Source organism: Salvia splendens, chromosome 1, assembly GCF_004379255.2.
Source record: "Salvia splendens isolate huo1 chromosome 1, SspV2, whole genome shotgun sequence".
Taxonomy (NCBI): Eukaryota; Viridiplantae; Streptophyta; class Magnoliopsida; order Lamiales; family Lamiaceae; genus Salvia; species Salvia splendens.
This window is the reverse complement of record NC_056032.1, coordinates 37,636,500-37,700,815: the sequence shown is the minus strand read 5'-3', so window position 1 is coordinate 37,700,815 and position 64,316 is coordinate 37,636,500. Positions and strand designations below refer to the sequence as shown.

General features: G+C 37.1%; 6 protein-coding genes and 2 pseudogenes across 7 annotated transcripts; 4 read left to right on the top strand and 4 right to left on the bottom strand.

Annotated features, from left to right (window-relative positions):
* Positions 1-7,846: 7,846 nt before the first annotated feature.
* Positions 7,847-11,105, top strand: LOC121799789 (zinc finger transcription factor YY1-like). The gene is made up of 6 exons (XM_042199264.1): positions 7,847-8,100; positions 8,257-8,315; positions 8,515-8,714; positions 9,682-9,771; positions 10,016-10,162; positions 10,412-11,105. Exons 1-6 carry the CDS (start codon positions 8,015-8,017, stop codon positions 10,985-10,987), a joined length of 1,158 nt encoding a protein of 385 aa, XP_042055198.1. The 5' UTR covers positions 7,847-8,014; the 3' UTR covers positions 10,988-11,105.
* A 1,824-nt stretch (positions 11,106-12,929) lies between these two features.
* Positions 12,930-15,016, bottom strand: LOC121799773 (40S ribosomal protein S12-like). Of its 2 annotated transcripts, none has more exons than XM_042199251.1 (5): positions 14,909-15,016; positions 14,593-14,634; positions 13,805-14,093; positions 13,368-13,433; positions 12,930-13,245 (listed from the first exon to the last, which is right to left on the bottom strand). In XM_042199251.1, the coding sequence occupies exons 2-5, from the start codon at positions 14,598-14,600 to the stop codon at positions 13,186-13,188; spliced, it is 423 nt and encodes a 140-aa protein (XP_042055185.1). In that variant the 5' UTR covers positions 14,601-14,634; positions 14,909-15,016; the 3' UTR covers positions 12,930-13,185. The 2 variants fall into 2 exon arrangements, with proteins under 2 accessions (XP_042055185.1, XP_042055177.1); XM_042199243.1 differs by having other exon boundaries at positions 14,912-15,001.
* Positions 15,017-17,734: 2,718 nt separating this feature from the next.
* Positions 17,735-22,883, bottom strand: LOC121749339 (annotated as a pseudogene).
* A 1,437-nt stretch (positions 22,884-24,320) lies between these two features.
* LOC121749334 (ATP phosphoribosyltransferase 2, chloroplastic-like) lies at positions 24,321-30,253 on the top strand. Its single transcript, XM_042143913.1, has 11 exons — positions 24,321-24,706; positions 24,817-24,876; positions 26,830-26,943; positions 27,183-27,248; positions 27,340-27,447; positions 27,563-27,646; positions 28,965-29,066; positions 29,140-29,253; positions 29,327-29,407; positions 29,501-29,620; positions 29,934-30,253. Exons 1-11 carry the CDS (start codon positions 24,473-24,475, stop codon positions 30,027-30,029), a joined length of 1,179 nt encoding a protein of 392 aa, XP_041999847.1. The 5' UTR covers positions 24,321-24,472; the 3' UTR covers positions 30,030-30,253.
* A 380-nt stretch (positions 30,254-30,633) lies between these two features.
* Positions 30,634-34,542, bottom strand: LOC121749346 (nifU-like protein 2, chloroplastic). Its single transcript, XM_042143923.1, has 4 exons — positions 34,307-34,542; positions 34,090-34,198; positions 33,208-33,518; positions 30,634-31,015 (listed from the first exon to the last, which is right to left on the bottom strand). The coding sequence occupies exons 1-4, from the start codon at positions 34,445-34,447 to the stop codon at positions 30,824-30,826; spliced, it is 753 nt and encodes a 250-aa protein (XP_041999857.1). The 5' UTR covers positions 34,448-34,542; the 3' UTR covers positions 30,634-30,823.
* Positions 34,543-44,777: 10,235 nt separating this feature from the next.
* On the top strand, positions 44,778-46,280 carry LOC121784828. The gene is made up of 2 exons (XM_042183101.1): positions 44,778-45,659; positions 45,741-46,280. The coding sequence occupies exons 1-2, from the start codon at positions 44,778-44,780 to the stop codon at positions 46,278-46,280; spliced, it is 1,422 nt and encodes a 473-aa protein (XP_042039035.1).
* A 1,870-nt stretch (positions 46,281-48,150) lies between these two features.
* LOC121749327 lies at positions 48,151-57,726 on the top strand (annotated as a pseudogene).
* A 3,455-nt stretch (positions 57,727-61,181) lies between these two features.
* Positions 61,182-62,876, bottom strand: LOC121799766 (metallothiol transferase FosB-like). The gene is made up of 3 exons (XM_042199232.1): positions 62,518-62,876; positions 61,597-61,931; positions 61,182-61,510 (listed from the first exon to the last, which is right to left on the bottom strand). The coding sequence occupies exons 1-3, from the start codon at positions 62,742-62,744 to the stop codon at positions 61,428-61,430; spliced, it is 645 nt and encodes a 214-aa protein (XP_042055166.1). The 5' UTR covers positions 62,745-62,876; the 3' UTR covers positions 61,182-61,427.
* Positions 62,877-64,316: the final 1,440 nt, after the last annotated feature.

The following is a 64,316-nucleotide window of genomic DNA, read 5'->3' as shown; positions in this document are numbered from 1 at the left end:
TATCAACCTCTGGAAAAGATTGCTCTGGCATTAGTAAATGCAGCAAGGAGACTGCGGCCATACTTCTATGCTCACAAGGTATGCGTCTTAACTGATCTGCCACTTCGGCAAGTGTTGACCAAACCAGAAGCATCAGACAGAATCGCCAAGTGGGCTATAGAGTTGGGAGAGCACACAATTGAATATCTACCTCGGAAAGCCATCAAGGGACAAGCCTTGGCAGATTTTCTTGCAGAAGCAAAGAACGATCAAGCAATTCCTGTTATTGCCGAACAGAAGAATTCTGCCAATGCCGAACTAGCACAGCCCTTGGAATCCGAAGTAGAGCCGCCGGACTGCTGGAGCGGATTCGTAGATGGAGCTTCAAACAAGATGGGGAGTGGAGCTGGTATTTTACTTGTCGCTCCCGACGGACACGAGGTAACCTACTCACTTCGGTTCCTATTCCCCACTACTAATAATGAAGCCGAGTACGAAGCCCTCCTGGCCGGACTCCAGTTAGCGCAAAGTCTGCTCGTCAAATCTCTCAAAGTCCATTGTGATTCACAAGTCATAGTAAATCACATGTTGGGTACAAGTGAAGCTCGTGACGAGAGAATGAAGAAGTATTTGGACAAAGCGCAAAGCATCAGCCGAAGTTTCTCCTATTTTCGGATAATCCGCATTCCCAGAGCGGAAAATAGCCGAGCAGATACCTTAAGTAAGTTGGCCTCAGATCCGAGCTCAAAGGCGGAAGAATTAATGCATCGAAGCATTGATGAAGCCGAGGTACATTCAGTATCCAGCTCGCCGAACTGGATGACGCCGATCTTGCAGTATCTGGATCAAGGACAATTGCCCGAGGATAAGAGAGAAGCTCGGAAGATCACGTGCCGAGCACTTCGGTACGAACTTCATGAAGGAGTCCTCTTTAGAAAGTCTTACCTCCAGCCGTTATTGCGGTGCGTAGGACCAGAAGAGACGGACTACATCCTCAGAGAAGTTCATGAAGGATCGTGCGGTAGCCACATCGGAGCCAGAGCTTTAGCTAAAAAAGTTCTGAGATGGGGATATTATTGGCCAACCATGGTACAAGAGGCAGTGCAGCTCGTCAAGAAGTGTACGAAGTGCCAAATTCATGCAAATGTCCCAAGGATGCCGCAGACCGATCTATACACTATGCAAAGCCCTTGGCCTTTCATGCAATGGGGCATAGACATAGTGGGACCACTTCCTCAAGCTCCTCGGCAAATGAAATTCCTTATCGTTGCCGTGGACTACTTCACGAAGTGGGTGGAGGCTGAACCATTAGCTGCGATAACGAGCTCAAAGGCATTGGACTTCGTCTGGAAGAACATAGTGTGCCGATTTGGCATACCCCACATCCTCATCTCGGATAACGGGACTCAGTTCACCGACAAGACGTTCAAGAATTGGTGCCAAGAGCTGAATATTCAACAGCGGTTCACTTCGGTCTCTCATCCACAAGCAAACGGACAAACGGAGGTAACAAATCGTATCCTGGTGAAAGGGTTAAAAGCTCGGTTAGAACAAGCCAAAGGACAATGGGTAGAAAATCTCCCTCAAGTCCTATGGTCCTACCGAACTACACCCACAACCTCCAACGGTGAAACTCCGTACAGTCTTGTGTACGGCACTGAAGCCGTGATTCCGGTGGAGATCGGCATACCCAGTCCCCGAACTCTAAATTTCTCAGCAGAAATGAATGACGACGGACTGAGAGCCGAGCTAGATCTTGCCGAAGAAAGAAGAGAATTGGCATGCATAAAAGCAGCCAAGTACAAGGAGCAAGTAGCCCGGTATTATAACCAAAGGGTGAAGAAGCTGCAATTTCAAGTGGGAGATCTCGTCTTGAGAAACAACGAAGTAAGCCGAGCAGAAAAGCTGGGCAAGCTCGAACCCACATGGGAAGGTCCGTATCGGGTGTCAGAAGTCCTCGGCAAAGGGTCTTACAAATTGGCTCACATGTCAGGAGAACAGGTACCCCGAACATGGCACATTTCCAACCTCAAGAAGTTCCATTTGTAAGAGACAGTCCGGTCAGTCGGTCTTGAGTCCTGTTCGGTCAATGTGCTTTCTTTGGTTTGCTTGGTCTTTGTTTGTCTCTGTGCGTTTTGTCTGTGTGTTTTGTCTGTCTCTGTGCGTGTCGTCTCTTACAAATGTTACTGAGGTATCTTGTTCTTCGAAGGCTGATCCCCTTCTTAGAACATATACAAGCCAACGATTGTGAGTCAAAGCTTCTAAAGAGGATACAAGACCACAATTCAGCTTAAACAAGCAGTTCGTCTAAAACGAGCTGCAATAAGCCAACGATTGTGAGTCAAAGCTTCTAAAGAGGATACAAGACCACAATTCCGCTTAAGAAACAAGCACTTCGTCTGAAACGAACTGCAATAAGCCAACGATTGTGAAGTCCAAGCTTCTAAAGAGGATACAAGACCACAATTCGGCTTAAAAATCAAGCACTTCGTCTGAAACGAACTGCAACAAAAGTCCGATTCACGCGATAAAACTTGCCTGAATTAGGACAAGGGAAAGTCCGATCCACGCGATAAAACTCGCCGAATTAGGACAAGGGAAAGTCCGATCCCCAAATTAGGACAACGGAAAGTCCGATCCGAGCGATAAAACTCGCCAAATTAGGACACAAACCAAGTCCGGTCAAAGAAGAGTTCACTTCATCAGACCGAGGACAAACATCAACTTACCCCGTACCTTTATCCAGAATGCCAAAGTGATTCACTTCGCCTTTCGGGGGGGGTAGTGATGGAGTACGTACTAAACAAGCCCAACAGCAGTAAAGCCCATCAGCCTAAAGCCCAAGAAAGAGTATCAGTTCGGCATGACTAAAGAGTATCAGTCCGGCATGACTAAAGAGTTCAGTTCGGCACAACCAAAGAGTTCGGCCCCAGCCTACAGCTCGGTAAAAGCCAACCAATCAAACTCTGCTCTCAGGTCGGCATCAAGCTGCTCGGCAATAATTCAGCAGTTCGGTCTCAGTATTCAACCGAACTAGGAGATAGTGGACTCATGCAGGATTTCCACCTCCACTACACCCACGATCTATTTAGTGGTGTCAAGCAGTCATTAACTCATGCAGGATAGTGGACCCATGCAAGATCGCCACGATCTCCACGACATCCACTGCCTAGTAAATGGTGCTGCATGCCACGATCTTGGTTCAATGTATAAATAGAACTTAGATCAGATAGAAAAGGGTTAAGTTCTGTTAAGCTCTCTAGAGATAAAATATCAAATAGCAAGTCTGTATTGTAAGCTGTAGAAAACAGATCAAGCAATACAACTCTGCCCTCTTTTCTTCCCGTGGACGTAGATTTACCTCAGTAAATCGAACCACGTAAATCTCTGTGTCGTGATCTGCATTTTCCTGCATTCATCACCATCAAAAATTCGCAGAACCATCAGCGCTCATGATTTTTATCAAAATTTACATTAAAAGTTTGTTACTATATTAGTATAATTTTTTTATGGTCCGGCAAGTGTATGTTGTCTTTTTATATCAACAGAAATTAAGTAGTTTCACTTTTTTTTTAAAAATATATTATGAGTTTGTATTTTTTATTAGTGGGATTTATTATCTATATCAAAATATAATTTAAAACTTATCAATGGGGAGTGTTATATTGCTAACTCAATACTTAATTGCTAACTATAATTAAATAATAGCAATTAGATATTCAAATCAAGGGCATAAATCATCAGTCCCGGAATGTCAATACGATCAACAAAAAAAGTCAATAAGGGTATTAAGGTCAATTTACAACAAATTAGTTGTAACTAACTTTTGAAAAATATCTCATAACTTTAAAACGCATATAACTTTTTCGATTTAAATTATTTTTTCGCACAACATATATCAAATTAAAGATAATTTCATAAGGATTTTAACGAGATCTCACTTGCATATGTTCTGATGTCAAAATTTGAAAAATATTTCAAAGATTTTCAATTTTTTCGTATAGCAACAAATGTAAACATAGTATATAAAATATGTCAATATAATACATGTAGAATGTCAATATAAGCAATGTGTTAACATTCTCAAAGCATTGTGTTGATATTTTTGAAACACTATATTGACATTTTCATCCAAAATCCTAATTTTGTAGTTTTTTTTATCTTTTTCGATTTAATTAATAAAAAATTAAAAGTACACATAACAAATTTTAGACCGCAAGATTTCTAAAATCATATGATCTTAAATTAGTTATAGTTAGCAATTAAATGATGAGTTAGCAATTGATCACTCCCCTAATTTAGTATAATCAAAGGGGCGTAATCTAACTCTCTCAAAAAATCATAGGTTGTTCAATGATTTTGAAGAAATAAAATATTTGTAATTTATAAAGGCCAATTATTTATTGTAGAAAATTTTACTCCCTCCATCTTCAATTAAATGCTCCATTTTTCTTTTTCTGTCCGTCCGTCAACGTTTTACTTATAATATACTTGACCACATATTCTACTTACTCACTCCACTAATATGTCAATAATAAAATTAATATAGTATTCTCTCAGTCTCACTCAATATGTTCACATTCTTGAGTGACACGGGATTTTAGGAAAAAATGTTAAGTGGAATAAGTAGAGAGAAATAAGTAATTGAATATTTTAAAAAGAAAAGAGGAGAGAGATATTTATTTCTAAATACTATAAAAAGTGGACATAGTACAAATTAAAAAAGAAAAATGATCAGACCATCTGCAACGCTGTCTCTTATCCGTTCCTTAACCGTCTCTTAAATTACTATTCTTGGGCCCCACTTTACTTTTTACTTCATCTCTTAACTAAGGGACAGAACTTGCAACCCTCCATCTCTTATCCGTCTCTCCTAAATTACTATTCATTCATTTTCATTTTTTATTTTTATTTCCAACAAATTCAATTAATAAAAAACACACTTCATTAAATAAAATAAAATTACAACATAAAATGAAAATACAACTTAAAATTAAAAAAAACACATAATTAAAATCCTAAAAAAATAAAAATTACATAATTTAAAATATAATTTTATAGAAAATAAAAAAAACTACTCCGCCGGCGAATCATCCCCTGAAGGCGGTGGAGGTGCATTGAAGCCACCTGGAGGCGGAATACAAAGTTGTCTTGCCATAAACTCAATTCCGGCAAAATAGGGTTGGTATTGGGGAGGCGTCATGCGGGAAGTGTCCGCCATTGTGGCGGTCATATACATGGACATTAGGGAGTTCGAGGGTTCCCCCGAGCCCGAGCCCGCCTGGCTTGATTCGGCTCTGCCCCTCCTCCCTCTAGCCGCCCTCGCTGCATTTCTCCCTTGTGGCCGACGGCGCCCACGGGAGGACCCCCGGCATCGTCTGCCGTGCCCTCAACCTCATGCGAGGCAAACTCTTGTGCGGCGCTGCCAGAACCGCCCTCACTAGACAAGTATTGGCCACCCGTCGTGTGCTTCGTGCGCTTCGAGGTCGAGCCCGAGCTGGACCGGACACCGCCGACCCAGCTTTCCTCGTCTTTGACGACCTCCCAAACATCAACATGTTTGAATTGTTTGGCGGTGTCGTCGAAGTAGACTCGCAAAGCCGACCTTAGAAAGTCGGCTCACGTGGCTCCGCTTTGGTAATGAGCTGCTTCACTCTTGTAGATGGCGCATAATTTTTTGACCTTTCTGTCGACTCGGTCAAAGTGAGCGCGGAGCATCTTAAATGTGCGACGGTGGGACCCCTTCGGCTTAATCTCGTGGTAGGCCTCGGTGACCTTTTCCCATAAGCACTTCCGGGATTGTTGATTCCCGACGATGGGATCGTACGAGACACTGATCCAGGCGTTGTACACAGCCAGCGTTTCCTTAGGGCTGTACGGATGCCGGCCTAGATCCTCCTCCTCCTCATCGTCCGCCTCCGCCTCTGCCGTGGAGCTTCCACCGCATCGGCCTCCTCCACCGCCTCTGCCTTTGGCGAGGATTAGGCGAACGACAAGGGCGAATTCGGATCAAGTTATATGGAAAGATAACTGAACTAGTTGGATCAGTTAGCAAATGTCGTTGCCACTTGATCAAGTCGATCTCACTTTCGCTCGTTTACCCACCAAAGTAATTTATAACTCCCAATTTTGCACTACTTTAAACAGTAAAGCTGCAAGTTCGGGGTCGATCCCACAAAGAAGTTGGTGTATCAAGTGTGTGAATAGTGAACAGGGGGTTGGCTGCTGCCACGCTTTAACTTGGGAGTTTTTAACTACTGATTTTAATCTAGATATAATTAAACTGACTAATTTGAACAAGGTAAATTTAACTACTGCATCATAACGAAACTGAAACTAAAGCAGTAAATGCGATGATGAAAACGAAAACAACTTCGATTAAACTAAGCTAACACTCTGGAAATTACGAAAGCAAGTAAAACCGAGAAGAGCCTCAGTGGGAAACTTAAGACTTCACCGACACATAACAAGTATTATGCAGCGCTTCTTCAGTCGCCCTTTTCTAACTAAATATTACTTTATCTAAGCTAAGCTAAGCTAAGCTATTCTAGAGAACTGAACTAAGCTAAACTAGGCGGAAAGTAAAGGATCGAATCTCCTTCATGTGGTGGCACATTCTCTATTTATAGGCTCGGCACGACCTCCAGCTGGATAACGATCTTGGCAGGGAATATTCGCTCATGCTGAGAGTGAGCGACTCATTGATTGCTACGTGCTCTTCTTCTAGAACGAAGACGCTTTTCAGTAACAAATTCGTGACTCAGCTCCGTCCTTGCGTCTCATATATCAGCATGTGTCCCCTTCTAGAATGTTGTCCTTGATAACAGAATGATGCACACCATCCAGCTCATAGCCTCGCGTGTCCTTCTTCTGACATCCAGTGGTCCCCTCCTTAACTGCTTGATTACTCCGCTTGATCAACTTCCCCCGATCTAGCCTTTCTCGCCTATTGTACTCGCCTGATCAGTTTGGTCTTGTTGTTTTGGTCAAGCGACATTCCTGCACATTTAACACTTGCTTTGCATGATAAACCGATCAAGTAGAGTACATTTTACCCTTAAACCGATGCATGAAATGAGCCTTATCAGCCTCCTTCCGGAGTGGGTTCAACCGAATAATCCTCCTGAATCTGGGATAATCCTTGCGAATACCTCCGGGCGGAGGGACGAGCGTATGCATCCACATCAAAATGGGGTGGTTGGTACCCCCGGCGTCGCCGAACCTTGGCTGCCCGGCGTCGATGAACCGGAACCACCACCCAGGACATTGTACATGCCCCCAGTCGCCGAACGCGTTGATGTCAAATCCGCCGGAGCCGCCACCGCCAGAGTTTCCGTAGCCGGACACTTTTTGATGAGAGGTTAGATGAAAATTGGAGAGGAAATGGAGATGACTTGGGAAGAATAGATGTGTATTAGTGTGTGAAATGAGGATGAATTAGAAGTATTTATAGAGTAAAAAAATAAAAAATTGTTGAAAAAACGGTAATATTACCGTTCTTCGATTTTTTATTTTTATTTTTAAATTCGGATTTAAAAAAAATATTTTTTTGCGTAAGCGTGACAATGCTCACTCGCGGGCCGACGAGTAGGCGTCAAGCATGGCGCCGGAGTGCGCCACGTCGCGCGGGCGCGTGGCGAGACGGCTCACCATTAGTCTCGGCGGGACGGGATGCTCGGCGGGCTGAGGACGAGACGGGACGCTGCAACGCGTCTCGCCGTCGTCTCGTCCCGGCGTGACGGGTTACGAGCCACCCGCGTAACGCGTTGCGGGTGGCGTCATACTAGTGGAACGGGGAGTCACATCGGTCCGGTTGTGGATACCGAACCGGGGTTGAAAGTATAACAATGGCGGATTAAAACTTGACGGTACTTTCGCTATCTAAAAACTTCCAAGATAATCACAGGCCTCGATCTTAATATTCTGCTAAACGTTTATTTCCCTAACCCTAATTTTAGCTGCTGAAGTTCTACTTCTCCAATTCATTCAAGAAATTGACCTTCTGGCGAAGAGGGCGAGAGAGAGAAGCGAGTCAATGGAGACTCACATCAGCCACAGTCCCTTTGACAGACGCCCCATGTCCCGCTCTAGAGGCCCTGCCGTTAAATGGTTCAAGGAATGGTAAAAGAAGACAACTTTAATTCTTTCTGCTCAAATTTCCACTCTTTTTTTCTGCGCATATTTAATTTGCTGTTAGATGATGAGTTCGGTGGAGCAGGGTTTTGTTTAATTTTATGTAAATTGCAAAATTTACTAATTTTTTCGAATCGTTTTCAGGGTACCGCAAGATATTGTTTCAAATGGTGGGAAATGCCTTGTGTTGAAATGGGTTAATGGTGAGTTTCAAAGGTTTTTAAGTTTTCTGTCATATTCAATTTTTTTTAATAGGATTCTTGTGCATGTGATTGATGCAGAAAATTGGCAGAAAATAGCATAGAATGAATAATACTCCATCTTGTTGTGTTGTCTGATTATTTTATTGGCGGACAATGCCATATATATTTGATCCGCAAAGCTGCTTGTATACGATTTCAGAGGCAACAATGAGGGCCATGAAGGAGAAGTCGAAAGAGTCAGAAGTGGGTGAGCCCGAGCCTGAACCCACAACAGAAGTTCTCTTCTTATGCAGCTATGAAGGCTGTGGGAAGACATTTATAGATGCTGGAACATTGAGGAAGCACTCTCATATTCATGGGGAGAGACAATATGTTTGCCACTATGAAAATTGTGGGAAGGTAATGAATGACATGATTATAAAGCAACTTAACCCGCCCCTTTACAATAATATGATAGTGTCTTTTAAGTATTGAAAGCACCTAGAACTTATATTATTCAGTTCAAGTTGAACATGCTCCATCACTAACAAAAAAATAGGAGCACTATTTAAACCAAAAGTTGATTGCTAGATGTTTTCCTAATTGTTTGCTCTGTGTGGAGAGAATCAGATCTATATTATTATCTAAGTGAATGCCATAAATTAGCCAAAGAATCTCCACATTAACAACATTATATTATTGAAATATAGAGGAGGGAAGGGATTGCATAATAAAAAATATGAGTTGTTTACTTAAGGAAACTAAGGAGCTTGTAATCTGTTGTACTACCTTGAAATTTGGTTAACTGTTATCAATATCTCAATGAAATTTGAAAGTAAGAAAAGTAGACTGAGCAAGTGGAAAGAAATTCCTGCTAGTTCATTCACATGTAAACTGGAGTATCTTATTGTTCATTTTCTTTTTATTTATATTCGTTATCAAATTTGGGATTCAACTATATGGGTCTGGTGGTTCCTTTTTTTGTTATTTTTTATTTATGATTCTGAATGTTTGTGGAACAACTATACTTGTGAATTAGTAATTGTATCATATGTTATTGTTGGTTTGTTGAGATGCCACTGAATTAAGCAAATCTGGGCACATGAATCTGAATCTATGTAATTCAACATATTTCATAGATATCATGAGAACTTTATCTTGCATATGTTTCTAATTAACAAGTAGTTATCAGCTTAACTAATGTGCGACTGAAAGGGCCTTTTGAAATTTTGAAATGGAAAGGCAATTTGTCCCTACTCCTTAAGCAAGTTACACTGTTGTTAATGGATATTCAATGAGAGTTCCGTGCCTGCTCTATCATACGATGTTGTTCATTTTTTCATAATGTTTCATTGTCATCTGAATTCTGTTGCCATGTGCTTTGCAGAAATTTTTGGACAGTTCCAAACTAAAGAGGCACTTTTTAATTCATACTGGGGAGAGAGACTTTGTGTGTCCACATGAAGGCTGTGGTAAGGTGAGTAAACTAGCTTATCAAACTAGTGTGTCACTGCCATCCCATAAAGATGGCTAATCTAATCATCTACTCTATGAGCCATTATCAGTCATTCTGTTTGGTCTTACTCATAACAAGTGGAGTGGGTGCTCATTCTTGGTGTCCATGGTGAAAAAATGCCAGATTTATAAATACTCTCCAGAATCTGCACGAGTTGCTTACTTCCAGTGCTACCCATATCATCTTATAGTTTTCTATTGTGCAGGCGTTCTCTTTGGACTTCAATCTCAGGTCGCATATGAAGACACATGCGCAGGAGAACTATCATATTTGCCCATATTCTGACTGTGGAAAACGATACGCCCACGAATACAAGCTAAAGAATCACATAGCATCTCATCATGAGAAGGCGGTCAGTTACAGATTCCATGTCTTTGCTCGCTTTGTCGGCTTTACCCCTTTTTGCACAATATTTTTCACAGCACATGTTCTGGCTATTTCATTTGTGATGTTCTTGCAAAGGCTAGTGCTCCTTTGTCTTTGCACTGATCAGACCTTTAGTTTTTAGGCCCTTTTGGTTGGGGTGGGAATGTCAAGAACGCTAAGTGTGTGATTATTGCTTAATCTTTAACTAATCCTAAATGTTTGGCAATTCGTGCAGAATGTGATGGAAACGCCCAAATATGTTATGCCTCCTGAAAAGCCCGTGAAAACTCCGAGATCTACAGCAGGAGCAACTCCGAGGTCTACAACAGGAGCAACTCCGAGGTCTACAACGGGCCCTGCATCATCAGACCGGCCACATGCCTGTCCATATGAAGGGTGTGAGAAGGCGTACATTCATGAATACAAGCTGAATCTTCATCTGAGGCGAGAACATCCCGGCCATTTTCCAGATGAGAATGCTAAGGCCAACCAACAAAACACTGAACATGAGATGGATGAAGGCAGTGATCAAGATGCATACGCTGGTAAACGTGGAAACAGTAAAGTCCGTAAACAAAGCAGGCCAAAGCCGAACCTGAAGCTGCCACCTTCAAAGGTTTCTCGACGTAAGACTTCTACTGTTTCACCTGTCAATTTGAATTTGGTGAAGAAACATCGACCTCTCAAGGAGGAAATATACGAAGAAGAAGATAGCGAAGAAACGGAAGAGGAACGAGAGAATATTGCAGAAGGGTGGAGATACAGCAACAACAATGAGGATGATGATGAAGAGACCGAATATGAGGATTGAGTTAAAACTATTTTCTGTTTAGATGAACATAAGAGTGCATTTTTTATCTTTCAAATCTTCAAATAACATGTTATATAGACTAAGATTATTCTTTATAGTCAGTTTAGAGTTTAGATTAGTACTTTTTTTAATTCAATACCTATATTAGGTAATAAAAGAGCATAAAGAATAATTAACTAATCCTTCTCAAGGAAATCTCCTGTTCCACAAACATTGAGAGTCTGAGACCATTGAAATTCACGTATTAATATTATACTCGTCCCGCAAGAATATGCATTCTTTTTTTTAGTCCGTCCAATATTAATATGCACTTTTTAATTTTGAAAAATCTTTTCTCTCGAATGAGGCGGGACTCATTCTCTACTAATAATACTTTAATTACTTTTTCTCTCTATCTTTCTCTTACTTTATCAATTTTACATTAGAACCGTGTCGAATCCAAAGTGCATATTCTTTGGGAACGGAGGGAGTATAATCCATGTTGCTATGGTTTATATATGATTTTAGTCGGTTAATACATTTGAACCATAAACATTGTGAAATTATCCTTTTTGTCCTAAAAGTAATGTGCCGCTTAAATTTAACGGCCAAAGTGATTTTGATCTAATTAACAATTTACACACTATTGATTAGACAATTAACACGACTAAAGTCTTTTTTGGTCATAGAACAATTTATGATTTTGGTCTAAAATATTATGTTTCCTAGTTTTGAATCCTAAAGATTATGAATTGATTCATTTTTTTGGCTAAAAATTGACAAAACTATTAAATTATAATGGTGCTGGGATTTTTTTGTTCAATGTAAATTACAATGATTAAAACCAAGATTCAACCGATATCAATGGCGGAGACGAAATCTTAGAGGTTCTAGAGCTCATGATCTTCAAAATTTGTCACATGTCCGACTATGAAACCGCACGTTGGCATCGAATTTTGGTAGCTAAGCAAGTGCCAAAAGTTGTGCATGTGAAGATGCCGTCTCAAATAAGAGTTCACAATATTGCTACCCATGTCCCTTAAAAATGGAAATTATTTCCTTTTTAGTTCGTCTCTTAAAAATAGAAACTTTCAAAACACTTTACTTTCACCTTTTTTTCTCTTCCTCTCTTATTTTACGCATTTTTCTCTTAATCTCTCGTACTTTACCAATTCATCTCTAAAAACTAATTGTGTATTAAAACTCATACCACTTCAAAAGTTTATATTTTCAAAGACAAAGAGATTATTCAAATTAATTATAAATATTTATTTATTGCTATTTAACCACTTAAATTTTTTTTTTTAATTTCATAGTTTTGCAATAAAATCAAAACAAATTTGAAATTTCCAAATTTTTAAAATTGGGGTTTCAACCTCGATTGCCAGACATTCATAATCGATGTAGCCTAATTTGAGGAGAAATGTTATCGCATGCGCGAATTTTAGGTACTAGAGCTTAGCATTCAAAATTTTCCACTGACTTGCAATTTTATAGACGACCATCATTGAGATTTTGAAGTATGGATAATGGGCTTTAAAATTTTAAGCTTTTGCCGCCGCCCATCACCATCTATTTCAATAAAATTTTGGGTTTAGAGCATTGTAAATTTGTAATTCAAATCGTGCATGACTCCTACCACCGTCAAATTTTGAAGGTTGGATAAAAGCTTTTTTGAGAAAAATAAACTATATAATGTTTACTACTCTAATTAAGAAACAGTAAGAAACAAAATTATAAATTTTTATATATTTACAACGAAAAATAAACTATATGCCAAAATCACTTTGATGATCAAGTTCAACATCAAAAGGACCTAAAAAGAGACAAATTCATAACCTTTAAGACCCAAAACTATGAATCTTAATATTGTCAGCCAAAATTATAAAATACTAATATACAAATTGAGTTTAGACTAACTAATAGTAGTAATCAACACAGAAACTCAAACCAACAAAATCAGTAGAAAAAGGGGGAAATCCAAGAGAACTTTAATAGAACATAAACAGTACATGTAAAGTGGTTCAATCTCTCTATACTATAAAGCATCAGATGATAAAACTTGAACCAACATTAAAGATGTCCAAAAACGAATCCCCACAATGGCTTGGAAAGAGTTCTAAAGTGATCAAAATTGAAACTAGCACGCTAGCATCCTAGTATCAGAATCACAATCAGAAATGCTCTTCATGTCCAAGGGTTCAACATCCTGAAACCATTTAATGTGATTTCACATATTCCTGGACGATATGTAAACCCTCACTTTCTTCTCCGTAATCCTGCAAAAACATATTAACATGATCATGAGTTGAAGCTTAATTTGTTGATGTATGTAAGTGGCAAAAGCACTGAGTGTCACTCCAAAAGGTCCAGATTTGTCATATAATGTCAAAGCTCAAACCTTAACAACAACGCATGCACAACCCACCACCTTCCTTGCTTTTCCTTCAGAGTCAATCTTGCATAGCTGAAAAATTAAGACAAAGGTCAGAAAATAAACCATAAATGACAGCTCCTAAAAGATGTAACAACAGAGACATGAAAAGGTTGTCAGACCAAAGATCCAATTCTAGAGACTTTAGGTTAGAACGCTATTAACTGATGTTGAGCCCTCAGATGTTCAAGTAGATATAGAGGATATCTATCTGAATTCAACTGAAGGTATAAGTTGATATTGGGTGCTGCATTCATCCCCAAGGCAGTGGAAGTGCCAAAGAGTCAAACTTCAGCCGCATGCACCCGATCCAAGACTACATTCCAATACCCAACTTGAACCAAAAATGTCTTACTCCATTTAAGAACGATGAACATATAAAGATGAAGTGTGGTGTCACTTACTCCAGCCCACTCGCCAAGGGTTTTAGCACTAGGCACAGTGATCAAGCTAACGTTATGATCAGCACAAAGAGCTTTCACCAATTTGACATAATCAGCCTGGTCACAGTCCTCTGCCAAGACACAAAGCTGAGCAGCATGCTTCTCAATGACCTTGGCAGCTTCATGGAGCCCACGAGAAAGGCCACTGTGGGCTTTGGACTTTCTCAGAACCAACTGCAAAGCAGTCATGATATCCATGGGCTCCCCAAGCGCTGGAACTGGAGCTGGTGCCTCAGCAACAACATCCTCACTGTTAAGTGACAAAATAGACATGTTAGGGAAAAAAAGAGTTCCAGCAACATAAGCTACGGGAGGGTGTTCATAAACAAACTAATAAAGTCATCACAACATACATAATCAATATAAAATCCTCAGATCTCCCATCAAGTATCAAGTAGTGATTGCTAATAAGCAACATAAGCTACGGGAGGGTGTTCATAGCACAGTAAATTCACAACAATGTGCCGAAAGAAAAGTGAAGGGAGAGAAAAACTGGACAGAGTCAAAATAACTTAAACATCCACAGAATATCAAAAGGCAAATTAAAACAAAGCGAAGACAAATTTTATGAGAACATATTTGCTATCGACTCAATTATTGAACTTGACTTGATGATAAACTTTGATTTGAAAAAATAAAATAAAATCTGATTATTCGAAGTAATCATTACAATTACGATGATAAACTATCCACTTGATGTGAAGTCAATAAATATTAGCTCAAATTGATGAGATAAACTATCCACTTACCCTGACATTTTTCTTCAAGATCAGACTCCTGAAGCTGCTAATCTGTTGTCAAAGTAAACAACCAACAAAATTAGCTCAAATTGATGTGAAGTCAATAAATATTTCTTATATATTAACCATTTTTTACTGAAACAATCAACCGAATTCAGCTACTTAGACACAAATTGGTAAAATCGAAAATCCACTAGTCTATATTAGTATCAGATGATCCAAAACCAACGATGTAATAAAATCAAGTGAGTAAACATGAAATTAAGATGATTAGCACATCAAAATCTGCAAACAGAGCGCCAACTACTGCATCTGAATTTACGACTACCTGGTGGCGGACTGACGGCTGCGCTGCGGATGAAATCGGCTTTAAGTGGTGAGGTTTTGAAGTGGGTCAACTAATTTATACGGAAAACTGGAATAGCCTAAACCCTAACCTCGGGAAGTTTTACGGAATTTACTATAGTACCCCTGGAGTTTCTGTAAGTACCTAGTAGGAGTACTACTCCCTCCGTTTCGCCATAGTTGAGGCGGAACTTTTCGACACAGAGTTAAATGTTGGGTGTGTTAAATAAATAATAAAAAATAAGAGAGAGGAAAAGGTAGAGAGAATAAAGTAAAAATTGAATAAAGTAGAGAGAATAAAGTAAGAGAGAGTAAAGGAAGAGAGAGAGAAAAGTTACCATATATGGAAATGACTCAACTATGAAGAAACTTCCCGAAATGGTAAAATGACTCAACTATGGCGAAACAGAGGGAGTACTAGATAAGATAACATATCGTTTTTAACTTCTTTTAAAAATATTTATTTATTGAGTAAAGGCTAAAACTGGTTTTCAATATATGCCTATTTTACGGTTTTTATCATATACTTTATCTTTTGAATTTTTGCATCCTGAACATTTCAACTCAGAACACAATTGATCCTACACTAACAATTTCGTCAATTTTTAAACGGGTTTAACTCGATTTTGATGGTTTTAACAGTCCCATTTGGGTTAAAACCGTTTAAAAATTGGTCAAAATCGGGTTAAAATCGTTTAAAAATTGACGGAATTGTTAGTGTAAGACTAATTGTGATCCGAGTTGAAGTGTTCAGGATGCAAAAATTCAAAAGATAAAGTATATGACCAAAATCATAAAATGAGCATCTGTTCAGGACCAGTTTTAGCCTTTACTCTTATTTATTTCTAATTGTATAATGACCTACAATTATGGATGTCAATCGGGCAAGTCCAGCAGGTTTCGGGTCAATCGGGTTGTATTTTTCGGGTTATAAAAGTTCAACCCTATCCCTAAAAGCTCGGGTTTCGGGCTAGCCCAACGGGTTAATCGAGTTGCTGCCGATATAATTACCATGCGATTAATCCAATAAATAATGATGAAAACTAGTTATATTTATAAAATGTAAAACATTTAATTATGATAAATTTGATAATTTGAGATATATGCTTAAATTCACACATAAACATAAACATATATTAATATATGAGATTTGTGCAAAGGGAAGTATAAACATATTTCGAGAAAATTTAATGCATGTTTTAGAAATTTATATATTTTTTTAGTGAATTTGAAGTTTCTCATTTATTTATCTATTATTATATTAATAAAATTAATATGTAATTTGTATATTTAATATAAAATTGAAAGTTATTTTTGTAGTTATATATATTATAAAAATAATCAATGAAGTGACGATTTATGAGTCAAATAAATAGAACAATAGAAATTTTATTGGATTTTCAGGCCAGCCCATAGGGTTTTGGGGTCTGGCCCTAATGGGTTGCGAGTTAATCGGGTTATAATTTTATCGAACTATAAATTTTCAACCCTAACCCTATAAATTTGGCGGGCTATTCGGGTCAGCCCACAAGTTGCAGGCTGCACTGACATCCCTACCTACAATATCACAATGTATTTTTTACACATATTCATATGTGTATACACATTTATTAAATTAGTAATATTTTTCAAAATAATATAATTAAAAATATGTAAGTTACAATATTAATAATACAAACTGAAATTACCACACCACCCAATATTTATTTTGTTATTATTAAATTTAAATAAAAATGAGCAAACAATTCAATGAAGAGAAAATGAAGAAAAATTAACAAAAATAAGGAAAACAAAATAAAAATTGACGTATTAGTGTAGATTGTCGCTTAGTTGCATTACTAACGCGTTCACTATAAGCGCCCAAGTTGTGCGACCTATAGGCAGTGTGTGAATGTGCGCGTGTAATGGCTCAACAATGGACCCCACCTTAGCGGTTCTTACTGGGAAGCAAAATGGCTTCCCCATCCGAGAAGCTTTTCTCCCACCCTTTCTATTATCTTGAAGCTTTCCAAGAACGCATGTAGTGAGTGCCTTTTAGTTAAGATTGAGTAAAGGGTTAATATCGATTAGGGTTGATATCAATTAAGCAATAGCTGAAATTTTTTAGTTAATGTAGGGTTCAATTCTTAATTTCAAATTTGATCGATTATCAACCCAAAAAGGCGTAAATGCAACTTCATTTTGCCCTGTTTTACAATTGCATATCTCTCTTTCATATTCTATAAACAAACAATATTGGATGGGTTGTGTGGATTGTAACAGTTGTGATACATATCCATGTCTTTCACAGAGAACAATTTTCACCTTAAATTTTTCATTCATCATTAAGCTGCCATAACTATAAGCCCATAACCACTCATGTATTGAATCTAAACTACGTAAATAGACTCAACATTCTGTGTCATGCACTGAGTTCAGTTGAAGGTCTCGATGAGAAGTTGGTACAAATGTGTGAACATTGATGTAATACCAGTTGTTCTATGTCTATACACATCCCCATACTATATTCAAGTGCAGAAATGGAGATTTATCAAAGATGATTGGAAGGTTCGTCTCAAAACAACTCTCAGACTGGCAAAATATTTGGATTTTAGTACAAACTATCAAATTTGTACTCCCAATTATCTTTGTTTATCCTGTGCAAGACTTCATTCCATGCTCTTCGTTTTGACAAGGACTTCGCTCGAATTTTAAAACTAATTCCCAAGTATGTTTGATTGTTATTCACACAAAACTGATATCGCCAGTCGCCACAATCGAACTCAAAGATGAGATAAGGAGGTTAAAAGTGGAATCTGGGATGGGCTGGAAGAACAATGCATGCATATTCATATTGAATGTACTCCATCTATTTAAATACAATATCGATGATGCATCCTGTGATTATCTTCTCCAAGATCCATGATGCATCCTGTGATATCTTCTCCGCAGAGTGTAATTTTTCTGACCTTGCTTTTCGCAGGCAGTTACAATCGAATCAAAAATATTAAAGAGGAAAACAAAAAAGAGAGAGCATACATCATGTTGCTCTCATTGCATCCTGCCGCTTTAGAGGGATACCTTCTTCAACAAAACTATCCTCGTTCTCATGCTTTGCAAGTCTTGATGCCGTACAACCTATATACAAAACAGTGCTCGTTATGTACGCAGGTAATAAAAGAGCAAGCTTAAATTACAGAAAATTATCCGATATCCACCGATATAAAGCCAGTAAAGTAAACCTCACATACCCTCTGCCGTGTCTTTTGTCTTGAGGAGAAGAAATGTACCAGAGAGAATAGTCACGAACCCGCACATTTCCGTGACAATCTGAGTCAGATTCTGCCTAATCCCAATCCTGCTCGATATATAAACCATTTGTTACACCCACATCCCCTTTGTTTCCCTTCATCGGGCTAGGAGGCAGGGAGTTAAATATGAAAATGGCAAAACTAAAGAAATTTTGCAGGATCAACATAACAGTACGTTGGTTTCATCCGTGTACGGTAGTGGAGTAAAAGATCAAGTGGAACAAGGAATGAATCACAAGTGGCCAGCCTGTGGATAAAACTTTGCTCCAAATAAATATATGAGGCAATCATAATTACTTGTATTCAGTAACAAGAGCACCGTAAATCTTTAAAATCACGAAATAGCCTATATTCTGAATCTTAATTCCTTTTGTTCACTAGCTTGTCTTAACACAGCTACACTCCATCTATTAACTTTATCCGTTCATAAAAAATTATCAGGGCAGCGCATTATGTTTAAAATAACATGTTAGTTCTGATCGAGCACCAGGATTATTACCTTGAACATGATCACACTGGCCAATATAGTTAAAGATGTGAACATGACATAGTAAATTGGCGAAACCACAGCAGCATTGAATGTATCCAGTGCCTGCATTCAAGATTATCCGCATAAATGGAAACAGATAAACATGATAGAGAAGGCCAAAGAAAATTATATCATCCCATACCCATCCAATATAAATTACATCACCAGAACTAGAAGAAAATACCTTATTTAGGTAATTCATTTGAGTGAGAACACAAGAAAGAACGATCATCACAAAGACCCATGTCTGTGGATATATTAGCTGATTCGTTCCTGATAAGGTCAACTTCAAAGCGATCCCCAGTGCTTTGACACTCATGACCTGCCAAGGCAATTTTACATAGTTTCAACTTTCATTTAGAACAGAACAGCAATCTCCTTTCTGCTGTCTCATGTAAGCAGGGTCTAAGAGGAGTTGGTGGAAGAGAAATAAATTGGAAAAGCAACACCTACCGACAATGAACCAACTAATGAACAAACACCAATATAGAACCATATGTGTGTCTGGCCATATTGAGGTACATAATAGAATATCAGAACAACGACAACTACTATCACCAGAGTTGCATACAAGACGAAAGCTGCAGGAAAGATGCATTGTCCTTAGCTCCGCAGAGAACATATGCAACAATTCTGCATAAAATAAACCAAGAAGAAAGGAAGCTGCACTTAAGGTTACCTGGCTCAGTAGCAAGGTCCCAAACTTCTTTAACAGATTCAATCTCTCGTTCTTGTGGAGCATGTAGGACAATTGTGGTGGAGCCCACAACACATAAAGCACAGCCTAGAATACCAAAAATGTGTAGTCTCTCCCTTAAAATAACATGTGCAAGTACAGCGCTGCAGTAAACAGGCAATAATCAGCAGTCAAAATAAGGCGACAATTCTTGATTTAAGTAGCTGATAATGCCATGCCTGATAATAATGCTGAGTGCACCAAGGGGGGTAACCAGAATGGCGGGCGCAAATGCATAAGCTGCAAAATTTGCAATTTCTCCAACAATCACTGTGGAAACAGCAAACGAAACCAATACAATACTCAGTTTGGGATGCATCATCTCAGACTAACAACAGAAATGTAACCTCTAAGATATATTTCCAAATTTTGATCAGACTCAAGTACTGACTAACGAAACCAGCACTTTTTGGTTATGTGTCTTATGCCTGCTGCTTAAAAAATTCTATGAACACATAAAAGCTGGATGAAAATAGAACTTTCTAATGGAGGTGCATGAGGAGGACAACAAGAAACAGACAGCAAAATGATGGGAAATGTCAAATCATACTACATTAATTAATGATGCAGGCTGTCAACATTCCAGCCAGAATAGGCATAAGCTTTGACGGAATAGATAATATTTGATTTGTGTAATTTAATTAGGTCTTAGCAGTTTGCACCTGCAACATAATTTTTGAAGACACGATGTAAAACACAATACATATGAAGCACCCAGCATAATTCTCCAGCATCAGCCGCTCTAAAGCCAGGACACAGAAATAATATCCAGTAATCCAGTAGCTGCTATACATGGGGAATGCTCATGTAATCTTTTTTGCCCTATTAGATGGTCTGAAGTTAGGTAATGTCCATGCCAAACTCAATTAAAGAAAACTTCTTGGACGATCTGCTTAATAAAACCACCTGGAACAAGGACGGGCTAAACCACCAAAAATATACTATCACCCAAACCAGCGAACCTAGCTCAACCAAAACTAGCTGCAACAGTAAGTTGTGCGATGGGGGCGGTGGCGGAGGGGTGGGGCAGTGTTGCAGACTATCCTGGCCACCCAGAGAAAAAAAGTTTTGGTTAACAGAATTAAAGTGCCCGTGAGTGAGAGGCGGCAATTTGTCCTATTTTTGGGAACGTTAGGGGGGCACGATGATGAGTTATTTGGTTTTCGCTGTAAACATTTGGGGTTTGTTTTCTACTTAGCCCTATGTTATATATTAGTGATGTGATTTAGGTTTGACTTCTCATCTTTGAGAGTTAAACTTGTTGACAACTTCCTAAAGACAATAAATTAGGTCAGCAAAATGACAATGATCCATTATACTGTACAGGATATCTTAACCAACTTCAAATGTTGATATGCAAGTTAGCAGTCATTTTAAGGCGTCTAAAATATTTCAGCAAGGTATATGTGCATGAAAATTCATAGCCCCGTGAGCTGGTGCATAGATCAACAAACTATACATATCAAAATTTTCATTACAAATAATAACCACCATGCACTCAAGGAACTATTTCATAAGCCACTTGAGAATTAATACATTAGGAAACAAGTTTACATTCCTATTCGCCTAAATGTGGATAAGATGTGTACTTTATAATTAAATACATAAGTTCTTCATAAATACACAAATATGCGCAAAGCTTACTCGTTATCAAGCCAATTCACCATAATGGTTCATATAGATATGAATAGCCACCAACCCCTGCAGACAAAAATTAAGAAAGAGAAAACCAAGGTTAAATGGCAAATTATGACATGTTGTGGACTAAATAGGCAATTAAAATAAGTAGAGAGATATAAACCAATTCAAGAAAAACACATGTACAATAACAAAATGCATCTTATCAATCAAACAATGAGGCCAACTACAAACTTATAATTGCAACGTATTTAGTGGCCCGTCATTAAAAGCATATCTTCAATTTTAGTTATACTTCAATGAGCAACGAGATCTTATTGTACCCCTCTATCAACCAAAGCAGCAACCATTGTTGAAGATCCCGTTAACAAAATCAGCTAAAAACATTTCAAGCATTAAACAAACAGCAGCTATATCCCATTTATAGAAAACGTGACTTATCATCATCTCTACAAGTGAATAAAAATTTTGTAACCAATTTTACAACTAAAAGATTTTCATGACAGAAGTTCTCACGGCCCATGAGTACAACTTTTAGAATACCAGCTCGCCATCCAACACATAATAGAAAGCAGTTAAAATACATTCTCACTAGATTGTTGTCGTACGCCAATGTGGTAAATATCCAAAGAACTTTGAAATTGAAAAAAAGCAAACGTAATAGTTTTGACAACGACGTCTAAAATTCTAATTAGCTCCAACAATAAAGGACTCAAATAGTAATTCGTACTTTGAATTAGGCTGACTGCACAAAAGTTACTGAGAGCAGGATTATCATGTACAAGTGATGGGATAGTGTGTTTCAGCATACAAGCATTATATTTTTTGATCCGGACTACCAGATCATTTCTCCAGACCCACAATACTTATTTTGGCATCAATCGCAGACTCATCTCTTGTATGCATATTCCTCACTTAGGCTAGATGTACATTTTACAAGCAGGCTCAGCTTGAGACAAATTGGAGATCTTACTTCTTAGTAACAAAAGTAGCAATCTGAGATTCGAGCCACCAGGTCATTCATTAGAAGGCCACGAACACACTTAAAATCGTATTAGAAAAAAGCAAACAGCGTCCTCAGATATAGAACACATTAAGCACTTACACTCCCCAGTTATTCATCATTAGAAAAAACCAAGTTAAACTGGAATACTGAATTACCAGCTCTGACGCCAGACGCCCCGGCTTTCTCCAACCCCTTTTTCTTAACAATAAAGCTGGCGCCGATGAATAAACTGGAAGAAAGCGCCAAAACCAACCCCTTTAAGTTTTCGGACGACATCCCCCGGTACGAATCCGACATGTTATCCGTAGCCGCCTGCTCGGACGCCATCCTCGCAATCACTACGACAGTTATTGCAAAGCCCAGAAATCCGAACTACTTACTACCTTATAACAACACCGACAAAAGCTTGCCCAAGTGGAGAGGGTTTCCTAATTAGATCAATTTCTCCCTAAAATAGTGCAATCATCTTCAGCTTCCAGCTGCCCGGAATGTTTTCTCACTACCTGGGACGGAAATTAAAGTGAATCAAATGGGATTTTTTTGGGGTTCCAATTGCTCTGCGGAAGATCAGTAATTTCCGGCGGCGGCAGCTGATGATTGAAGAATCTTCGACAGGCAGCGACGAGAGTGATGAGAAATGGGGGAAATTTTGTGGGATATTTCAGGTCGGTGTTCGAAGATTAGAAGGTTGGTTGCAGTATGAGTGAAACAGTTTTTAGAATTCGGCTGAGGTTTTGATGTGCTAATTATGAATAAACCATATCCAACAACAATAATAATCTTTGGAAATACATGAAATCTGAATATCTTAATCTAAATTGCATTTTGAATTTTAGATTGGATTTTTTTGAATTTTAGACCGGATCATAGTTTAAGCAAATTTAGTATTTTCAGATTTATTTAGATCGAACATATTAAAAATTGAAAAAATTCCAAAATCCATTGATACTACTAAAACTTAAATTGAATCGGAAGACATTCCTTCCATCCAATTTATTTATTTAGAATTTAAATTTTTATGTACTTAATTAAATGGTGTATGTTTTTTTTTCTAAACTAAATTATTAGAAAGTTTATAAAGTTTTAGATTTTTAGAGTGATTATAATTGTCTGATTATGTAAGACTGGTTAAATTTTTATTTAGACTAAGAAGAAATTAAATTAAAATTTACTGATGTTTCATGTAATTTTGGATTTTTTTATTTGGATATGAACTTGTAGAAAATTCAGTTGGATCGAACTCATTTTTCACAAAAGTTCGAATTTTCGAATCAGATTGGGTTGACCGAAAATCGAACGTAAAAGTATGGGATTGTAATAAGCACATATCGATTTATGCATGTTGAGATTATTTTGCTCGTCGGGCCTTAGATAGCCCCTTTTCTCATCCCGATGTCCTCCCACCCGGCGCAGTCAGGTCCTCGGCTGTGGATGCACCACTGCGGGCGCGGTGCTATTTTGTGGTTACCCTTACATCCATATCATGGATATTAATGCACATTTTATTCACCTTACATAAACTCGGTTGTAGCTGTTGATGAAAATCAAATTGTTTCTATATTTTCCATTCAATTTAGACACTTTGCAAGTGTTTTACATATTTATTCTAGTGGTAATTGAATCCTTTATGCTGGAAAATAATTAAACAACGAAATCAGAAATGGTAAAGACAAAAAAAAGGACTTCATGATGTCGTGGATATAATTTTTACATTTTCTAAAATTCTAAGCGGTAGTTGCTAAACATCAATTTGATGGAAACATTGTCGTTTTTAATTGCCACATCAGTTATATTTTGCAAATCATCTTCAGTTATAGGGATCAGAATACAAGTTTTTATCCTTCCCAATTTATTGATACATGTTGAACACTGCCTACTGATAAATAATAGTACCTCAATTAAATTGACTATAACCCAAAACCGGGAGAATTAGCTTTAGATCCTTAAACGTTAGAATTTAAATTCGTAGTGACCAAAATACTTCTCCAACATGTGATATACTATGTAAAGAAGGTTACAAGGATTATGTCATTTAGAAAGTACATTCATGATTTGACTAAAATAATCATTATTGGATGAAAGTGAATGAATGCATTTAATGACAGTCATTTTTAATTTCCAAATGCAGTAAAGTAGAATTTCCTGGTAAAATGAAAATTAATTTATCGAGATTCTAATCGTACGCCTCCCCGCACCCAATAATCATCTCTGCTGCGGCGGCCATTGATCTCTCCTCTCTCTCACTAACTCACTCACTAACACGCACACACTGAGACACAACTCTTACCCTCAAACAAAATCTGCTGTAAAACGCTGTGAGGATTTAGAGAGAGGATAACCGGAAAATGTCTGTGGGGCGGATGATTTTCCTGCAGTGCCCATCGATTCCGCATTTCCCTAATTCATCCTCTTCGCCCAACCCCGTCGCAGTGAAATTCACCGTCTCATGCTGCTCGCTCGCGTCGCCGGCGGCCGTGGTTAATGGGAACCTGGAGAAGAGGTCTCACGACAGAAATGAAGTCCGCCTCGGCCTGCCGAGTAAAGGCCGAATGGCTACCGACACTCTCGACCTTCTCAAGGTAATGACAACAATCACACACATAAATTCAATTACTACTGTAGTGCTGTGTATTTCATGTGATGATTTTGATTGCGTTTTATCCTTTTGTTTGTGTTGTTGGGCGTGAAGGATTGTCAATTGTCGGTGAGGCAGGTTAATCCGCGGCAGTATGTGGCAGAAATTCCTCAGGTGCGATTACTTTCTTTGTCGGATATTTTGATTAACCTGTTTGGGAATTTATGCAAGCATTTTACTCTGCTAGTCACTCTTAACCTCATGTCTCTCTGTTTGTTTTGTTTCTGTGGTAGACTTATAGCAATGTTTCGTTCAGTTTGTATGGAGTAGTTGCTAACTAAAATTCATGTTTGAATCAATACCTGTGGGACCTTATGTTTACCTTTTGTAAGCTACATATTTGTAGAGCACGTTCCTTTCATATGAATATCACATCTGACAATGTTTTTCTGGAGGGGGGTGGTGGACATTGAGGCAATATGATCCTCATTATCCTTGGTTTGAGGTTCAAGTAGGTTACCGGTAGAAGGTCTGATTGTTGGTAAAGACAGGTCTCAAAGTAACTATTTGCAATTGGGAATGGATAATAGTGTGATTGGGCATTAATGTGGAGGAAAACAACCTCAGAAATTCGATAAACATGATGGTTGTGCAGCGGGTGATAATTAGGGGTTTTGTTGGAAGGTAATCATTGGATGATTTACCTAACTTTGAGTATGTTTTACATAAAGCTAGCTGGGCCGAGAAGGCCTACTTGTCAGAGATGGTGCAATCTGTCCAGATGACGCTAATGCAAACTGTCTTAAGCTTTTAACCAATTGTTTATCTCTTTCATTAGTTTGGCTGTCAAAAGGAGTAGCAAGGTTGATGGAAAGTAAGAATAAGATTTTGATGGAAAAATCATTCTCAACATGTCTTTTAATAAGTGGTTGCATGACCTAAAGAATTGGGTAACAGTGTATTGCAAATATATTTCAAAAGATGACGCTGTATTGGGAAATAGTGGTGGTAATTCCAAAAGAATAAAATACTTCTATGTGGTGTAGGGTTATTGAAAGCAAATATGTGGCAAAAAATGGGATGAATACATTGTTGGTAGCACTAATCCTCAAAATCCATGGAAGATCAATCGCAATTTATATAATGATTTCATCATTCAATAAGGGGCCGTTCTAGAGGTGCTAGGCGACTAACGAATTGTTATCTGCACTATATCCCCATTATATCACATCTCTTTCTCACCAGTCACCACAAAATCCTATTGAATTCTTTGTCTCCCTTTGTGCTCTTTTTTAAGTCAATTGAAGGAGTTGAAGTCATAAATTCAGGATGATATTGGGTGAAGGGCCTTGGATCAATATTGAAAGTTCTATTGCACAATGTTTCATATAAATATCTTATCCCCTTTCCCTACTTTTTTTTGGGGATTACCAATCCCTTTGTAATGACTCAACTCCTTTTTTTATTGCTATATTTTTTTTCTTATCAGGATTACAACTATACTCTTATCTTTCTCAAATTTTATAAGTAAAACCTGAACATGACACAACCCATAATTTTGGTCCTCGTACTAGTATTCTCAAAATGTTGCTTAGCAAATTTCTCTTTCTCATCGCTAGCTTACTGGGGTGGTCAAGCCTACATTGACCTTAACTTCTATAGGTTTTAAGAGCCTGTAATGTCTTAGATCTATTGTTTTGAAATATGAAACCTTTGCATGACATATTAATCATAATATGCATATGTATGTCGAATATATGTGCTTGCAAAACTATGGAGAGCTTGTGCATTAGGACTGTACACTCATATTAAGTCCTACTATCTCAACATGTAGTGTAGAAATGATACTCCATATATTAGTATTTCTCACAATTGAACCAATGTAGTCTCTCATCTGATGGGTGGACTTTCTCTTGTTGGAGAAAGGTAGTCAATCATGCCATATATTTCTTGTCAAGTGTACTAACTCAAGACCTGATGTGTCAATGTATTGTTGACTTAAAACAATAACCTCTAAAGAGTCTATATTTGTTTATACATCCTAGCATTTGTTTATATGAAAATTCTCACTCTTCACACATATGTATCGTTTATAGTGTAACTAAGTTTGGCTACTTTATATTACAGATTTCAAATTTGGAAGTTTGGTTTCAACGCCCTAAAGATGTTGTGAGGAAATTGGTATCTGGAGATTTGGACCTTGGAATTGTAGGCTTGGACACTGTCTTGGAATTTGGACAGGTAAGTTATGGTGTCGTCCTCTGGTTTTCTTAATAATGTGCTCATTAAGTATAAGGCCCTACAGTCTTCCTTGCTCAAGCTTGCTTGATTTATCCTTTATCTGATACTAGTATATGCATGAAGTAAAACTTAGCCTCATTGATGGGCATTTCTCTAATTATCTTAATGCGCGTTTCTTGATTTGGATTGGCAACTTGTTGTACCTTGGATTTGATAATCAACATTTGCATACTTTTCAGGGAAATGAAGATCTCATTCTTGTCCATGACTCTCTAGACTACGGAGATTGCCGTTTATCTCTAGCAGTAAGTAAATGGCTTATTGTTGTGCTACCAATGTGCAAACTCCTGTTATTTAAGCTCTCATACCATGGAAAATATCCCTTTTCTGTGTTAGATTCCCAAGTACGGCATATTTGAGAATATAAATTCGTTGAAAGAGTTAGCTGAGATGCCACAGTGGACACCTGAAAGACCTCTAAGAATTGCCACTGGCTTCACATATGTATGGTTTATATGAAAATTCTCATTCTTTATCTTTCTTTTTTCCCTTTCCTTTTTCTATTTATGATTTTCTTTCAGTACAGAAGATTATGCTTAACCAAGAATTTTGCATGCAGTTGGGTCCTAAGTTCATGAAAGATAATGGTCTCAGTCATGTAACATTCTCAACTGCTGATGGTGCTTTGGAAGCAGCTCCTGCTGTAAGTAATAAACTTTGTTTGTGATAGTGTATGATGATGCTACTTCATATTTGTTGGTTTCTTTCCACATTCCTTTTCCACGTTTCTAATTTGCTTATGGTTTTGCTATTCTTTCCCTTTTCTATTTTAAATATGCATATATGCATGCATATATTCTCTCTGCTTCCTATATGGACCAGAGGTTACAGAGTGCTTAGTGAAATGTATATGAAAACAAGTAGTAATACTTGATTTTCCAGAAGTCCAATCCATATTAGTGATTCTGCAATCTGCAGCAACACACATTGTTTGTCACGTGAACCTAAAACCTCTAAGATCATGTAGTCTCATGAGGCTCATTTGTTTTTCTTTTGCTCAAAGTTGAACTCTAGAGGGGCGTGGGGTTAGTGATTGAAGCCTGCCTCATGGATATACTTTAGTTATAATTAAATGGGTTGGATCTACTCAATTTTGTTTTATTGCTAGAAGTTTGAAATAGTATTTTCATGGAATACAGTTTCTTGTCAAATTTAATTGTAAGATTTAAGCAAAAGGAAAGCAGATATAACCCAATAGCTACTGTACTCATCAGAAAAAGCCTTGTAGTTTTTCTCTGTCCTTAAAAGTTGTCTTTATAAGTGAAAAACAGCCCTTTTAGTTTCCATCAGCACAACTGCACAACTAATGCAGCAACTGACTTTTGTTGTTTATTTACAGCACGGGCTGTTTACTTAGCACCAGTACGTTATGTTTGAGTTGGCATTGTTATCTTTCTCATGATTCAAGCTGCAGCAGGATACCATAATATGGTGTTTTTTGAATTTATAATTAGCACAATGATCATCTTAAAGTGTATGTTGATTTCCGAGAATGCTGCATTCCCTACATTTAAATCAACCGTCAGAGAATTGGGGTAGAGACAAACCCTAATTAAGTTTCATTATGTTCTAAAGTGATATGGTAAGCACATGAAGAATCTCAGAATTCACAGTTTTCTTACTAGGTGGACCTTAGGAATATATTTGAGCAACCTCGAACATTACTTGCCCATTTCTTAAAATCATAATCATAAGTTTATATGCACCAATCGCACATAGTTTGTTAGTGAAAGCATTCACTTAATCATTGCGATGTCTGCTGAATAGTTGATCTTTGTTAGCGGTTTGTATTATTATGAGTTGATTATTCCTTGTTGTGCCTCTGTGAGCTGTATTAAACTACTTATGTTTAAATTGCTTCTATATATGTCCTGTATTGTGTCTATGGATTTTTAGTGCAGCATCACAATGCTTTCAACCAATAAATACTGATTGCTTTTCTCCCTTTCACCCCCTACAAGATGGGGATAGCTGATGCCATTGTGGACCTTGTGAGTAGTGGAACCACATTGAGAGAAAATAATCTGAAAGAAATTCAAGGTGGAGTCATCGTGGAAAGTCAGGTAAGGTGGACTCATCCTGGATGCCAGTGTTGCTGTTCACACTATCTCCTTTGACCTTGGTTTATCATTTCAGGCTGTACTTGTCGCCAGCAGAAAGTCATTGATTCAGCGAAAAGGTGTGCTAGATATAACTCACGAAATGCTGGAAAGACTGGAAGCACATTTAAAAGCTGTTGGTCAGTTCACGGTACGAGTTGTTTCTTTCTTGATGTTGACTTATTTGTTGCATTGTAGTCTTTTATTTACGGTTCCCATGACAGGTAACCGCCAACATGCGTGGAAGCAGTGCAGAGGAAGTGGCTGAGCGAGTTTTAAGCCAACCATCATTATCTGGGCTGGAGGTCCGGCTTGCTTGTCCTATGCACACATAATGCAATAACACATTTTATCTGTATGAAAGCATCTTACTTGGTTTCATGCCATTTTGTATACAGGGACCTACTATTAGCCCAGTTTTCTGCAAGCGTGATGGGAAGGTAGCTGCTGATTATTATGCTATAGTTATTTGTGTGCCAAAGAAAGCTCTGTACAAATCTGTTCAGCAGCTGAGGATGGTGAGCAACAATCTTTAATCCTATTTCTATCAACCTATACTCGTGCATGTATTAGTTGTCGGCAAGGTTTGCTCTTGGTTTCTGTCGAACATCGTACCGTCTTTCTTCTGGATGAGATAATATCTTGCCACCAACACCACACCCTATTCTTATGACTTCTAAAACCTGCATCAAATGATGTCTTGTTTGCATGATGATCTGTACTACCAGCTCAGCGATATGTGTTGTTTACCTGCTCGATGCCATATGTTGATACTGGATAGTCTCCAATCCGTTTGATGAATTTCCAACTTGAACACATTCTCTTGTGCAGATTGGAGGTAGTGGAGTTCTTATTTCACCTTTGACCTACATCTTCGATGAGGAAACCCCAAGATGGCGTCACCTTCTTTCAGTCTTGGGGCTCTAGTTATATGACCTATCAACATTGCTTGGTGAAGTTGATTCGAAATAATTGTTTCCAACGGATTCTGTTATTTAATTTTATTTATAGAATTAGTTAAATCATCTCTTGTTGTATCAAAACTGTTGCCTGATCACTGTATTATCCGTGCTTTTAAAGAGACTTCAGGTGCATTGTTGCTCCATGTAATTTTACCTCGGTAGAAAACCGTCTGAAAAACATTTTCATCATCACTTTCTTTTTTCTGTTTCTTGTGAAAGGATGAATATGTCCTTTTTTGTTACCATCTGATTTGGAAACAACGTTATTTCTGTGGATGTGTGTGTCGAGAATATATGGTAATTCAGATTGTATCTGTAATTTGCATATGCTGTATTGTATGCTCAATGAAATATGAGATGAAAGACAAGGATACACTATATATATGTAAATGAGAGAGAATCGAATGCGAATGACAATTATTTCCTCATTTGGGGAATAATACACTGTTGGGTCGTTTCAATATACAGTATACACTATCAACCTCCATAGCGATGCTGAGAAGCATATTATTTTTTTTAACAGATTTCACGTTGAAGAGAAAGGGAAGAGATTGCTGCAGCCTTATGCATAATACAAACCAGCACAAATTTCTTAATGGCACAATGTAAACAACAGTCAGTGACATATGTAGATACACCATGCAGTTTTTAAATTGTTTTGCATATTTAAATATCACTCATTGCACGGTATCATGGTACCTAGTTGCCTTCTTCTCTATATTTTGGGCATCAGAGACATGATTGCCATTTGAGATGTATCTACGACAGAAGCTGAACCGCTGCAATGGATGGAATCTTTTCTCGAAGTTTCTGGGTTACAGCAACCCGAACAGTCATTACACCAGCTGCAGGACCTGATATTCGCACTTTGACTATTGGTTCCTCAATTTCTACTAGTTCCAAATCCCCACCAGCAGCTCCAATGAGGTAAGGTCTTATTTCTTCAAGCACCTAAAGGAGAAGTTACCAACATTAGTCCTTTATCCAATTGGAATAAAATGGTGACAATAATGTTTAAAATACATATATGAGCATTGATGACATTCTAGATGGCAAAATCCAAAACTCTTGGTGCGAAAAAAATGATATTCTTAATGGCATAATCCAAAACTCTTGGTGCGAAAAAATGATATTCTTCGTATTTTGGTGCTACTAGAAGTAAACCAAGAAATGAATCTTGTAGTCAAGGAATAAGACCTCATTAACCTCTTCCTCAACTTCTTGGAACAAGTTTGCCCACTTCTAGAGGTATAACTATAACACATCCTAGAGAAAGATCATCCATGTTTCAAAATTTTGGATATATTGGCATTCCGTCGCCCAGGATTTACAGGACGATATCCACCTTCTAAAATTCTAGCACATAACAATTAACAATCAAGCAATATATATCGAAACCCAATACCGATCCCAATCATGTGATCTCCATGCCACTTAGCTCAGTGGCAGCAGAAAATTATCTTAAATCATCAGTTAAACCCCACAAAGAAGTAATAGAACTTTTTCGGACTGCAATATATAGAATGACTTCTTATTTCCTCAGCCACAAATATAATTATTTGAAATATTCGCCTCTGTGCTGGAGACTAGTTGATCCGGATGGTACAGGCCAAAACCAATTCATACAATATAAAAATAGTTTTTAGCTCAAACCTCACATCTTATTTTTGTAGCTGGGGATTATGTTGGAGCTGTCAGGCAGAACTAAACTTCTAGAAGTTTAAATTGTGATGGCAAGTTGGAAACGGGACACTGTTATGAAGTGATATATTGATTGTTAGGATTTTCTTATAACTAAGACCACTCATAGTACAGTGTCTCTAACACCTCCTGCTGGTTGGAATGCTTGAAGTAATCCACAACACAAGCAGTTTCCATTCTGGAATTTGTCCAATCACACCATGGGCTACATCCTGCACTGTCCTCATTTCTTTTCATTGTTTAACAGGATACTTGGTGTCAAACTTCAAAGTGTTTTTTTCTTCTCTGATAGAAGGCTTAAGCTCTCCAGCATTCTATTTTCTAGTGGTTTCATGTCCGACTGAAACAAGTCTTTTCAGTAGGGATAGTGTTGTGTAGGTGGTATAGGGCTCTTTCATACAGAAATATTGTAAGAAGAGTGATTGACCGAGGCCAATTTGGCAACTTGATATGGTCAATCTAAATCATTTGGTGCTCAAAATACCATGTTGGTGCAGGAGCTAATTCCATGAGTCAAAGCTATTGGTTGAGAATGAAGAAGATGCATTCTTAGAAGTATAGAGGTAGTAACAAGGGTGGAACAGCAAGTAGGAACCAAAAATGTAATTTTATGAAATTAGCGCATTTATTTTCAGCAGTTTGTTGTTTGACGAAAACTCTCACTTTAACTGGTATTTCATAAAAATAAAATAAGAAAAATATAGATGAAGAATTTTAGGGCTCAAGTCTATGCGGCAGATAAAGCAGGCTGATTTATATGCTTCAAGAGCAAGGGACCGAGCAGAAAGCTATGGTGTTTGCTAATGATGAGTAACAGTCAGATATGAAGTAAAAAAGTTAAGGCTGGAGACGATAAACTCATTCTGATATAATAATAGCCATTTGAGGTAGGAGCTTTATAAAGAAAAATGTATGTTGTAAATACATTGCTTAGTTCCTTTTAAAAGGAAGATATGGTTAATAAGGTTTTTAAAGATGTGTATATTTAGTTAAAAGGACCGGGGATATGGAAATATGAAGAGTGTAAAATAAACGATAGAGAATGGCAAAGGACAGATGACAAGTCGAGGAGCCACTCTGCAAACAATTAGGGCATTGAAATGAATTCCTCTGAAGTTTCACCTTCTAACCGTTCAAGGGAAAACTTAAATGGTACTCCATAATTTTAACAGAGATCACTGCATGTCAATTTAAGAATTTATAGTCTACAAGAGCCACTGAAACCAATATGAAGCTCAAAACATAAGGCTAGCAGTTATCCAAAATAAGACTCAGCTCATGACTCAAAACATATTTCAAAATATAAATATCACTCAGTCAACCTTGATAAGCCACATATACTATTATCACTTTCAATGAGCTAAAACTTAGTTTACAGAGAGTACTACTACTTTTAGCAAAATAAAAGGACAGAGAATAATAAATGTTAAAAAAGTATTTACCTTCTCTATGTTCTCTTCATTCAGCTCTAGCCCTGTTTCTTCATCTGGTATTGATTCCACTGCAATAACTTCAGGAATCTTTTCCATTAAACGCCGCTCAATGCCCATTTTCATTGTCACTACGGAACTAGGACACGATCCACATGCTCCTTGTAATTTTAGTTTGACTACATTTCCATCAATTTCATGCAATGCAACATTGCCCCCATCCGAAATAAGATAGGGTCGGATCTCATCCAATACACTCTCAACATTTTCTGCTGTCAAAGGCAATTTCACAGCCGAATCAGGAGTGGCAACAGCCTTTATTCCTGCACAGACATTGCAAAGATATATACATTAGTACCGCTACAGTATATTTAGGAAATGAAGACAGAATTATTCAAACATGGCCACAACCAAAAAAATTATAGTTCATGCCAGAACATATTAAAGGAATTATCATATCACACCAGTAAATAGCCAACTATCTAAATAAACAATATCTTTCTTACATTATGATGACATAACAGATAACAAAACACACACAAACAGACAGCACAAACACCACAATTATTCTCAGTTGAATGGTTGTGATTTTGACAAAACATTGCAAGTTCTCCCTTCTCATTATATTTTCATACTAATAAATTACAAACTGAAGGTCAACAAAACCTTCATTTGTTTGGAGTTTAAAGACGTCATTAGTAATTTTATCATCTCGATAATTACATAAAACAATTTGGTACTAGATTTCATGTAAACTCATCCTGCAATAAACTAGAGGACATAGCTCAATCAGTTCATCATATGCGGCCAATTATCAAAATTCACAAAAAAAAGTCATTTTACCAAACGCGGCTTTCACACAAATCAAACAACATATACGAACCCTAGGCTTACCTGGACAACAAGTTGAGCGTGAGCTACGCCGAAGCTGATATGATGAGGACGGAAACACCCAATTGATTGTACCGAAAACCGAAATCCGAGTGCCGAATAAGCTCGAGACCTGCAGAAAAGCCACGATATGATCATAATCCCCAATAGCAACAATAAAAGCGCAGCTTCATAACCAAAATATATATATAATCGAAGAGAGTGGAAAGAATAATTGAACCTTAGGAGAAAGAGGAGAGCGTGAGAGGGCAGGGGCAGAGGCGGAGGAGGAAGAAGAACAGGAGGAATCTAGGGTTTTGTGGAGCCTGCAGTTGTAAGCAAAGGGGGCGGAGGGAGACGTAACTGCCATGGCCGCATGCATCGGAATCGATGGGTTCGGAGAGTTGCAAAAGCCAAACGGGGAATAATTTCTGGTTACGCTCTCTGCACCTTATTTGATTCTATTTAGGCATCTTTTTTTTACAAGTAATGACATTAAAAATTTAATACTCCTCATTTTCTAATTTGCCTAATACCAAGTTTGCAATAAACCTTGCTTAAGATAATAGTCAGTTGATTTTTACAAAATAATAGCTAGTCATGTCCACGAAAAATAATTTTATACTAGTAAATAATACTATAAAATAATTAAATTCAGAATCACATTTACCTTGGGCATTTCCACATGTTTTAATTTTCATTTTTCCAATTCACAACCTTCCTTATTTTTACTATCAAATAATATTAATAATTAAATAAAAAAAGTACTATTAATTGATTTGATTTCTAGGATAATATCCAACTTTTGGTTGCTAATGTATGCATCTAGTACTTACTGTATAATTTTATTTTAGAACACTCTTAATCAAAAAATTCTACAATGTCATAGATAGATCTTTAGTGGTGGAGTGTTCTTCATTTGAACATTTCCATCCAAGAACATCGCAGATGATCAGAAGTACGTGGAATATATATATATATATATATAGAGAGAGAGGTGTGATCAAATACAAAGCCCCTATCTATAATACAAACTACAAACTTTAATTCTACACACTCCTTGTAAGTAATCAACGGTTAGCAATGAGATTCATATGTCAATGTCAATGTCAATGTCAACGCCTAATACAAATTCTGTCACTGGGGGGAATGTCAATTCCTAATACAAATTCTGTCACTGGGGGAATGTCAATGTCAACGCCTAATACAAATTCTGTCACTGGGGGGAATGTCAACAATGTCAACGCCTAAAGTTTGTATAGTTTGTATTATAGAGGGTTTGTAGATTATCATGACCCTATATATATATATATATATAGGGTTGAACAAATGCCAAACGGAGGTCGTTAGATCTTTTAATCCAATGGTGTTGATTTGCACAACAACTTCCCATTACAACCAAAACTATTATTAATGGGTGAATGCAGATAAGTGAAAAAATAAAGCATGCATGGACTCTTCTTCGTTTCATTCATTCTTCCATCAACATGTGAGTTTTTTCACATGTTGAGTCCGGAATGTCGTGAAAACATAGTCTAATATGTATGATTTTTAATCTTGACCGTCATTTTTTCTCATCCAATGAATAAAATATGTAGAGTTCTAGGTTCTACACTTAAGAATGGTATACACAAATGTGTTTGTTATGGTAACTTCCTTGATTTTCTCTTCCAAGATCTCAGCGGTTTCTGTCAATGATTACACGATGCAATCTGTCGTTTCTCCCTTAAATTCCAGCGTTTGTTTTCCATTGAACACATTAAGGTCCTAAATTCTTTTCTGCTTTTCATAATCGAAGAAAACTGTTTGGATATTTAGTTTCTAACAATACCGATTGCTGGGAGGCCTCAGGCATCGGTTGCGATTTACTGAACAGTGGAAGAAGGTATTTAATTTTTTGCGTGCAATGATTTTCAATGCTAGTTGTTTACAGAAATCTCGATTTGCTTGAGTAATCCTTCGTATTTTATGTTTTGTTTTGTTACACATTTACGTGAGTAATATATTCCTGCACGTTTCTTGTTTTTCCCCAAGGGTTTACCAATCATTGGGGCTAGGGTGTAGTAAGTAGTAAGTCCACGAGTTTCGTCCATTCATCTAGGGTTTACATATTAAAGCCGCAAGATTGTAGTTTTTTACGGATATGCATAATATTCATATGTGATTGTGTAATGGTTTTTTTATATGTAATAATGGACGATTTGTGATATGTAATGTAATTGTTTGTTGCCAAGTTTAATTTAGGCGGCAGAGATTGATTGTTCGCCGCACGTTTCATGTATTCCCCAAGGGTTTAGCAATCATTGGGGCTAGGGTGTAGTATGTATTAAGTAACAAAACCGTCGTCAAAGTCCACGAGTTTCAGTCATTCATCTAGGGTTTAGAAATCATATCGGCTAGGTAGTAGTTTTTAACTGATACACATAATGTACATATATTATTATGTAATGGTTGTTTTAGTTTCTGTAATGGACGATTTGTGATCTGTAATGTAAATGTTTGCTGACCATTTTAATTTAAGTTTGGCCGTGTTTGATTGTTCGGCGCACGTTGCTTGTTTTCCCCAAGGGTTTAGCAATCCTTGGAGCTAGGGTGTTGTATGTAGTAAGTATTAAAACCGTCGTCAAAGTCCACGAGTTTCAGTCATTCATCTAGGGTTTAGAAATCATATCGGCTAGGTAGTAATTTTTAACTGATACACATAATGAACATATATTATTATGTAATGGTTGTTTTAGTTTCTGTAATGGACGATTTGTGATTTGTAATGTAAATGTTTGGTGACCATTTTAATTTAAATTTGACCGTGTTTGATTGTTCGGCGCACGTTTGTTGTTTTCCCCAAGGGTTTAGCAATCCTTGGGGCTAGGGTGTAGTATGTAGTAAGTAACAAAACCGTCCTTAAAGTCCACGAGTTTCAGTCATTCATCTAGGGTTTAGAAATCATATCGGCTATGGAGTAGTTTTAACTGATTTACATAATGTACATATATTACTCAATAATGGTTGTTTTAGTTTCAGTAATGGACGAGTTATGACATGTAATGTATATGTTTGCTGAGCCGTTTTTATTTCGATTTTACACGGTCGTGGTTGTACCTGAATGTTCTCATGACTTGAAGCCCGTAGTCGGTCAATGCTTAAAGAGATGACGATGTAGAAAGAGACGCGGAAGGGCAAGAGGCCAGCTTGATGTATTTTGTACCACACAACATTATTGGTTTTGTTTTTCGGATTAGTTTTGTGCTTCAATTGGTTGTGTTATTATTATTAGTATTACCAATGTCAACATTTAATACATAATATTATTGCATTATTAATTTGTTTTCCTTCATTATCGTTACTAAAGTTGTACATTATTGGATACTAGCACTTCAATTACTCTATATAATTGTTCGATTACAGTTCATTATTAGACACATTATGTACATTAATCATTGCATTACGAAACTGATAATGTACATTGTTGGTCTTGAAGTTTTACATTATTATTCACACGCACTTAATGAAGTGTACATAATATTTTTGCATTATTAAGCTTTTTTGCGTTCATTATCATTACTAAAGTTGTACATTATTGGTTATTAGCACTGCACTTACTCTGTACAATTGTTCGATTACAGTTCATTATTAGTCACATTATGTACATTATACATTGCATTACGAAACTGATAATGTACATTGTTAGCCTTGAAGTTTTACATTATTATGGACACACGCTTAATGGAGTGTACATTAATAATATAGTACAGTTAAGCATACAATTGTCCGACGGGGTTCGTCGACAGTATAGATGGTCGACCTTTCTCCCCCTCGGTTTCTTTTGCTCACCCTCTTCTGGAGTTGTACTTGTCCCGGCCTCGGCCAATCTTTCCTTGAATTTATGGGCAAGTGCAACCGGAATTACATCATCGACCGCTTCGTCGATGTCCAGTCTTAGTTGCTTCTCTGGTATCCAACATACAACATCAGAACATTATTATAACGAAAGCTTTCAATACTGTGTGACATTTTCATTATATAATGCATCATTCACCCTCTTCATTATATAATGCATCATTCACCCTCTTCATTATATAATGCATCATTCACCCCCTTTCATTATATAATGCATCATTATATAACGCACTTAATGGAGTGTACATTAATAATATAGTACAGTTAAGCATACAATTGTCCGACGGGGTTCGTCGACAGTATAGATGGTCGACCTTTCTCCCCCTCGGTTTCTTTTGCTCACCCTCTTCTGGAGCTGTACTTGTCCCGGCCTCGGCCAATCTTTCCCTGAATTTATGGGCAAGTGCAACCGGAATTACATCATCGACCGCTTCGTCGATGTCCAGTCTTAGCTGCTTCTCTGCTATCCAACATACAACATCAGAACATTATTATAACGAAAGCTTTCAATACTGTGTGACATTTTCATTATATAATGCACCATTCACCAATGCACACCACAATTCATTTAATGCATAATACTTGGTAAATAATGTATAATATTTGCTAAATAGTGTGCAGATGCAATCAAATAATGCACAAAGGAATATAACTTTCACCCATTCACCTATGTACACAAGCAGTGGAATAATGCATAATATTTGATACATAATGTATACAACTAGTTAAATAATGTACAGATTCATTCAAATAATGCACAAAGGTATATAATACAAGCATATTCTGGAGTTCTGGAGTTCTGGTTTTCACCATTTCACTTATGTACACAAGCAGTCCCATAATGCCTAATACTTGATAAATAATGTCAACTACTAGCTACATAATGTACAGATTCAATCAAATAATGCACATAGGAATATTGCATTCACCATCTAACCCACGTCCCTCAGCAAGCAGTCAAATAATGCCTAATAATTGATAAATAATGTATACTACTAGATAAATAATGTACAGATTCAATCAAATAATGTGCACAAGAATATTGCATTCACCCAATCACCCATATACACAAGCATTCAAATAATGGATAATACAAGCATATTCTGGAGTTCTGGTTTTCACCATTTCACCTATGTACACAAGCAGTCCCATAATGCCTAATACCTGATAAATAATGTCAACTACTAGCTACATAATGTACAGATTCAATCAAATATTGCACGGTGGTATATTGCATTCACCATGTCACACACATCACTCAGCAAGCAGTCCAATAATGCCAAATAATTGACAACAATGTATACCACCAGTTAAATAATGCACAGTTTTAATCAAATAATGTACAAGCATACTTGTGAGTTGTTGTATTCACTATTGCACCCATGTACATAGGGAGTCCCATAATGCCTAATACCTGGTGAATAATATAAACTACTAGATACATAATGTACAGATTCTATCAGATAATGCACAAAGGTATATCGCATTCACCATGTCACCCACATCACTCAGCAAGAAGACAAATAATTCCTAACAATTGACAAAAAATGTATACCACTACATAAATAATTTAGAGTTTCAATCAAATACTGAGCACATGAATACATGACCGAGCTAAACAAATGGATACTACATGATAAATAATGTATAACCCGAGATTTAATCATGTACCAAACCAATCAAATAATGCACAGAAGAGTGTTACAAATAACCATCCAGCCACTTACAAGATCTGTCGACGAATGCACAAAGGAAGTCTAATTGATGTTCAACCACTCATTTAAATCTACACGCAATTAAATTGATTGGTTACCTGCAGCCTGGGTAGGTTGGGATCTAGACGGTCGGCCTCGTTTCGTCATGATAATATCTGTGAGACGAACCACTAATCAAATCGCCGAAAACACACTATTAAACCAATAAACATTTACAGTTTCTATATAAGTCAAAACCCTAACGAAAACGGCAACCCATTTGTGATTACACAAAATTCCAACAAAGGCGAGGTTAAAAACATTGTTTTTATGGATGAAAAATTCGGGAATCGACTAGTAGACGGTGTCTATCGTCGTCTACCGGGTCCTATTACTAAAATTAACATTTTTACAGCCCTACCTTGTCGCTGCGTTCAACAATATGCTCGCGGGTTCCAGGAGTGAGAGTTGGAGAGTGAAAACTACGAAAACGATTCATTTCTGGTGATAGCCGACGAAAATCAGAGGCGGCTAGGGTTTGAAGCGTGGTGGAAAATGAGGAGACGAATTGTAGAGACTTGGAGAGAGGGATAGACGTTTGGAGTGAGAGAGAGAGTGGGTAGATGGAAGGGTGTATCAATATCCCGCTTAAATTTCGCTCCTTCCTTTTTGGGCGGTTTTTAATTTGATTTTTTACTAGTTTACCCTTATAATGCACAGAAACCTCCCTATAATGCAACATGGGATCAAATAAAATCATTCCATCCGGTCCCACCATCCATCTAATCTAACCCTCCAAATTAAGAAGAAACTTAAATATTAGGGAACAATAGGAGATTTATGCTCCCCATATATATATATATATATATATATATATATAGAGTCCCATTATTCACAAATCCACTCTTAAAGACCGAACCACCGAACCATACCAAATTAGGGTTTTTTGATCTAGTTTTTTATGGATGAGAGGCACAAATTTATAATTTATTTTCACCTTCATCACGAGCCTATTTTAATTCATCCGAAGGTAAATAAGTCATACAAACATGTTACAAAGATTTAAATTCATTCCAGTAGGTTTTTACTTCATTCCAGTAGGTTTTTACTTCATTCCAGTAGGATTATTACTTCATTCCAGTACGTAAATGCGGTTTCGCCGTCGCGTGTCGTTCTTTCTCTCTACAATATCTATCACCACCGCCACAACGCTGATATGATGTAATAAACACATGGAATGATGCAATAAATTATTGGAATGAAGTATGTGAAGTCATACTGGAATGAAGTAAAAACCTTATCCAATGAAGTAATAACGTTTCTGAATGAAGTAAAAACCTTATTCAATGAAGTAATAACGTTTCTGAATGAAGTAATAAACGCACTTGAATAAATTGCATTTTTTAATGTAAATAAAGTAAAAACTCAGGTCAATGAATTCAAATGAAACATATGTTGAATCATTTCAAAACCTACTAGAAGAAAGTAAAAACATGTTGTAGTTTCAAGGTATTACGTACGGAATGAAGTAATAAATCTATACAATGAAGTAAAATGAGCTTGTAATGAAGACCGAAAAATTTACACAGCAGCACATCTCATCAAAAAAACTAGATCTAATGGCCCAGATTTGGTCTCTAGTTCGGTCTTTAAAATTGGTTCGACATTGATCACAACCATATATATATATATATATATATATATATATATATAGAACTGATCTGCTGACTGCTGCACAACTAATATGAGCGACTATGGGCGCTTACATGCCACGTAGGCCTGATTTGAAGTTGTTTCCGTTTTTCAATTCACGTAGGCCTGATTTGAAGTTGTTTCCGTTTTTCAATTCTGTAATTTCTTCTCTCTTTCTTCTGCATTTTTTCCTAATCTTTTTTCTCTACCTTATGCAATTCTCTCCCCATTAGTGAACCTCTTCATTGCCATGACAGTAGCCTCGTTCAATATTTTCCCAAATTAAATCTCACCTCACCGTTGCATATACTAAAACGCATCACCCGGACCTCCCCTTCCACGTCAAAGACCTCTTTACCAAGCTCCAAATCGGCGAGGTCGAATCGAAAAAAGGCATACAGTTTTGCTCAGTTCTTTTTTCTCCAGATCTAATTCTCCTTCAAGTAACCCAGCAGTTCCATTTTCATGATTTTTTTTCTCTAAATTGAAGTTCCACAGCACATCTTAGCTTTTGATTTCTTGCTTCTCCTACAATTTCAGAAATCACAAAATTGCAGAGCGAGAAATATAAAACCCCTTCCACTCTCTTTATTCTCCCCAAAATTTCAGAAAAATTGCAAAAGCGTAAGACGCAAAACTCACAACAAATTTCTTATTTCCACTTTCTTAATTTTTGTTGAGCTCCGCCAAAGCTTGAAATCAATCAAAAAAAATTGATGCGGTTGTGATAAAATTCACAGGGATGAAGTTTGGGGAGAAATTTTGGGAGTATTGCATGCCAAGAAGGAAGAAATTTGGCAAGAACGAATGAAAGATTGAGACGAAGAGAGAATAACCAGTACAAAATTCCATTTGCAGTGGTCGGCGCAACTGGAAAAAAAAAAATTTCGCCGAATATTGAACATAACTCGGCTAGATTAGTGGGTACTTGGTAGAGATGAAGTGCATTACAGTAGACAGTGAATATTAAGGATAATTAATTAAAATAATAGTAAGAAAATTAATTATTACATTGCCATGTAAGTGGTCGCCTATCTATCGCTCACATGGTGGCGCTCAAGAGATCAAATATATATATATATATATATATATAGGGTTGCGTTAAAGATAGAACCATTCTTAAGTGTAGAACCTAGAACTCTACATATTTTATTCATTGGATGAGGAAAAAATGACGGTCAAGATTAAAAATCATACATATTAGACTATGTTTTCACGACATTCCGGACTCCACATGTGAAAAAACTCACATGTTGATGGAAGAATGAATGAAACGAAGAAGAGTCCATGCATGCTTTATTTTTTCACTTCTCTGCATTCACCCATTAATAATAGTTTTGGTTGTAATGGGAAGTTGCTGTGCAAATCAACACCATTGGATTAAAAGATCTAACGACCTCCGTTTGACATTTGTTCTACGTTTAAGAATGGTTCTATGTTTAAGAATGGTTCTATCTTGATCACAATCCTATATATATATATATATATATATATATATATATATATATATATATATATTTCAATGAAAAAACCATTTACTTAAAATCTATATCAATACAAGACTACAAGTGAATATTCAATAGCCGGCAGCCAACAAACTTAAAGACTTTTTGGGAAATACTAGTCACTTAATCATACAACTTGATACTCCAAGATGGCGCACCGTCACACACATAAAAAATGACCCATCATCCTATTTAGTTTGAGTCAAATTTGAAACTATTTTTTGCGTCATCTATACAACTCAGAGGAAAAATGACATAGTAGGTTGGTGCAGACTAGGGCGGCTGGGATCTGAACAGCCACCGAAGAAGGCACCGGAACTTGACCGGAGAACTCACTGGCAGTTACAGAGTATTGAGAGAGGGAGATAAGAGAGAAAACGATATTTCATTTCATTAATTGGTTACCTATTGAAGAAGAGTACAATGCTATTTATAGAGGATTATCTATTCTACTTAATAACCACCTAATTAACTAGTTAAGCCTCTTAATTGGCTTGCTGCTAACTAATTCCTTTAACTGCACTTAACTAAATCTAACTGCCTCAACAAACTCTACTCCTTTTCATGTATCATAGGTCAAGCAAGATATTATCTGAGAGAGGATCCTGTAGATTAAGTCGATACCAACAAGTCTTTCAAGTACGTCAAGACTTCGGAGAATGTTTGTCGCAAAAAATGGACGAGTATTAAAGAAGAGGTTCCAAAGCGCAAAAGGCACAACTCTAATTACTAATACACCCAAGCAGCAATGAGATGGGCTCAAGATTGGTTCCCATCTATTGACCATGTGGGAGCATCAACTTGGAGTCAAGAAGGAGCTGTCCCGATTGGACAATAATCAGCGAAGCACAAAAACAACAAGACGCTGACATTGAATAGAGCCAAATGGACGAATGTTAGAATGACACCTGTCAAATGAACGATGGCTTATTTTTAATTTATTTTTCAAAGACTACAACAAAGGCATATCACAGTTGATCGAATAACAATTGAACCTATATTGCAAAATTTATAAAAAAAATTCTACAGAAGAAGTAGGATATGATTTTAACTTAATAGTTTTAAGCTTTTTACTTTTTGTATTTGATATATTCCTTCTGTAGGTGAGTCGTTTACTTTGTTAAATTGTTTCAATATAGTTGAATCATTTTTATTTTGACAAAAAAATTATCTTTTCTCGTACTTTACTTTCTCTTCTTCTCTCATACTTTTTTTTCTCTCTTTCCCGAGCCCCTTCGCGCGATAAGCCACTTGCAACGATGTCTTGCGTTGGCTTGTGTGACTGCGTTGCAGATGACCGTATTCTCACCACTTTAATTTTCAACCCATCAATTTCTTAAATTTTATACTCAAAAAAGACATGACTCAGTAGGAAAAAATTACTCCCTCCGTCCCCGATTAGGAGTCGTTGTTTGACTCGGCACGGGTTTTAAGAAAGTGTTTGAATGGTTGGTGTAGTAAATGGAGGTAGGTAGTGGAATGTGAGACCTCTTTGACTTTTGGTGTAATAAATGTAATTGAATCAATTCAATGTTTAATTTAAATTTAATGTTCAATTTACATTCATGTTTACTGCCAAAAATAATGCAATTAAATTTAATTGTATACTCATTAACTAAATTCAATGTTCAATGCCCAAAAATTGCAAAATTAAAGCTGTGCAATTGAGAGACTAGTTACAAGCTGTTCAATGGCAGCCACACGTTGCATATCAATTCAAAATTGAGAGGGAAGGCAACTTTCATTTAATGGAGGGAATTCTTACAAATAAGGAGGGAAAAAATACAAGCAAATTCAGTGTTCACCAACTCCTATAAATACATTCATTTCTACACTTCATTTAGTTCCACCAACCAAAACAAAAAAAAAGGAAAAGCTATTGGTTTTGTATTAGACCCTCAGAAAATTTTCATCACTGGGCCTGATGGAGAATGAGGTGGTCCGAGTGTTGGTCACTGATCAGGAGCAGCAGGGGCAGTGGCAGGGGCAGGGTGGATGGCATCGGCCTACATTAGCATTGACTAGCCAACAAAAAAACCTCATTGAGCAGTTTCTTCTACAGCGAAGTACCGCTGGAGTGCTGCCAAGAGGTTCTTGTGCAGAGGCTGCCAATGAATTCAACATCCACAAAAGGACAGCAGAAAGAATATGGCACATCAGTAAGCAGCAGATAAACAGAGGTGAACCTGTCATGATGGAAGGCAAAGTAAGAGGTTATCAACACAAAGACAAACTCATGTTAGATGAAGACAAGTTTAGAAACCTGTCCATGCTTGAGAGATCAACCATAAGGAAGGTTGCTTCTAAGATGGAAGTGAGCAAGACAACAATTGGTAGATTTCTTAAGAGTAATCAATTGAAACCTCATACAAGTGCTATCAAGCCTGCACTTACTGAAACCAACAAAATTGCAAGGATGAAATGGTGTCTTTCTCATATTCAACCTACACTCGCTGAAGGTAAACTTCTTTACCATTCAATGCACAACATTGTTCATATTGACGAGAAATGGTTCTACATGACAAAGACATCAGATAGATACTACCTGTTGCCGGATGAAGATGTGCCATACAGGTCCTGTAAGTCCAAGAGATTCATCACTAAAGTGATGTTCATGGCTGCTGTGTGTAGGCCACTTTGTGGGCCTGATGGAGACATCATATTCGATGGTAAAATAGGGTTATTCCCATTCACAGACCAGATACCAGCCCAAAGAAGTTCAAAGAACAAGCCAAAAAGGACAATGGAGACAAAGCCTATTCAGTCAATTACCAAGGAAGTCATGACAACTTGTCTCCTAAACCAGGTATGCCACTTTTGATGTCAATAAAGCTATCAGACATCATATTCATGTCATCACATAGTCACATAAACATTTCATTGCCAGATTATACCATCAATCAAAGCCAAATGGCCAGCCAATGCAAGCAATAAGATTTTCATACAGCAAGATAATGCCAAACCTCACCTTAGAGCAGCTGATCATCACTTTGAGGCACTTGCAAGTACTGATGGATTTGAATTCCATCTAATTAGCCAACCACCAAACTCCCCAGACACAAATGTGTTAGACCTTGGGTATTTCAGGGCAATACAGTCACTACAGGATGACAAGATGGCCACAAGTGTAGATGATTTGCTTAGGAATGTGTTTACCTCATTTGAAGAACTCTCACCACAGACTCTGAATAGAGTATTCATCACTTTGCAAAGCTGTTTGACAGCAATATTACAAGTGCATGGGAAGAATGACTACAAGATCCCTCATATGAACAAGAACAGGTTGGAAAAAACAGAGGGGTTGCCTTTACAACTTCAGGTTGAAGAAGGATTGGTGAGACAGAGCTTGGAGTATCTAAAGCTGCCTGAAAACAACACTGGGGACTCATATGACATAGGGCGGCTTAACCATGCTTTAGGGTACTAGACATAAGTTTAGGGACTGGAGTTTACAGTATAAGCACCAACATATGTTGGTGTTTAAGATGCAAACTCTATTTTTTGTGCATATGCTGCATTTTTTGTTAATGCCATCAGAGAAGTGTCATCACATGGCATCAGCCTCCAAACCCTTCATAGGGGGTGGCTTACTAAGCTAAATAGGCTGCATTTTGTATAAACATCATCACTGTACAGACTACTAACTAATCAGTGAATATTTTTGGTATTATCACTTCAAATCAGCCTCCAAACCCTTCATAGGGGGTGGCTAATTTGTCATTTCCCTCAGAAAAGCTTCATCACAGGGCATAAGGCCATCAACACAAGGCCTAGGAGCAACACATTACACTTACAACAGCCTCCAAACCTAACACAGGGGTGGCTGGGTTAAGTATGCAGAAAAGCTTCATCACAGGGCATATGGACAACAACACAAGGCCTAGGAGCAACATAAGACACTAACACAGCCTCCAAACCTGACACAGGGGTGGCTAAGCTTCCCCTCAGAAAAGCTTCATCACAGGGTATATAAACAACATCAGAATGCACATACACAGTCATCAACAATTCCCCCTGCCTCAATATCACATACTCAAGGACCAATATCATATACACAGTCAGGAACAATTCCCACGGCCTCAATATCACATACTCAGGGACCAATATCACATAAACAGTCAGGAACAATTCCCACAGCCTCAATATCACATACTCAGGGACCAATATCACATAAACAGTCAGGAACAATTCCCACAGCCTCAATATCACATACACATTCACCAATATCGCATAAACAATCAGGAGCAATTCCCACAGCCTCAAACATGGAGCAATGCACATAAACATGGAGTACATCAGAAATATGCTACATTTTCCTAATGTCAAAAGCCTCCAAACCCTAAAAGGGGGTGGCTCTGAATTAGAAAGAAACTCACAAATTAGAAGATATCCTTCATGCAAGGAAACATGATTAATAGCATAGCTTTTTCATTGTCGGTGTACTCTCTGTTTGGCTCCACCGCCGGCTGCATTGCTCCATGTATGCCTTCCCCGATGTCATCCAAACCAATGGAAGGTGCTTCGCTTTCCCCCAAATTAACATAGCCTGAAGGCGGCTTGAAGTCCGGCCAATCAAAGGGGGCAAAAGGAGGCTGAGTTTCAGATCCGGCGAAACCCTTAGCCGGATCTTCGGTTTCAGATCCGTCGATTAATGGGGACGGAGATTCACTGTCAGGAACGTAGAAGCCCTCGGACGGAGGCTGAGTTTCAGATCCATCGGTTTCAGATCCGTCCATAGCGTCCGACGGATCTTCAATTTCAGATCCATCAAACACCAAATCGGGAGGTGTCGGCTCTTCACAACCGTCGTCGCCTATGAACGGTGGAACGCCGTGAACCACGGACCGACGACCTATTGCGTCGTCATCAACCCAGTCCGGCGGTGTTTCAGGGATGACGGTGTCCATCGTTTCGGAGGGAGGCGGAGGGAGACTGAGTGAGGCAGAGAGGGAGAGGAGTAATGAGAGAGATGTTGTCGGGAGTGAGAGAGCGAGAGTCGGGAGTGAGAGAGTTGAATCGAGAGTGAGAGTTGACTAGGGTTTGCATTTTCCTTTTTTTTTTAAGTGTAAATAATGGCATTTTTTGTAAAATTTGCTAAAAATAGAGGGTAATTTTGATGTCCAAAAATGGTAAGTGGGAAGAGTGACTCTTATTAGGGGACATCCCGAAAAGGAAATTAGCGACTCTTATTTGAGGACGGAGGGAGTATAATTTTTTACATTTAATGATATGCCTGGTTATAATAAATGGAGTATATTAAAGACCAAAATGTACGATAACAGTACATGGATTTTTTATGAACTTAAATATCTTGGGGAAGAATATGCTTTGCCTTGCCTGAAATTGGAACGATCAAGATCAGCCAAAAGAGAACATCAGCTGCAGCTATCAAACCGACAATGGCGATCGCTCTCTGCTTCACCCCATTAGTCTGCCACCAGAAACAGTTCATCCCTCCAAAACCCCCACTTCAAACTATTTGCGCCACACGCTCCAGATACTCCACTAACCTTTCTACTAGATGTAGCGTCAATCAAAATCCTGAAAATTTAGCAGCAGTGGATAAGCCCAGATTGGAGGAGTGGCTGTCCGCTGCTGCCAGCTTGTACCCTGTCTACGTTACGGCTGGCGGAGTGCTTGCTTTCATCAGACATTCTCATTTTTCGTGAATATGGCCCCCAATTCCTATAGCTTAACGCTGGGGTTGATTATGCTATCTATGGGGATTACTTTGGAGTTCAAAGAGTTGATCGATCTCTTCAGGCAAAGGCCACTTTCTTTGAGTTCTTCTTTAGCATTCCAATATATGAAAATGTTGAGGCATTGGGTCTCTTTTTGGCATTGATTTGGGTCAGAGTCTGTGTGAAATTGTGATTTTGGAGTTAATGTGGGATGCTATTTCTAGTGGTCTCATTAATTGTTATGCTGATACCAATCATTATTGGTCTCAATTTATTTTGGCAAGCGATCTCTGACTGTATTCAAGAATGGTTAAGTGCTAAAGCTGTTTCTAGTTACTGCTTCTTTTGAAGATTTTTAATTCCCTTGTTTCAGATTCTTTATGGATGTGCTGCTCAATAAACTATTATGCCTTCGTTTGGATGGATAGTTAGCAAGCTGTTGGGCCTCTCACCATCTCTTACAGTAGGTTTGATACTGCTCTCTTGCTGTCCAGGAGGAACAGCATCCAATGTGGTAATAACAACTTCTAATTCTTCGCTAGGCATAATTGCGAATGCACCCGTATATCGATTTAATGCCACCTACGATGAATTTAAGCCAACCCTTATCATTTTGTTTTAGACAACAAATGATTATTTACCATTTTGGTTTGTGTTTTTGTGAGATAAAGCAATGATAATGTATAAGTTACGAGTTTAGTTCTTACGACCTCAACCACAAAATTTGGCAAAGGCTGTAGCAATAATGACGGAAACTTCATAGGATGGAAACAAAACAAACAAATACTAATGAATTATACATATATAGAAACTAAGGAATGCTTGCTGTTATAAAATCAAGACGTATCAGGAATGAACAAGCCACAATTGCAAGAATGAATGAAGAACTTGATTTGTGATAAGTATGGAGTAACACACGATATTGAGAAAACAATGAAAAACTCTTATTGAATATTGATCTTGATACAATGGATTACTCTCTCTTCAAGTAGAAGTAGAGTATATGTAGCTGAGCTAGACTACTACAAAAAACCGCGCTCAACAGCTCACTAACTACACACTGCAGTTACAAACTAACTCTAACCGAAAATTAACTAATACTTCAACGGCTATGACTGAGCAACGGCTACTTCACAACGGCTACTTCGCCGATCTTGATTAAGCTCGGCTAATCACCGAACTCGATTCAGTTCGGCTAACAACCGATATGTAATACCGAACTTGTCATGCAGCGCCGAGCTCGTGGATTCCATCTTCACAATTCTCCACCTGAATCCACAGCTCCTCCACTGCTCAAACTTATAAGATCCTTGCAATACTCAAACTTGTCTTTGCCAAGACATTTTGTTAGCATATCAGCCGGGTTGTCCAAAGTGCTTATCTTCAACACTTTCACTCTTCCTCTCTCAACCTCGTCTCTGATGAAGTGAAGACGAACGTCTATATGTTTGCTACGCTCATGGAAATACTGATGCCGAGCTAAGCAAATTGCAGAACTACTATCACAGAAAATTACCATAGTTCTTTGATTTATCCCAAAATCAGAGATCACACCTTGTATCCAAAAACTCTCTTGCACAGCTGATGTGAGTGCAATGTACTCTGCTTCGGTCGTGGATAAAGCCACAACACTTTGTAAGCCGGACTTCCAACTTATAACAGAACCATACAAAGTAAACAAATATCCAGACTGAGACTTGCGGTTGTCCAGATTAGTTGCATAATCAGAGTCGCAATACCCTTGAACAGCTTCCTCACCCTCCTTATGACTTCCCTTGAACAAGATCCCACAGCTCCTAGAACTCTTCAAGTACCTGAGAGTCCACTTGAGTGCATTCCAGTGCTCCTTTCCCGGATCAGCCATGTATCTACTTGTGACTGAGATGGCATGTGCAAGGTCTGGCCTTGTACAAATCATGGTATACATGACGCTTCCAACAATATTCGAGTAAGGAATTTGCTTCATCTCCAAAACTTCTTGCTCAGTTCTCGGAGACTGCTCCTTTGACAGTTTGAAGCTTTGTGACAGAGGAGTGGAGGCTGCCTTAGTATTTTCCATGTTAAACTTCTTCAAGATCTTCTCAATATACTCTGACTGAGATAGCAACAGTAACTTCTTGCTCCTATCTCTCAAGATATTCATCCCCAAAATCCTTCTAGCTTCACCCAAGTCTTTCATTTCAAAACTTTTCTGTAAATCAGCTTTGATCTTCTGGATTTCAGCCACAGATGGACCAGCTAGTAACATGTCATCTACGTAGAGCAAGAGGTATGCTACAGGAGTATCTCCAGCCTTCTTGATGTATATACAATCATCATACTCAGACCTGAGAAAACCATGAATAACCATCTGCTCATTGAACTTCTTGTTCCACTGCCTTGGGCTTTGTTTCAAGCCATATAAACTCTTCTTCAACAAGCAGACTTTGTTCTCCTCTCCCTTCTTTATAAATCCCTCAGGCTGACTCATGAAGACGGTTTCCTCAAGGTCCCCATTAAGGAATGCAGTCTTGACATCAAGCTGCTGCAATTCCCAGTTTCTGTGGTTCACAACAGCAAGTAAAATCCTTATTGAGGTGTGCTTTACCACTGGAGCAAATACTTCTGTGAAATCAATACCTTCTTCTTGTGTAAAGCCTCTAGCTACCAACCGAGCCTTAAACCTGATCCTACCTTTATCTGTTGTCTCCACCTTTTTCTTGAAGATCCACTTACAACTTATGAGTTTTCTATCCTTAGATTCTTGCTTCAAGCTGCTTTTATCCACAAGAACCCAAGTGTTATTCTTGAGTAAAGAGTTCATCTCCTCATTCATAGCCTCTATCCATCTTTCTCTGTCCTTGCTCACCATTGCTTCTTTGTAAGACTGAGGATCCGCATACTCCAGATTTTCAGCAGCACACAATGCATAGTATACCACATCTGCTTCAGCATACCGAGCTGGCTTCCTTATATTTTCTCTCCTTACTCTGTCTCTAGCAAGTTGGTAATTCCTTAGGTTGCCATCAGCAGACTGCGGATTTACTCCACCTTGATCAGAAATGGAGTCTCCTTGTTGCTCAAGTAAGGCATCTGGTCTTCAATGAAAACCACATCCCTACTCAATACAACCTTCTGATTACCAGGCTCAACACTCCATAGCCTATAACCTTTCACCCCCTTCTGATACCCCAGCATCACACACTTTATTGCCCGAGGCTCAAGCTTACTCTTTCTGTCATGTGCATATGCTGCACATCCGAAAACCCTGAACTTTGAGTAGTCACCATGAGTCCCATACCACCTATAATCTGGTGTATCTGACTTTAGGCTAGAAGAGGGACATTTGTTGATAAGATATGCAGCAGTACAAACTGCTTCTCCCCAGAATTTACTGCTCAGACCAGAAGCGAAAAGGAGACACCGAACTCTTTCCAAGATTGTTCGATTCATTCTTTCAACAACCCCATTTTGTTGGGGATTTGTGGGTACTGTCCTATGACGCTTGATCCCTTTCTCCTTACAAAACTCATCAAAATCTCTAGAAAGAAACTCCATTCCATTGTCTGTTCTAAGACACTTCACCTTGCTGTCTTTCTCAAGCTCTACCTCCAAGCACCAATTCTTGAACTTAGAGAAAGTGTCTGATTTTTCTTTTAGGATATAAACCCATAGCTTCCTTGAATAATCATCTACAATTGCCAGATAGTACTTCCCTCCACCAAGAGTGGTTACTGGAGCTGGCCCCCATAAGTCAGCATGGATATACTCTAAAGGAGATGTAGATAAATGCATACCAGATGGATATGGCTTCTTCTTTGATTTGCTCAAGATGCACTGTTCACAGGAACCAAGGTTGCTTGATGTGTTTCCAGAAATAAGACCTTTCTTGGCTAGTTCTTTGAGGCTTCCTTCAGCTGGATGTCCCATCCGTAGATGCCATAGATTCAAGTTTTCAGCAGCCACAGCATTTGAATCACCAATCACAACCTCTCCAATCAGATAGTACAGGCTGTTTCTCCTTTCTGCAGTCATAACCATCTGATCTCCTTTCTTGATCATCATCTTGCCTTCATGAGATGAGAATGAAAACCCCTTTACTTCCAACAAGCCTAATGATATGAGATTCCTCTTAATCTCAGGAATGTACCTCACATCACTGAGCAATTTCACAGATCCATCCATCATTTTGAATTTTATCTTTCCTATTCCTCTAACATTGCAGACTTGGTTGTTCCCTAAGAGCACCGTTCCAGTAGCAGGACTTAGATCTTGGAACCAATGTTCATGTGGGCACATATGAAAACTACACCCCGAATCCATTATCCAAGATCCGCTAACTCCACCATCCATTACATTCATGATTTCTGGAAGCTCTACTCGCTCAACACAATCCGCATTGTTCAGTTTCTTCCCCTCAGATGCTTGCTTCTTTTTCCAAGCAAAGCAATCGTTCTTGAGGTGTCCTGGTTTCTTACACCAGAAACAGGATCTTGACTCCTTTACTTCAGAGCTTGAAGGCTTAGAAATCTCAAATTTCTTCTTGAATTTTGGCTTCTTGAACTTCTTGATGTGTAGGCTCTCAGCTGCACTCTCTTGAGATCTTGAAGCACCTTTCTGCAATTCCTTTGCTCTCAATGCGGCCTTTACTTCAGATAAGGTGATGGTTTTCTCCCTCCCATACACCATCGCATCTCGAAGATGATCAAAATTCTTTGGCAACGCGTTGAGCAGCAGGATAGCTTGGTCTTCATCTCCTATAGTGACATCTATGTTTTCAAGATCATCAATCATCTTCGAAAACTCCTCCATTTGTTCACAAATGCCTTTATCTTCCTGGAATCTATAGGCGTATAACCTCTGCTTCATGCACAACCTGTTAGCAAGAGAGCGAGTCAAATAAAGACTCTCCAATTTTGCTATCACGCCTGCTGCAGTGGTTTCTTTTGCCACTTCTCGTAGCACCTTATCGCCTAAACAAAGGATCACAACACTGTGAGCCTTAGCTTGAATTTCTGCCAACTTGGCCGCAGCCTTCTCATCCAACTCGGCCTTCCCTTCATCACCTTCCTTTTTCTTTTCAAGGGCAGCAGACAACCCCTGCTGGATCAACATTGCACGAATCTTCATTCGCCAAAGTCCAAAGTCGTTGGAACCGGTGAATTTTTCAGCCTCTAGCCTTGCAGTAGCCATTCTTCAAACGGATGATGTGCAGTAGCAGAAATAACCTCAAAACAGCCAGGAAACAATTTCAATTGCCTAAGCTTTGTTCTTCGTTCCCACAGACGGCGCCACTTGTTATAAAATCAAGACGTATCAGGAATGAACAAGCCACAATTGCAAGAATGAATGAAGAACTTGATTTGTGATAAGTATGGAGTAACACACGATATTGAGAAAACAATGAAAAACTCTTATTGAATATTGATCTTGATACAATGGATTACTCTCTCTTCAAGTAGAAGTAGAGTATATGTAGCTGAGCTAGACTACTACAAAAAACCGCGCTCAACAGCTCACTAACTACACACTGCAGTTACAAACTAACTCTAACCGAAAATTAACTAATACTTCAACGGCTATGACTGAGCAACGGCTACTTCACAACGGCTACTTCGCCGATCTTGATTAAGCTCGGCTAATCACCGAACTCGATTCAGTTCGGCTAACAACCGATATGTAATACCGAACTTGTCATGCAGCGCCGAGCTCGTGGATTCCATCTTCACACTTGCTTAAGAAAACGAAGCATACGCAGACGTCAACGGCTCTCTGCCAGTGAGTTAAGCAATGTTGTCTACTTATAAAGAAAATTACATCATTTTGAAAAACATCAGCAAGTTTTCGCCGTGGGATAATTGCTAATGAATCCAAACTTCATGGTTTGTCTAACTGATATTGAAAGTTCCGGGCATACTAAAATTTGACCAAACTTCATGGGTTGTCTAACTGATATTGAAAGTTGAGGGACATACTAAAATTTGACCAAACTTCATGGTTTCCCTGACAATCTGCCCTTGTCATTATTGAAGAAGCTTTTATTTCATTCCCTTTTCTGAAAATAGTGTTACAGGTCACCTTAATTGCTCGAGGAGATGTTCCATTGTCAATTGTAATGACAGTATGTACAACCCTTGGAGCAGTTATTCTTACTCCTCTCTTGACTAAAATTCTTGCTGGAACTTTTGTCCCTGTTAATGCTGCTAGCCTGTCCATGAGCACCTTGCAGGTGAAGCTAGAACCATACTTGACTTCTCCTTGTTGTTTCTGATATACATATCTATATATTTCATGAATGGTCTTTTCGTTTTGGTACAGGTGGTAGTTGCTCCAATTTTGCTTGGTTCGTATCTACAGAGCAAATTTCCTGAAGTTGTGAACTTTCTGACTCCTTTTTCCCCACTAGTAGCTGTTATTGCTTCCTCATTGCTTGCTTTCAGGTTCCAATTGTTCCCTTGAATTTTCCTACCAAAACTATCTTTTTAAATACCTCCCATTTGTTCACCATCTCCTCCCTCCCACGCGTATTGCTATTTGCTTAGCCTTGCTGCCATTCTCAAAGCGCTGCCTTTTTTCGTTGATTCCAGTGTATTCTCAGAAAATGTGATCCTCCTGAAGTCTTCTTTTGCCGCATCATCGTCATCTGCTTCGTCTCTGGTTGGTAGTGCTCCATCCATGCTCTCCAGTGAGTTGGGTGCTGTTGTACTTTCAGTAATATTGCTCCATTTAGCAGGTTTCTTCGTTGGGTAAGAGTTTCAGCTTACTTTTGTTTCTTGTTCTGTATAAATGTATTCTCGATAGATGATTTTTATATTGGGTGGTGCATTAGTCCATGACGGTACTTTCTGTTTTGCTATAATGAAGATTACTAGTTTTAGGTGCAGTGATCGTAATGGTTCTTGTATTAACGAGCTAGTACAAAATCAATAATTTACATATGGGTGTTTGTTAATAAAATGAAAGACTTCTGATTGTTAATATCTAAGTTAAACACTTTCATTTGGTAGTTAGTTGCTTTTATTTATTATTCATTCTTACAGTGACACGGGTCATGCAGTCCAAAAGACGTTGTTTGGGGAGTTACTTATACTCTATTTTCTTATCCCTCAGGAGATCTTTGTATTTCTCAGTTGCTATGTTAAAGAAATACTTACTATTCAACAACAAAAATGCCATATTAATTCTTTGGTATTTCTTCAAGAAACAGATAAAACCAAACCTAGTATGAGAATTCTCTATCGGATATATTATGCTACAGAATTTGGCATTTCTAGTTCGTTGTTTCTTCTTCTCTTGTTGTTAAAAACACTATTGGAATTAAAAGATAAATAGCTGGATGATGATGTAATGCAAGTGACTTTTTTCATCGAAAGTTCCATTGTTATCACACTAAAAAGATCAACTCAGTACGACCTCGTTCCATACTTCCGTTCTTGTCTTTTACATTAGGTGATACATCTTTGTAATACACAAAACGCTTTCTGCTTAACCTTTGATTTACAGCAACAATCATTTATCTTCACCATCGTTAAATGCTACAGACTAGATGCAATACCAAATTTTGGAATCCTAATTTCCTCTGGTTTTTGAGCCTATTTATGATAGGCGTACTTTATTCTCTGAGCAAACGCTGATGCCTGAGAACAGCACCTACTGACTGCTTAGTAACTCATTGCTCTAATTCGTTTGATGATAGAAAAAAGAGAGAGAGTTGCTTCTCATACTGTTCAGTTACCTTTTCAACTTTGTGCCTTTGTTTTTACTTTCCTGTGCCTGTAATTATCATGTGTATTAATTACAATTTTATAATCCAATAATATTTCAATGTGATAATATCCTATACAGAAAATGCACAGTTGTCCAAATATGTATGAAGTTGGATAATAACTAGCAATCATGTTTTGCTTCCTTGGTGCACCAGGCTGATGGACCAATTCTCTATTATGTCTGATAATATTTAGCTTGATGACTTAGTTGCCATGCACACAATTGGCATACGCGGAAAGTCTGTTCTTAAGCTGACCAATGTACCTAAAAATATTTGATGTTCTTATAGGTATCTATCTGCAGCTTTAGGTGGATTTAAGGAGCCATAAAGGCGCGCAATATCAATTGAAGTAAGATATCTTTTTAATGCCTGATCTCTATATTGTGCAAAATTCTAAGATTTAGTTTTCAAGATGATCTCCAAGGCATTGAATATTATAAGTGTACGTAGAAATTATAATGCTTCTGTTCATTTACTGAAGTTGTATTGAATTTTCCATATATTCTTTTTGTTGGTCATATTCGCTTGCAGGTTGGCATGCAGAATTCCTCTCTAGGAGTGGTTTTAGCTACGTCCCATTTTGCCTCGCCATTGGTTGCATTACCTTCGGCCATGTCTGCAGTGCTCATGAATATCATGGGCAGCAGTCTAGGCTTCTTCTGGAGATACATTGATCCGTCCAATCAAAAGGATGGTCTTGAAGTTGCTGAAGAGTGATGACAGACAGACTCACGTCTGCTTTTGGTAAGGTTTCGCCATCGATTAACTAGTTCTAGTTAACCTGCGCTATCACGTTCTGTCTAAATTCTGTGGGGGAATACATGACTTTTGCTTGCAAATAAAGGTTGCTAATATATGCACGATCCATTAATTCTGGCTTGGTAGATTCATAGCAGTTGTAATCGGGCGTAACTACTATTTTTAGATATCCAGGCCATCGCCTAAAGCAAAACACCGTAACTACTAGTCTCTTCGTCTCTCCTCTAGTCGTAGAAATAGGAAACAGAGTGAAACAACACCATGTTATATGTTGCATTTTGTTCATAGGTAGAAAGAATCCAAGCTTGATGGAGTATATTACTGTGTTTGTGGCCTCTTCTTTTCTAGAACCGTCTGACATCGCCATCGCTAGTGTTGTTACTATCACACGAATGACGTCTTATTTGCTTGCCCCTTCTGTTCCATGACCACATTTCATGGTCATGATCGATTGCTCTCTCTCTCTCTATAATAGTATATTCATGTTCCTTTTTTGGTCTGCATTGGATTTGGGGGGTCGAATTTGGGCTGCCCACCATGTGAAAGAGCGTCTCGATTATTAGTTTTGTACATTATTTTCTTTTTTAAAGTTCCCCATTTCTATGGTTAGTACACCAAACAATAATTTAATTTTCTTACCTTGTACTACAACTGATCCTTTTTTTTTATTCAATTGCTCCACACAATATACTTAGTAGTACATCATTCCAAAAAAAATAGTCACGTTTTACCATTTTTTATAATCTCTATCTATTTATTGTAAGTTTCACTCTCTAATGAGTTGAGTATTAGTACTATTTTTCGCTAATAATATTTCTATCGTTGTTCTCTCTCTTTTTTATTTTAATAATTTTACTTTGAAATATTATTGTATTTTAATTACTGTACCATAATATAGGTGACAATTACAAATTAGTACTCCGTACCAAAATTATCATTGTTGTTAACACTTTACATCATCATTAAGAACAAAAAACAACTTTATGTTCTTGCTGTGACGATTCTAGTTAAGATTTTTACGCAACATTGATAAATTATATATACACGACTCATTATATGTATAAAAGCGTGCTACAATGTATCTGAATCAAGAAGATTGTGTCCTTCATGACAACAAATAATGAAGAGATGAAGTTCTAATTAAGATGAATAAAAATTAATTAAAAATAAATAACACAACTTTTATACTTATAATTATACAGTCCAAATTCAATCTCTCCTCTCAGAATAATTTTCTTGTGGATGATGGTAAAGTATTACTACTATAAGTTGTGATGAATTTATGATTACGTGCAGGTTACATATATGGGAATTAGTTAGAAAAATGAGCTGGCTTGTAAATTGGATGATGATACGCTTTCAGAGATTGAATGATTGGGTTGAACTTTGAATCCTAGCACCATCTTATAGTTTAAATTGAGAAGTGATGATATGTAAGGTAACATATGTGCATCAATATTTTAGGCATAGTAAATAATTTTCACACGTAAACGCAAATAAGGCTAGATAATGTACTATAATATGTGTCTTATATTGCTAACTCCCTCTTAAATTGCTAATTACAATTAAATGATAGGCATTGGATCATTAAATCAAGAGATAAGATTATTCATCTACGATGCACAAAAAATGTCAATAAGGGTATTATTGTCGATTAACAAAAAATTAGTTATAACCAACTTTTAAAAATTATCTTAAAACTTTAAATGATTATAACTATCTCAATTTATATTATTTTTTTACACAAAATATATCAAATTAAAGATAATTTTATAAGGATTCTAACGAGATCTCACTTGCATATGGTCCGATGTCAAAATTTGAAGAAAAAAATTGAATTTTCATATTTTTTGAATACCAGGTAAATGTCAACGTACCTATGATAATATGTCAACATAATGCATATACAATGTCAATGTTAAATTATGTTGACATATGCAATTAATCGTGTTGATATGTTTAACACACTATATTGACATTTTGATCTACAACCCTAGTAGTTTTCTTATCTTTTTAAATTTAAATAATAATAAAATTAAAGTACACATGACAATTTGTAGACCACTAGATCTCTACAAATCTTACGGTCTTAAATTAGTTGTAGTTAGCAATTAGAGAGTGAGTTAGCAATTGATCACTCCCTAATATGGGTATATATATCTCCCGGTATTATAAGTAGATTAGTACATCATAAAATCTTATTCTATTCAAGTTATTAGAATTTTAAAAGAGTGATAGTACTAAATGTGCCTGCCTACACACGCACCGATAAAAATAAAAATTGAAAATATTTGATTTTTTCTTAGATTAAAAACTATTAATAAATTATTAAAATAATTAAGTAGTAGTAGTTTATTTTTTAGCCTCTAAATACTTTTAATGGGAAGAATGAGAGAAAATAAATTAATCGTCATAATTTTATTCTAAATTGATAAGAAAGTACGTATGTAAAAATCATTACTTTAAATGTTTATTAAAATAATGGTTGTAAGACAAGACATAATATGATTGTATATTATATTTTATCAATTCGAAACTCCCAAGCCTAATGGAGTATATCATATTTGTTGAGTGCAAATTCGTCTCACATAAATAAGCAAGTGTTAACAATTCTAATAACTTTGACATCATATGGGAGTGAAAAAAAATTCGTGCGAGTATGACTCACACTAGACAATATCAAACAAATTTGGAGTTTAGATATGCAGTCAATACTCCTAACAAGTGATATAGTGTTTGTTTAGGTCAGATCTATAATAACTCAATTTTTAGGCCCATGGCTAGAGTGATTCAGGTTCGGGTTGGGTGATGTAGGTTTTGGGTCGGGCCTTGAATGACCCGAATTCGATTGTAATGCAGGAGATGTTCCCAATGTGGTATCAATTTGAGAGGGGTTTGTTGGGTGTCATTCAACGTCGGTGCACAAGTAAGTGTTTCTTAATTCCATTTATTTTGGGGCTTTTGGAAATGACTCAATAATAAATCTATGCAGATTTGACCAAAATCGGATAATATCAAACTAATGTAAAGTTTCAGATGTGCAGTTAATGATCATAACAACTTTGGATCATTCTAGGCTAGATCGTAAACTGGGTCTAAATATCACTTGTTAAGATTATCGATAACACAACTTTGAATTTATTCACGGATTACTTAAAAAAAACTTTAAACTAATTGAAATTACTTACATGTCGATGTGTAGTGGGTTGGAAAAATTGCACCAAACACACATGGGATAGTAACACCCACAAATAAAAGGGCAATTGAAAGAGTAAGTGAGCCATACAACAAATTTTTTGTCCGCATTCTTGGGCTTCTTCGAGGAAGCTTCCTAAATGCAATTTATGACATTCTTTGTAATTAAAACAAGACGATATTTTCAATTCATGTCATTTTTGTTAGTAAAACAAGACGATAACCTTTTATCAAGGTAGTTGTTGAATACAATTATAAAACTGTACGTTCTACACTGGTCCCGAAATGACTCTTCATTTTTTCTGCGCATGTGATTTTATTTGTTTTAATATATTGTCTGTTTTCGATATGTACACTATATAATGACAATATAATATCACACGGATATATTTTTAAAACCAAATATAGTGAGATTTTTTAATAACTTACTTCTTACAACACAAAGGATAAGGACAACTTTATGGTAAAAAATATTCCCCTTTATCTGTACTTAATTAATTGTACAATGTTCAGTTGTTTACAGAACAAATTACCAAATTGCAATTATGTCAAGTACACACACTACCTAGTTTTGAAATTTTATTTACGTTTGTTTTAATCAAGTTTAAATTTTCTAATTCTGTTACATCTACCATCCATCAATAAAATATCTCATTTTGCTATTTTCATTTGTCCACCAATAAAAACTCCATTCACCTTTTTACCATTTTTTTTGTAACGAATCACATATTCCACTAGTTTTATTCTCATTCACATTTCATTACAAAACTGAAGTAGTATATAAAAATAAAATTCACCTTTCGCTAATCTTTTCTCATCCACTTTCTATTATATTTCTTAAAATCCGTGTTATGTGGATTTGTAATCGTGGATGGAGGGAAGGGAGTATGATTTTTTTTTGTCTACTAGATCAAATTATATGCTCGATGTTGATCACACTGATAAATGCGTGGAAACTCTTTACTTTATTTATAGTGAATGAGTCGTACATTATGATCAATGTACGTTCTACAACAGTGTTCCTCGCCATCAAAACACACTCAAATTGGTTGAATCAAAATATAATACAATATTTAATACTACTATATATTTTCCATATATGTATATTAGCATGATAGCGGAGCAACTCTCAAAAAGAATGAAGACATGACTCCCAGGGTGAATTGCACATATATATAATCATATATATTCTTCAAATGGAAATGTTGAGCATGTCCATGGCTAGGTTCTCAATCATCATGGCTTCTACTTCCCCACTGCATTGCTGCTTCCCTCCTGCACATTTCACACCAAATTAATTAATAATTTCTCTATGATATGAAAAACCTAAAAAGTGAAAATAAAATAATATGAGCAATTACCTTGAAACGATGGCGTTTTGGGTATGGTGATTTTGGGAGTGGACATCTTCCTAATAGGGCATGATGTGAGGGGAAGCACAGGCAGATTTTGGCAATTGCAAATTTCAATCATGTGACCATCTGGATCATGGAAGAATAATTGATCCACAATTATTCCACCTTCTCTCACCACTGACTTCACAAATTCAATTTTCATTCCCTCCAATCGTTCAATAATTAGATTCATATCAGTGCATTGGAATGAGATGTGGTTGTCTTTCGGATTTATTTTGTCCTTCTTAATTGTCACATTTTCTGACTTTAGAAGATGGATTCCAATCCCATGGTTGAACAACCTGAAAAAATCAATCACAAAACTCAAATCCTAGTAATGTACATGTTGGAAAGAAATTATTGAGGGGATTGGTTAATTGTTGTCACATGACTAGGCAATGACCAGGCTGGCCCTACCTGTGCAAACTATTCATGGCCTTGATATGATATGTTTAGAGATTATTATTTTTTGAAGTGTAATACAAGACTATAGTGTTTACCTGATATATGCAAGTTGCATATGTAGTGTAATTTATATAACAGAATTGACAAAAAATCAGATCTGCATAGTAGGATGTTTCAACAGATATGAGATCTTTTGTTTGTATCCACAATAATGAAATGAAAATTTTAATAACAAAGTATATGGTCTAAAAAACTGATAAAGCAACTAATGGAGTCCATGTTTTCTAGAAAAGAAAGAAAGGAAGAAAATTGGCTATAATTGAGTACTGTGTAGTATTTCTCTTTTTTCTAGAAAAACTGGTTATATGAGGTGAACATTTTATTCCTTTGCATATTTTGTAAGAATAAAAGCAGAGAAAATTGGAGTATGTGTTTAGAAGAAATGAAGAATATGGTTGATTTTAGAGGGGAAAGGAGGTGTACCATGCGCCTTCGAATTTGAAGGAAGAGGGCCTTTGGATGAGGACAAATCCAAGAACTTTGACATAGAATTCCACAGATTTCTGCACCGATTTGCAGATATAGGAAACATGGTTCAACGCCAACAATGGCAACTCCCCTTTTCTCATCTTGCTATTGCTATCACCTCCTAATGCTCTGCTCATAATTGCTTCCATTTCTGCAATACTAATCTCAGGCTCAGCTCCCATCTCTCAACCTCCAATTAGTTAATGAATCTTTTCTGTTTGTGTGTGTGAGAGAGAGAGTGTGTTTGATAAGCTGTATGAGATGGGGAAGTAAGAGTAAGAGCAAATGTAATAATGATATGATGCAGATTTGCATGTTAGGCTACTCTTTATATAGAGAAAGGAATGATAAATGAATGAAGGCCCCATCCCCATGCATGTCCCACTACTAGTATTGCTTCTCTACACTATTTTTATAATATTCTAATATTGTGTTTCTATCAAAATTCAACCTCCTAAAATAAGGGCTTATATGTATATATTTTATACTAAAATTTCATAGCTGAGATGTGCAAACCATAATATAATCTCAACCAACATAATTTATGTTCATGGATATTGGTTTTGTTCACAGTTTAATTATATTTCTTTCCCACTAAATCTCATCACATAATAATAATAATAATAATAATAATAATAATAATAATAATAATAATAATAATAATAATAATAATAATAATAATAATAATAATAATAATAATATCTCTCCATTTCTATTTTATTTATAGATATTCGAATATGTAGTATTAATACCTAATTTATATTTTATTGTATCTGTACAATAATTGTACCTTATATATATGAACAGTGAACTATCACCCAAATTTCAAATAAAAGGATTAGAAAAACTAGGACCTAGCTCATACACAAAAAAGGACCTTATCTGCACGTTTTTGTCATGTAGAAGAAGAATTCCACCAACAATTCCACCAACAAATCAATTAATCTTATCCACCGACGGTACTTAGCCAGTAACATTTCATATTGTCTATTCTTACCTATCAGTTTATTATTCACAGTACTTTTCTTTTATTTTAAAAAATTTAATCCTCGGACAAAAGATATTTTAGAGCAACTTCTTTGCGATATGAGCTGTTATACTCAACAACATTGTTTCTTGTGAAGTTCAAACACTATAACCATGATTTTTCAGCATTTGATATAATTAAAGACGCAACCTCTGTTTGCCTTAAAATGGAGAAGAATGCGAGTTCCAAATTTTGATACTTTTATTGTCATGAAATTATATACTCCTATTATTCTCTTTAAGATTATTATCATAGCTAGGTGTATATGTTAAGATTTTTTAGACTAATTGTTCCATGTGTATATAAGTGTTGATTAATATTTATGTATTTTTATCGGACGTAATGATAAAAAAGTTAAGTCGGATTAAATACATAATTAAAATTTAAAGACTGAAATATAAATAGAAATAAAATTTGTCCATGTTTTAATACTATGGCATAAATACCGAAATAATGGGCATACATTATCTCACCTCATATGGGGCACTAGTAGATAAGTATACACTTTATTAAAACAGGTAAATCGTTGATACCACATTTATACTAGTTGTTGGAACATTAAATGCGTATGCTGACCAATTAAATTAAGTTAAGAGAAATTATATACTCCACTACATATGATTGTAAATTTGTAATATTGTTCTTTACATTACAAATTATGGTGAATCTATTTCTCTATTAACTTAGATATTTTTCGAAAAAAAAACCTTAGATATTTTTTCGAAGC

What these genes read in the sequence shown, in the direction of transcription:
- LOC121799789 (XM_042199264.1), top strand. Translation starts at nt 8,015, where the DNA reads ATGGAGACTCACATCAGCCACAGTCCCTTTGACAGACGCCCCATGTCC. An exon ending in GTTAAATGGTTCAAGGAATG is followed by an intron (nt 8,101 to 8,256) that starts GTAAAAGAAGAC and finishes AATCGTTTTCAG; the next exon opens with GGTACCGCAAGATATTGTTT. An exon ending in CATCTCATCATGAGAAGGCG is followed by an intron (nt 10,163 to 10,411) that starts GTCAGTTACAGA and finishes CAATTCGTGCAG; the next exon opens with AATGTGATGGAAACGCCCAA.
- LOC121784828 (XM_042183101.1), top strand. Translation starts at nt 44,778, where the DNA reads ATGGAGAATGAGGTGGTCCGAGTGTTGGTCACTGATCAGGAGCAGCAG. An exon ending in CAACTTGTCTCCTAAACCAG is followed by an intron (nt 45,660 to 45,740) that starts GTATGCCACTTT and finishes TTTCATTGCCAG; the next exon opens with ATTATACCATCAATCAAAGC.
- LOC121749334 (XM_042143913.1), top strand. Translation starts at nt 24,473, where the DNA reads ATGTCTGTGGGGCGGATGATTTTCCTGCAGTGCCCATCGATTCCGCAT. An exon ending in GAGTCATCGTGGAAAGTCAG is followed by an intron (nt 29,067 to 29,139) that starts GTAAGGTGGACT and finishes TTATCATTTCAG; the next exon opens with GCTGTACTTGTCGCCAGCAG. An exon ending in CATCATTATCTGGGCTGGAG is followed by an intron (nt 29,408 to 29,500) that starts GTCCGGCTTGCT and finishes TTTTGTATACAG; the next exon opens with GGACCTACTATTAGCCCAGT.
- LOC121799766 (XM_042199232.1), bottom strand. Translation starts at nt 62,744, where the DNA reads ATGGGAGCTGAGCCTGAGATTAGTATTGCAGAAATGGAAGCAATTATG. An exon ending in TTCAAATTCGAAGGCGCATG is followed by an intron (nt 61,932 to 62,517) that starts GTACACCTCCTT and finishes TGATTTTTTCAG; the next exon opens with GTTGTTCAACCATGGGATTG. An exon ending in CAAAACGCCATCGTTTCAAG is followed by an intron (nt 61,511 to 61,596) that starts GTAATTGCTCAT and finishes TGAAATGTGCAG; the next exon opens with GAGGGAAGCAGCAATGCAGT.
- LOC121799773 (XM_042199251.1), bottom strand. An exon ending in CCCTTGGCGAGTGGGCTGGA is followed by an intron (nt 13,434 to 13,804) that starts GTAAGTGACACC and finishes TTAATTTTTCAG; the next exon opens with CTATGCAAGATTGACTCTGA. An exon ending in GTGCATGCGTTGTTGTTAAG is followed by an intron (nt 13,246 to 13,367) that starts GTTTGAGCTTTG and finishes ATGTTTTTGCAG; the next exon opens with GATTACGGAGAAGAAAGTGA.
- LOC121749346 (XM_042143923.1), bottom strand. Translation starts at nt 34,447, where the DNA reads ATGCATGCGGCCATGGCAGTTACGTCTCCCTCCGCCCCCTTTGCTTAC. An exon ending in GCTCTCCTCTTTCTCCTAAG is followed by an intron (nt 34,199 to 34,306) that starts GTTCAATTATTC and finishes GCTTTTCTGCAG; the next exon opens with GTCTCGAGCTTATTCGGCAC. An exon ending in ACGCTCAACTTGTTGTCCAG is followed by an intron (nt 33,519 to 34,089) that starts GTAAGCCTAGGG and finishes ATGTCTGTGCAG; the next exon opens with GAATAAAGGCTGTTGCCACT.